Here is a 72,089-nt window from a genome sequence, read left to right as displayed (position 1 = left end):
AAGTCAACCAAAGTCAACATTTTGTTCTCATACATGGATCCCATCTCAGATTTCATGGCTTCAAGCCATTTTGCGGAATCTGGGCTCATCATCGCTTCCTCATAGTTCGTAGGTTCGCCATGGTCAAGTTACATGACCTCCAGAATAGGATTACCGTACCACTCTGGTGCGGATCTTACTCTGGTTGACCTACGAGGTTCTGTAGCAACTTGATCTGAAGTTTCATAATCAACATCATTAGCTTCCTCACTTATTGGTGTAGTCGTCACAGGAACCAGTTTCTATGATGAACTATTTTCCAATAAAGGAGCAGGTACAGTTACCTCATCAAGTTCTACTTTCCTCCCACTCACTTCTTTCGAGAGAAACTCCTTCTCTAGAAAGGATCCATTCTTGGCAACAAATATCTTGCCTTTGGATTTGTGGTAGAAGGTGTACCCAACAGTTTCCTTTGGGTATCCTATGAAGATACATTTCTCCGGTTTGGGTTCGAGCTTATCAGGTTGAAGCTTTTTCAAATAAGCATCACAGCCCCAAACTTTAAGAAATGACAACTTTGGTTTCTTGCCAAACCACGGTTCATAAGGCATCGTCTCAACGGATTTTGATGGTGCCCTATTTAAGGTGAATGCGGCCGTCTCTAAAGCATAACCCCAAAACGATAGCAGCATATCAGTAAGAGACATCATAGATCGCACCATATCTAGTAAAGTACGATTACAACGTTCGGACTCACCATTACGCTGTGGTGTTCCGGGTGGCGTGAGTTGTGAAACTATTCCGTATTGCTTCAAATGTAAACCAAACTTGTAACTCAAATATTCTCCTCCACGATCAGATCGTAGAAACTTTATTTTCTTGTTACGATGATTTTCAACTTCACTCTGAAATTCTTTGAACTTTTCGAATGTTTTAGACTTATGTTTCATCAAGTAGATATACCCATATCTTCTCAAATCATTTGTGAAGGTGAGAAAATAACAATATCCGCCATGAGCCTCAACATTCATTGGACCACATACATCAGTATTTATGATTTCCAACAAATCAGTTGCTCGCTCCATAGTTCCGGAGAACGGCGATTTAGTCATCTTGCCCATGAGGCATGGTTCGCAAGTATCAAGTGATTCATAATCAAGTGATTCCAAAAGTCCATCAGTATGGAGTTTATTCATGCGCTTTACACCAATATGACCTAAACGGCAGTGCCACAAATAATTTGCACTATCATTATCAACTCTGCATCTTTTGGCTTCAACATTATGAATATGTGTATCACTACTATCGAGATTCATAAAAAATAGACCACTCTTTAAGGGTGCATGACCATAAAAGATATTACTCATATAAATAGAACAACCATTATTCTTAGATTTAAATGAATAACCATCTCGCATCAAACAAGATCTAGATATAAGGTTCATGCTCAACGTTGGCATCAAATAACAATTATTTAGGTCTAAAACTAATCCCGAAGATAGATGTAGAGGTAGCGTGCTGACGGCGATCACATAGACTTTGGAACCATTTCCCACGCGCATCGTCACCTCGTCCTTAGCCAGTGTCCGCTTAATCCGTAGTACCTGTTTCGAGTTGCAAATATTAGCAACAGAACCAGTATAAAATAACCAGATGCTACTGCGAGCTCTGGTAAGGTACACATCAATAACATGTATATCACATATACCTTTGTTCACCTTGCCATCCTTCTTATCCGCCAAATACTTGGGGCAATTCCGCTTCCAGTGAGCAGTCTACTTGTAGTAGAAGCACTCAGTATCAGACTTTGGTCCAGACTTGGGTTTCTTCTCTTGAGCAGCAACTTGTTTGTTGTTCTTCTTGAAGTTCCCCTTCTTTTTCCCTTTGCCCTTCTTCTTGAAACTGGTGGTCTTATTGACCATCAACACTTGATGCTCCTTCTTGATTTCTACCTCCGCAGCCTTTAGCATTGCGAAGAGCTCGGGAATTGTCTTATCCATCCCTTGCATATTATAGTTCATCACGAAGCTCTTGTAGCTTGGTGGCAGTGATTGAAGAATTCTGTCAATGACGCTATCATCCGGAAGATTAACTCCCAGTTGAGTCAAGTGATTATTATACCCAGACATTCTGAGTATATGCTCACTGACAGAACTTCTCTTCCATCTTGCAGCTGTAGAACTTATTGGAGACTTCATATCTCTCAATCCAGGCATTTGCTTGAAATATTAACTTCAACTCCTGGAACATCTCATATGCTCCATGACATTCAAAACGTCGGTGAAGTCCCGGTTCTAAGACGTAAAGCATGGCACACTGAACTATCGAGTAGTCATCATCTTTGCTCTGCCAGACGTTCACAACATCTGGTGTTGCTCCTGCAGTAGGTTTGGCACCTAGCGGTGCTTCCAGGACGTAATTCTTCTGTGCAGCAATGAGGATAATCCTCAAGTTACGGACCCAGTCCGTGTAATTTCTACCATCATCTTTCAACTTTGCTTTCTCAAGGAACGCATTAAAATTTAACGGAACAACAGCACGAGCCATCTATCTACAACAAACATAGACAAGCAAAATACTATCAGCTACTAAGTTCATGATAAATTTAAGTTCAGTTAATCATATTACTTAAGAACTCCCACTTAGATAGACATCCCTCTAATCATCTATGTGATCACGTGATCCAAATCAACTAAACCATAACCGATCATCACGTGAAATGGAGTAGTTTTCAATGGTGAACATCACTATGTTGATCATATCTACTATATGATTCATGCTCGACCTTTCGGTCTCAGTGTTCCGAGGCCATATCTGCATATGCTAGGCTCGTCAAGTTTAACCTGAGTATTCTGCGTGTGCAAAACTGGCTTGCACCCGTTGTAGATGGACGTAGAGCTTATCACACCCGATCATCATGTGGTGTCTGGGCACGACGAACTTTGGCAACGGTGCATACTCAGAAGAACACTTTTTATCTTGAAATTTAGTGAGAGATCATCTTATAATGCTACCGTCAATCAAAGCAAGATAAGATGCATAAAAGATAAACATCACATGCAATCAATATAAGTGATATGATATGGATATCATCATCTTGTGCTTGTGATCTCCATCTCCGAAGCACAGTCATGATCACCATCATCACCGGCGCGACACCTTGATCTCCATCGTAGCATTGTTGTCGTCTCGCCAACTATTGCTTCTACGACTATCGCTACCGCTTAGTGATAAAGTAAAGCAATTAACGGTCGATTGCATTGCATACAATAAAGCGACAACCATATGGCTCCTGCCAGTTGCCGATAACTCAATTACAAAACATGATCATCTCATAGAATAAAATATAGCATCACGTCTTGACCATATCACATCACAACATGCCCTGCTAAAACAAGTTAGATGTCCTCTACTTTGTTGTTGCAAGTTTTTTCGTGGCTGCTATGGGCTGAGAAAGAACCGTTCTTACCTACGCATCAAAACCACAACGATAGTTCGTCAAGTTAGTGTAGTTTTAACCTTCTCAAGGACCGGGCGTAGCCACACTCGGTTCAACTAAAGTTGGAGAAACTGACACCCGCCAGCCACCTGTGTGCAAAGCACGTCGGTAGAACTAGTCTCGTGTAAGCATACGCGTAATGTCGGTCCAGGCCGCTTCATCCAACAATACCGCCGAACCAAAGTATGACATGCTGGAAAGCAGTATGACTTGTATCGCCCACAACTCACTTGTGTTCTACTCATGCATATAACATCAACGCATAAAACCTAGGCTCTGATGCCACTGTTGGGGAACGTAGTAATTTCAAAATTTTCCTACGCACACTCAAGATCATGGTGATGCATAGCAACGAGAGGGGTGAGTGTGTCCATGTGCCCTTGTAGACCAAAAGCGGTAGCGTTAGCACAATGCGGTTGATGTAGTCGTACATCTTCACGGCCCGACAGATCAAGCACCGAAAACTACGGCACCTCCGAGTTCTTGCACACGTTCAGCGTGATGACGTCCCTCGTACTCCGATCCAGCCGAGTGTCGAGGGAGAGTTCTGTCAGCACGACGGCGTGGTGACGATGATGATGTTCTACCGTCGCAGGGCTTTGCCTAAGCACCGCTACAATATTATCGAGGAGGACTATGGTGGAGGGGGGCACCTCACACGGCTAAGGGATCAATGATCAATTGTTGTCTCTATGGGGTGCCCCCCCTCCCCCGTATATAAAGAAGCGGAGGAGGGGGCCGGCCAAGGGAGGTGGCGCGCCCTAGGGGGGAGTCCAACTCCCACCGGGAGTAGGATTCCCCCCTTTCCTATTTGGAGAGGGAGAGGGAAGGAAGAGGAAGGAGGGAGGAAGGAAAGGGGGGCCGGCCCCCTCCCATTTCGGATTGGGCTTGGGGTGGCACCCCCTCCCTTGCTCCTTTCCCCTCCTTTCAACTAAGGCCCATTAAGGCCCATATACCTCCCGGGGGGTTTCCGATAACCATCCGGAGCTCCGGTATTGTCCCAATCTCACCCGGAACCTTTCCGGTGTACAAATATAGTCGACCAATATATTGATCTTCATGTCTTGACCATTTTGAGACTCCTCGTCATGTCTGTGATCACATTCGGGACTCCAAACAACCTTCGGTACATCAAAACACATAAACTTCATAATATAATTGTCATCTTACTTTAAGCGTGCGGACCCTACGGGTTCGAGAACTATGTAGACATGACCGAGACACGTCTCCGGTCAATAACCAATAGCGGAACCTGGATGCTCATATTGGCTCCTACATATTCTACGAAGATCTTTATCGGTCGAACCGCATAACAACATACGTTGTTCCCTTTGTCATCGGTATGTTACTTGCCCGAGATTCGATCGTCGGTATCTCAATACCTAGTTCAATCTCATTACCGGCAAGTCTCTTTACTCGTTACATAATGCATTATCTTGTAACTAACTCATTAGCTACATTACTTGCAAGGACCCTACGGGTTCGAGAACTATGTAGACATGACCGAGACTCGTCTCGGATCAATAACCAATAGCGGAACCTGGATGCTCATATTGGCTCCTACATATTCTACGAAGATCTTTATCGGTCAAACCGCATAACAACATACATTGTTCCCTTTGTCATCGGTATGTTACTTGCCCGAGATTCGATCGTCGGTATCTCAATACCTAGTTCAATCTCATTACCGGAAAGTCTCTTTACTCGTTACATAATGCATTATCTTGTAACTAACTCATTAGCTACATTGCTTGCAAGGCTAACAGTGATGTGCATTACCGAGAGGGCCCAGAGATACCTCTCCGACAATCGGAGGGACAAATCCTAATCTCGAAATACATCAACTCAACAAGTACCTTCGGAGACACCTGTAGAGCACCTTTATAATCACCCAGTTACGTTGTGACGTTTGGTAGCACACAAAGTGTTCCTCCGGTAAGCAGGAGTTACATAATCTCATAGTTAGAGGAACATGTATAAGTCATGAAGAAAGCAATAGCAACATACTAAACGATAAAGCGCTAAGCTAACGGAATGGGTCAAGTCAATCACATCATTCTCCTAATGATGTGATCCTGTTAATCAAATGACAACTCATGTCTATGGTCAGGACATTTAACCGTCTTTGATTTACGAGCTAGTCAAGTAGAGGCATACTAGTGACACTATGTTTGTCTATGTATTCCCACATGTATTATGTTTCCAGGTAATACAATTCTAGCATGAATAATAAACGTTTATCATGATATGAGGAAATAAATAATAACTTTATTATTGCCTCTAGGGCATATTTCCTTCAATTCGGACTTCGGAAAGGTTCCGAGTGATTCGGGTATTTTTCAGAGTACCGGAGAGTCACGGGAATTCGCTGGGGAGTATACGGGCCTTATTGGGCCATATGGGAATAGAGGAGAGAGGCCAAAAGGAAGGAGGCGCCCCCCTCTTGTCCGAATTGGACAAGGGGTGCAGCCCCGTTTTCCTTCTCCCTCTCCCCCTCTTTCCTTCTCTCCTACTCCGGAAAGGAAAGGGGAATCATACTAGGACTTGGGAGTCCTAGTAGGACTCCCCACACCTGGCGCGCCCCCTCTAGGGCCGGCCTATCCCTCCCTCCTTTATATACGAGGGCATGGGGGCACCTCTAGACACAAAAATCAATCTCTTGATCTCTTAGCCATGTGCGGTGCCCCCCTCCACCATATTCCACCTCGGTAATATCGTAGTCGTGCTTAGGCGAAGGCCTGCGTCGGTAGCATCATCGACACCATCATCACACTGTCGTGCTGACGGAACTCTCCCGCAAAGCTCTGCTGGATCGGAGTTCGTGGGACGTCATCGAGCTGAACGTGTGCTGAACTCGGAGGTGCCGTGCGTTCGGTACTTGATCGGTCAGATCGTGAAGACGTACGACTACATCACCCGCGTTGTGCTAATGCTTCCGCTTTCAGTCTACGTGGGTACGTGGACACACTCTCCCCTCTCGTTGCTATGCATCACCATGATCTTGCGTGTGCGTAGGAATTTTTTTGAAATTACTACGTTCCCCAACCCTACCTCCATGAGAAGATACCACAGGTAGGCTCTGGCGTACTGCTCCACCACCTGGGGTTCAGCACCTTCCGAGCACTTGCTCCGGTACTTCAGGAGCCAGGGCAGCGGTACGCCGGAAGTCCGGTTATTCTTAGCGGGGGGCGGGGGGGAGGGGGGCAGTTGCCGATGAGGGCGATAACCCTATCGTGCTAGTTCTTCCTCTCCACTCGTCCTATGAGAGCACGGCCCTCAAGCGGTAGGGTCGTAATCATCCCCCAATCTTGGAGGGTCACCGTCATCTCCCCACATGGAATATGGAAGTTGTGCGTCTTTGGCCGCCACCAGTCGATCAAAGCCGTGAGAGCTGAGTGGACGAGCGTCGGCGGCTTACGCTTGAACTGCAGGACAAAACCCAATAGTCGGGCTCTCCTGTAGAATGGTGCATACCACTCATCGTAATCCATCTTAACGGTTGTCTTGTGACCCCTCATCCGCAGTGGCAGGAGCATCTGTGAAAATGAAGAACCAAATAATTAGCAACTTGTTCTCATCAATTCGAAAGATTTGGTTTAAGGATGGTAATTACCACTTCACTCCCAATGAAACGGGCACGGTGACCCTTGTCGAACTTAGTGTCAAGCTTGGTATACTTAGTGCCGATGTCGCCCGCAAGAGGTGGCCTCCTAAAAAATTGCATAAACATAAGCAGATGCATCACAAAGGTTCGTCACTTCCAAATAAAATATTGGGGAACGTAGCAGAAATTCAAAAAAATTCCTACGAGTCACCAAGATCTATCTATGGAGAAACTAGCAACGAGGGGAAGGAGAGTGCATCTACATACCCTTGTAGATCCCTAAGCGGAAGCGTTCAAGAGAACGGGGTTGAAGGAGTCGTACTCATCGTGATCCAAATCACCGGAGATCCTAGTGCCGAACGGACGGCACCTCCGCATTCAACACATATGCAGCGCGGTGACGTCTCCCATGCCTTGATCCAGCAAAGAGAGAGGGAGAGGTTGGGGAAGACTCCGTCCAGTAGCAGCACGACGGCATGGTGGTGGTGGAGGAGCGTGGCAATCCTGCAGGGCTTCGCCAAGCACCGCGGGAGAGGATGAGTACTTGGGAGAGGGGGAGGGCTGCGCCAGAACTTGGGGTGCGGCTGCCCTCCCACCCCTCCACTATTTATAGGTGGGGAGAGAGGGGGCCGCTCCCCCTAGATCTCATCTAGGGTTGGGGGCGGCGGCCAAGGGGGGAGGAGTGCCTCCCAAGTCAAGTGGAGGCCCTCCCCCTTAGGGTTTCCCCTCTTCCCATGCGCATGGGCCTTGGGGGGGGGGGCTGGTTCCCTTGGCCCATTAAGGCTAGGGTGCCCCCTTACAGCCCATACTGCTGTATTGGACGTGGTGGAACATTTTCCGGACCTCCGAACCCCTCCAGAATCGTCCGGAACCTTCTGGAAGCTTCCTGGTACAATACCGAAAAAACCGAACTTTTCCCGGAACCCGAACAACAACTTTCCATATATAAATCTTTACCTCCGGACCATTCCGGAACTCGTCGTGACGTCTGGGATCTCATCTGAGACTCCGAACAACATTTGGTAACCACGTATATCTATTCCCTATAACGCTAGCGTCATCGAACCTTAAGTGTGTAGACCCTACGGGTTCAGGAGACACGTAGACATGACCGAGACTACTCTCCGGCCAATAACCAACAGCGGGATCTGGATACCCATGTTGGCTCCCACATGTTCCACGATGATCTCATCGGATGAACCATGATGTCGAGGATTCAATCAATCCCGTTGTCAGTGTCAAAACCGGCGGATCTCGGGTAGGGGGCCCGAACTGTGTGTCTAGGCGGATGGTAACAGGAGACAAGGGACACGATGTTTTTACCCAGGTTCAGGCCCTCTCGATGGAGGTAAAACTCTACTCCTGCTTGATTGATATTGATGATATGGGTAGTACAAGAGTGGATCTACCACGAGATCAAGGAGGCTAAACCCTAGAAGCTAGCCTATGGTATGATTGTTGTAATGGTTGTTCGTCCTACGGACTAAAGCCCTCCGGTTTATATAGACACCGGAGAGGGCTAGGGTTACACAGAGTCGGTTACAATGGTAGGAGATCTACATATCCGTATTGCCAAGCTTGCCTTCCACGCCAAGGAAAGTCCCATCCGGACACGAGACAAAGTCTTCAATCTTGTATCTTCACGGTCTTAGAGTCCGGCCGATGATGATAGTCCGGCCATCCGGACACCCCCTAGTCCAGGACTCCCTCAGTAGCCCCCGAACCAGGCTTCAATGACGACGAGTCCGGCGCGTATATCGTCTTCGACGTTGCAAGGCGGGTTCTCCTCCAAATTCCATGTGTTTGCCGAATAGTGTCCGGCTTCCTTACAAATGTTGCGCTCCTTGGCTCCCACGCCCAATAATGGCCCTCTTCCACGTGTCGCACGAATGCGAAAGGCCAGGGTATTTTTATATTTTACCCCCTAGCTGCGCCAATAATCTGCCTATAAGAGAGGCAAGAATCCAGATCCAAATCACACCATCTTCCTTCCGCGAGTACTCATCGGAGCGCTTCTGACCAAAAATCCATTCCGTCATGGACCGTCGATGCGGCTCCTCCTCTCGCGCTCCCAGCCCTCAGCCAGGAGATTGGAGGAGATGTTCAATTTCGCACAACGAGCTGGTGACGCTCCAAGTGGAGGGATACCTTCCTCCGGCCTTTATGGTCCCGGTTCGAGCCGGGCTGGCCACCTACAAAGGTGGAAAGCAAGCAGAGGCCACCCCTAGTCCCTCCAAAGGAGAGCGGGTGTGCTTCATCCCTTATCTCATAAGGGGGCTCGGATTTCCCATTCATCCGTTCCTCCGGGGGCTTCTGGAGTTCTACGGACTCCGGCTTCATCACCTCACGCCCGCCTCTATTCTACACATCGCGGGTTTCGTAGCCCTTTGCGAGCTGTTCCTGGGCATCGAGCCCCATTTTGCGCTGTGGAAGAGACTATTTTGCCTCGTACCCCGTTCTCGCAAGGGGTCAATATATCAAGTGGGTGGAGCCGAAATATGGCGCATCGCCGGGACCGGATATCTATCCGGAACCCCAAAGAAGGCATCCGAAGACTGGCCTTCGGAATGGTTTTATGTAGAAGATGCTCCACTGCCGGACCCAGTTCGGATCGGCCTCCTAGAGTTCAGCAAGGCTCGTCTGAAGAAACGCCTAAGTTGGCGCCCGCGGAGCCCTCAACAGGAGGAAGACAGGAGCGTCCATTATTTGATGGGCCGCATAAGGTTGCTGGCCCATTTCGGATTGACCATGATTGGAGTCATGGCCACGTGCATTATGCGAGGGGTGCAGCCGCTCCAATATAGGGGCCACCCCATGTGGGATTTCAACGGGGAGAATGATGCCACCCGTCATGGCCGCAAGGGGCCGGGATCGGCCGCAGATTTGGCGAAGATTCTGTTCGGCCTGTACAAGGGGGAGAAGGAGGACTTTCTCCAGACAAGCCCATTGAATGGGTTCTCCATGAATAACCCTCAGAGCTGGGTAAGCAGACGTTTATTTATCCGACCCGTGCTTTCAAAGTTAAGTACCTTACTTCATGGTTTTGACGCAGGAACCGCGCCGGGATGTGGAGAGCATACATAGTCCGGCCCCATAACCCGAGGATCCGGGAAGATCCCTTGATCCGGCCTCCGAAGAGGATCCAGACATAAAGGTGGAGCTAATCGACGGGGTGTTCCACCAACTCAGCGTGGACAATGCTCTAGTCGCCATTACGGCTGACTACCCCGGCTTATCCCCGGCTTCCCAGGTAATTATGACCGGAGTCCTGACACCATTACTTCGTCCTTGCGTATTTCTAACCACCGTATACAACGGTGTCTCGCAGGAGGTGCCTTCAAGGCGGGAAGCCGAACCCGCGGGGGCTAACCAACAAGGGTCAGCCCGGCCCAGCAGGCGGAAGAGGGGTGCGGTGCAAATCGAAACGTCACCGCAATGGTATAGCTCGCGACCGTTATTTAGGGAAAAGATTCCTAGGAGGTGTATTAATGCTCATGACTTTTCCAGGAGAAAGAGCGCTCGCCGGACTATGCCCGGAGAGGTTGCCAACCGAGCCTCCGCCAACCAGGCTCCAACACCTGGTCCGGAGGGGGAGGCGAGCGCAAGGCGCGAGCCGGGTACTCCTCCAATGGAGGATTCTAACAGGCTGTCCGCCACCAGGTTTGAGGTGGAGAGCACCATGAATCATAGGCGTCGCCGGACAGTTCTTCGTGACGCGTGTTTCTCCCTAGAGGCGTTGAATGCCTTTAACGTGGGAGACGCACACCTCCGTGCCGCTCAAGATGGTTTAACCAGAGCCACAGAGCAGTATGTAAAAGACATACGGGTAAGGGATTATAATAGTTGTATATGCCAGTAGCCCCCGAGACTTAAAGTAGTTAAAATAACTGATTTAAGGATCACTTAATGTGCAGGGTCTTACGGAGAAGAATACCCAATTGTCCCAGGAGCTACAAGAGTGCAAGGCCCAACTTGAGGCCGCACTAGCTGCCGCAGGAGGAGACACGGAGACCCCCTCCGGTAACACATTATTTTTTTAAAGGATAAGCGGTGTGTGGCGTGCGTATAAGTCTGACAATGATATTGCAGATGTTGCCGAACTGGATCCGGACAAGAAACAGCTACTGCGCCAGCTGAAGGCCGGCGAGAGGGTGCTTATAAAGGTGCAGCAGGAGAGGAACAAGCTCCAAGACGCCCACACCCAGCTTGGAGAAGAGCTAAAAGGTGTTCGGGCCGAGCTGTCTGGCTCCGTGAAGGAGAATCAGCGGCTTCGTCGCGGCATCTATAGTAAGTGCTTGAGCAAACTCTTTTGAAAAGAAGAGTTCGGCGAGGAAGTCGATTGACAGAAATATGTCTGTAGGTGTGCTCACAGGTCGCCCTGCGGAGGAAATGCCCGGTTCAACGGGTGACCAACTTCCCGAGCTGGTGCAACTGCTCAAACGTGTTCGGCAGACGATGAGTGGCGTCGTCCAGGCCTTATGGCCGTCCGTCTCCCTACCCAAGGGCCTAGGAGAGCTTGCGGAGAAGCTTCAGGGAGCACGGCAGCGCTTCCGTTTATGGAAGATATCGGCCTGCCATCAAGGTGCCAGGGAGGCCTGGGCCATGGTGAAGACGCGGTACAAGAAGGCGGATCCAAACCACATGGCCGAGGTCGGACCTGTGGGGCCCGATGGGAAGGAGATCCCTGTGAGCTTAGTGTACGGCCAATAGAGTTGGCCGCTAAGTATTCCCAACGGGACTGTAAATTAGACATCCTGTTAGACGGGATTGAGGAGGAGTACAGTCGGTCAATTTGACGATGTATTTAAAATGACATGTAAAATGCCTTCTAGCCGGATTGTAGATCGTTTGTCTTTGCCGACCTTTTCGCTTCGACCTCGGGACCCTAGAGTCCGGAATGTGTCCAAATACCTTCTCGGTTATGAAAAAACCGGGGCATGCATGGAGACCATGCGTAGGGGTCATTAGTGCTTTATCAAACAAGTGCCCAACTAGTTATGTTATATTACATGGTTAGTAAGAAACATCTTCCAGGGAGAATAGTTCCGTTAAGGGTTCCTTTTCCTGGGAAGCATGCCCTAAAGTGCATGTCCGAACTGCAAAAAGAGCAAGAAAACATCTGGGGGCAGATAAATAAATAGGTAAAAAATCATCGTTTAAGTCACCGACCGAATATTCCCTTAAGAACGCTAGCTTTCGGCTTCACCCAGTCTGAGGTACACATACGGCTGACCCGGCAGTAACAATCGTAGAGGTGCTCCCTTTACCTCCTAGCCGAACAACCGGGAACGTAGGGGTAACCACAGGAGCCAGGCAACCCAGCTTGGCCAAAACTTAAGTCATATCGATGCATATAATGGTGAATAAAAGGTACATGCGGAAGTTTGACACATGTGTTGGGCATGAAGCCCGTATAAGTAAGCTTCTGTTAAAGAAGCCCCCAGGTATAATGAGTGCGGGTAGCACGTCAACTGTGTGCGAACAATGCGCAAATCGGCCCTCCAGGGCTTTATGAAAAAAGTGGGATAAAAGAGAGACAAAAGGCAACTGAAGTATAAAATGTGGACGGGGGAAGGAGACGAACTCTGAGTCCGGCGCTAGGCGTAGAATCTTCGTAGGCGGGCTTCGTTCCATGGGTTCGGCTCGAGTCGGTTGTACGATGCGTTTTGCAGACGGTATGCTCCGCCAGTCAGGACTTGGTCGATGATGAAGGGACCTTCCCATTTGGGCTTGAGTTTGTCCTTTTTCTTGTCCGGCAGGCGTAGAACTAGTTCGCCAACATTATAAGTTTTAGCCCGTACTTCTCTGCTTTGATATCTTCGAGCCTGCTGCTGATAGAATGCGGAACGAGCCTTTGCCATGTCGCACTCCTCCTCTAATGCGTCCAAGCTGTCCTGCCGATCCAACTCGGCTTCTCTTTCTTCGTACATGCGCACTCGAGGTGAGTCATGAATTATGTCGCAGGGCAAAACTGCCTCTGCCGTATACCATAAAGAATGGTGTGAATCCGGTAGTACGGTTTGGCGTGGTCCGCAGCCCCCAGAGTACGGAGTTGAGCTCCTCTACCCAGTGCGTGTTAGATTCCGTAAGGGACCGCACTAGTCTAGGCTTGATGCCGCTCATTATTAGACCATTTGCTCGCTCAACTTGACCGTTGGTTTGAGGATGATAGACTGAAGCGTAGTCGAGCTTAATGCCCATATTTTTGCACCAGAGTTTAACCTTGTCGGCCATGAAGTTTGTGCCGTTATCGGTGATGATGCTGTGGGGGACGCCATAACGGTGTACTACCCTGGATATGAAGTCTATCACTGGTCCGGATTCGGCCGTTTTAACTAGCTTGGCCTCTATCCATTTGGTGAATTTGTCCACCATGACCAATAGGTACTTTTGCTTGTGGGTTCCCCCTTTAAGGGGTCCAACCATGTCAAGCCCCCAGACCACGAACGGCCAGGTGATGGGTATAGTTTTGAGGGCGGTGGGTGGCATGTGGCTCTGATTAGCAAAGAGCTGACAACCGACGCATCGTTGGACTAAGTCCTGAGCATCTGCCCGGGCCGTCGGCCAATAAAATCCTGTACGGAAGGCCTTGCCTACGAGGGCCCGGGCTGCAGCATGGTGTCCGCCTAGTCCGGTGTGAATTTCAGCCAGAAGGTTTCGCCCTTCCTCTTCGGAGATGCACCTTTGAAGGACTCCGGTTGTGCTTTTCTTATAAAGTTCTCCCTCGTGGACCTTGTAGGCTTTAGATCGCCGAACTATGCAGCGGGCCTCATTTTGGTCTTCGGGAAGTTCCTGCCTAATTAAGTAGGCTAGGAATGGTTCTGTCCACAGGGCAATTACCACCATTATTTCATGGGCTGAAGGTGTTATTTCATTGGCTGAACCGCCGATTATGTCAGATTGTTCTGTGTTGGGTGGTGCGGTTGCTTCCGGGTTGTTATTTCTGGACTCCTCTTCCCATAGAACGGATGGCTTAAAGAGCCGTTCCAGGAAGATGTTTGGAGGGACAGTGTCGTGTTTCGCGCCGATGCGTGCCAACACGTCGGCTGCTTGGTTATTATCCCGGGCTACGTGGTGGAATTCGAGTCCTTCGAATCGAGCTGACATTTTTAGGACAGCGTTACGATAGGCTGCCATTTTCGGATCCTTGGCGTCAAAAGTCTCCATTTACTTGGGATATTGCAAGGTTTGAATCCCCGCACACCTCTAGGCGTTGAATACCCATGGAGATTGCCATCCGGAGACCATGTAGGAGGGCCTCATATTCGGCTGCATTGTTGGAGTCCGTGTAGATTATCTGAAGTACGTATTGGACTGTGTCTCCGGTTGGGGACGTCAATACGACGCCAGCCCCCAAGCCGGCCAACATTTTGGAGCCGTCGAAATGCATAATCCAATTGGAGTATGCGCCATACTCTTTAGGGAGTTCGGCTTCAGTCCATTCAGCGACGAAGTCAGCCAAGACTTGCGACTTTATAGCTCGCCGAGGTTTCGACGTGTTTGGTTTTGACGACCACGTCGTCTACGTATGCCTCTACTGTTTTGCCGATCTGGGTAGCTAGACATGTCTGAATCATGCGCTGATATGTTGCGCCGGCGTTTTTGAGTCCGAAGGGCATAGTGTTGAAGCAGAATGGTCCGTATGGAGTAATGAATGCCGTTGCGGCTTGGTCCGCCTCCGCCATCTTGATTTGATGGTAGCCGGAGTATGCGTCGAGGAAGCACAATGAATCGTGCCCTGCAGTAGCATCGATTATCTGATCGATGCGGGGAAGGGGGAAAGGATCCTTGGGGCAAGCCTTGTTTAGGTCTTTAAAATCGACACATAGGGGCCAGGATTTGTCCTTCTTTGGTACCATCACTAGGTTTGCTAGCCAGTCCGGATGTTTGATGTCTCTGATGAATCCGGCTTCCAATAATTTGGCTAGCGCCTCTCCCATTGCCTGTCTTTTGGGTTCGGAAAATCGCCGAAGAGCCTGTTTGACTGCCTTGAATCCTTTTAGGATGTTTAGGCTGTGTTCTGCCAATCTGCTAGGGATTCCTGGCATATCTGAAGGGTGCCAGGCGAAGATGTCCCAATTCTCCCGAAGGAATTCTCGCAGTGCGGCGTCTACATCAGGGTTTAACTGTGCCCCAATGGAGGCCGTCTTTGTTGGGTCCATTGGATGGACTTGGAATTTGACTATTTCGTCTGCTGGTTTAAAAGAGGTGGACTTGGATCTCTTATCGAGTATCACATCATCCCTGTTCACCGTGGAGCGCAGCGCCGTGAGCTCCTCTGCCGCTAAGGCTTCGGATAGTGCCTCTAGGGCTAGTGCGGCTGTCTTGTTTTCAGCGCGGAGTGCTGTGTCCGGGTCACTGACAAGAGTGATTATTCCACTGGGCCTGGGCATCTTAAGCTTCATGTATCCGTAATGGGGTATGGCTTGAAAATTTGTGAATGCCTCTCGTCCTAATATAGCGTGATATCCGCTGCTGAACGGGGCCACTTGGAACATGACCTCCTCGGACCTGTAATTGTCCGGCGAGCCGAACACAACATCAAGTGTGATTTTTCCTATGCAGCGTGCTTCCCGGCTAGGGATTATTCCTCTAAAGGTTGTGCTGCTTCGCTCAATGCGGCTCCAGTCTATTTCCATTTTTTGAAGGGTTTCCTCGTAGAAGAGGTTTAATCTGCTGCCGCCATCCATGAGTACCTTGGTAAGACGAAAGCCGTCCACTATTGGACTGAGGACCAATGCGGCTGGTGCTCGGGCTGTTCGGAATTTAGGTTCGTCGCTGGTGTTGAAGGTGATGGCCGTGTCGCTCCATGGATTTGTTGTTGCTACTTGGTAGACTTCGGCGAGGCTGCGGATTGTTTGTTTCCGCATATTATTTGATGCGAAAGTCTCGAAGACTATTGACACCGTACTGGCACTGTTAGAGTGGTTCTCCGGGGCTAGAAGATCTTCGCCACTTTTGGCCACCTGTCGCGGTATCCAACATGCTCGAAGGCTATGTGTGGGAGTGGCGCCCTCTGTACTGTGAATTTTACAGGGTCCGCTGAGCCATCCCTCCAGTACGGTTTCGTGCCCTTTATGGGGTTTTTGCTTTTTGGTTTTTGTACCTGATGCCTGAGCATGATGCACCCTTTTGTTTCGGACTAGGGTTGTATTCGGAGCCGGATTGTCCCAAAACTTAGTTTCGGTTTTCCGAAAACTCTCCATCGCACAGTACTTTCGCACTACGGACGCCAGGTCGGCGAAGCGTGTAATTTCACGACGACTTACGGCGTTCAAGATTCCCTTGTCCGTGCAATTATTGCAGAAAATTGAAATTGTGTTTTCCTCACGGCAGTCTTTTATCCTGTCCATAACCAGGAGGAATCTGGCCCAGTAATGATGTATTGTTTCAGCGGGCTCTTGCCAGATTTGAGATAGATCGCATATGTTTGGGTGGGTGGGTGGAATTGAGTCAGGAACCCTACCCATCTTGAGGCTCAAAGGCCAAAAATTTTCCGAATTTGGAAGCTTGGATTGCTGGACGTTGTCCAACGAGTCTGGTCCGATGCCTGACTTTAGGTTCAGTGCTTGATCGACGTCCATCCCACCGCGGAAATCCGGCATGGAGGGTTTGGGAGTCCGGACATAACTGGTTTTTAATACAGGAGAAGAGCCGCCGCTTTGTTCCTCTACCACCGCAACATGGTGGGTAACCTGGGGAGAGTTAATCTCTCTCAGATCGGTTTTAAGCCCAATCTGATTGTAGTCTGTGGCGACTCCTAGGGCGGCGATGCGATCCAAGAGCTCGTTTACGGACGAGAGCTCTATTGGATCCAGCTGCTCGGCGAATTCCGAGTTGACGTGAAGATTGCTTTTGATGACCCGAGAGGTCATCGTCGAAGCGGTGGTCGAACAGGCGGTCATGAGAAAACCACCTAGCCGGATAGTTTGGCCGGCGGCCAAGGCTCCTTTGGCGATGATACCGTCTCTAAAGACGGGAAGAGGCATCCTTCCTGATCGTGACGGCATAGAGGAACTCTCAATGAAAGCACCAATGTCGGTGTCAAAACCGGCGGATCTCGGGTAGGGGGTCCCGAACTATGCATCTAGGCGGATGGTAACAGGAGACAAGGGACACGATGTTTTTACCCAGGTTCGGGCCCTATCGATGGAGGTAAAACCCTACTCCTGCTTGATTGATATTGATGATATGGGTAGTGCAAGAGTGGATCTACCACGAGATCAAGGAGTCTAAACCCTAGAAGCTAGCCTATGGTATGATTGTTCTAATGGTTGTTCGTCCTACGGACTAAAACCCTCCGATTTATATATACACCGGAGAGGGCTAGGGTTACACGGAGTCGGTTACAATGGTAGGAGATCTACATATCCGTATTGCCAAGCTTGCCTTCCACGCCAAGGAAAGTCCCATCCGGACACGGGACGAAGTCTTCAATCTTGTATCTTCACGGTCTTAGAGTCCGGCCGATGATGATAGTCCGGCCATCCGGACACCCCCTAGTCCAGGACTCCCTCACCCGTATTCAATTCCCTTTGTCTAGCGGTATAGTACTTGCCCGAGATTCGATCGTCGGTATCCCGATACCCTGTTCAATCTCGTTACCGACAAGTCTCTTTACTCGTTCCGTAACACATCATGCCGTGATCAACCCCTTGGTCACATTGTGCACATTATGATGATGTCCTACCGAGTGGGCCCAGAGATACCTCTCTGTCACACGGAGTGACAAATCCCAGTCTCGATTCGTGCCAACCCAACAGACACTTTCGGAGATACCTGTAGCGCACCTTTATAGCCACCCAGTTACGTTGTGACGTTTGGTACACCCAAAGTATTCCTAAGGTATCCGGGAGTTGCACAATCTCATGGTCTAAGGAAATGATACTTGACGTTACAAAAGCTTTAGCATACGAACTACGCGATCTTTGTGCTAGGCTTAGGATTGGGTCTTGTCCATCACATCATTCTCCTAATGATGTGATCCCGTTATCAACGACATCCAATGTCCATGGTTAGGAAACCGTAACCATCTATTTATCAACGAGCTAGTCTACTAGAGGCTTACTAGGGACATGGTGTTGTCTATGTATCCACACATGTATCTGAGTTTCCTATCAATACAATTATAGCATGGATAATAAACGATTATCATGAACAAGGAAATATAATAATAATAACTAATTTATTATTGCCTCTAGGGCATATTTCCAATAGTCTCCCACTTGCACTAGAGTCAATAATCTAGTTCACATCGCCATGTGATTAACACTCACAGGTCACATCGCCATGTGACCAACATCCAAAGAGTTTACTACTGTCACCAAACTAGTTCACATCATCATGTGATTAAGACTCAATGAGTTCTGGGGTTTGATCATGTTTTGCTTGTGAGAGAGGTTTTAGTCAACGGGTCTGCAACATTCAGATCCGTATGTACTTTGCAAATCTCTAGGTCATATTGTAAATGCTGCTTCCACGCTCCACTTGGAGCTATTCCAAATGGTTTCCCCACTATCGTATCCGTTTTGCTACTCAGAGTCATTCGGATAGGTGTTAAAGCTTGCATCGACATAACCCTTTACGCCGAACTCTTTATCACCTCCATAATCGAGAAACATGTCCCTATTACTCCAAGGACAATTTTAACCGTTGTCCGGTGATCCACTCCTTGATCACCTTTGTACCCTCTTGCCAGACATGTGGCAAGGCACACATCAGGTGCGGTACATAGCATAGCATACTATGGAGCCTACGTCTAAGCATAGTGGACGACCTTCGTCCTTTCTCTCTATTCTGCCGTGGTCGAGCTTTAAGTCTTAACTTCATACCTTACAACTCAGGCAAGAACTCCTTCTTTGACTGATCCATCTTGAACACCTTTAAGATCATATCAAGGTATGTGCTCATTTGAAAGTACCATTAAGCGTTTTTGATCTATCCTCATAGATCATGATGTTCAATGTTCAAGCAGCTTAATCCAGGTTTTTCTATTGAAAAACACTTTTCAAATAACCTATATGCTTTCCATAAATTCTACATCATTTCTGATCCACAATATGTCAACAACATATACTCATCAGAAATTCTATAGTGCTCCCACTCACTTCTTTGGAGATACAAGTTTGTCATAAACTTTGTATAAACCCAAAATCTTTGATCATCTCATCAAAGCGCATATTCTGACTCCGAGATGCTTGCTCTAGTCCATGGAAGGACCACTGGAGCTAGCATACCTTTTAGCATCCTTAGGATCGACAAAACCTTTCTGATGGTATCACATACAACCTTTCCTTACTATAACTGGTAAGGAAACTTGTTTTGACATCCATCTGCCAGATTTCATAAATGCAGCTAATGCTAACATGATTCCAACGGAGTTAAACATCGCTACGGATGAGAAAATCTCATCGTAGTCAACTCCTTGAACTTGTGAAAAACTCTTCGCCACAAGTCGAGCTTCATAGACGGTGACATTACCGTCCACATCCGTCTTCTTCTTTAAAGATCCATTTATCTCAATGGCTTGCCGATCATCGGGCAAGTTCACCAAAGTCTATGCTTTGTTCTGATACATGGATCCTATCTCAGATTTCATGGCTTCTAACCATTTGTCGGAATATGGGCCCACCATCGCTTCTCCATAGCTCGCAGGTTCATTGTTGTCTAGCAACATGACCTTGAAGACAGGATTACTACTCTGAAGTAGTACGCATCCTTGTCACCCTACGAGGTACGGTAGTGACTTGATCCGGAACTTCATGATCACTATCATAAGTTTCTACTTCAATTGGTGTGGGCGCCACAGGAACAACTTCCTGTGCCCTGCTACACACTAGTTGAAGTGACGGTTCAATAACCTCATCAAGTCTCCACCATGCTCCCACTCAACTTTCCGAGACAAACTTTTCCTCGAGAAAGGACCTGATTCAAGAAACAATCCCTATTGCTTTCGGATCTGAATTAGGAGGTATACCCAACTGTTTTGGGTGTCTTATGAAGATGCATTTTATCCGCTTTGGGTTCGAGCTTATCAACCTGAAACTTTTTCACATAAGTGTCGCTTCCCCAAACTTTTAAGGAACGATAGCTTAGGTTTCTCCAAACCATAGTTCATACGGTGTCATCTCAACGGAGTTACGTGGTGCCCTATTTAAAGTGAGTGCAGTTGTCTCTAATGCCTAGCCCATGAACGATAGTGGTAATTCAATAAGAGACATCATGGTACGCACCATATCCAATAGGGTGCAACTATGATGTTCGGACACACCATCATACTATGGTGTTCCAGGCGGTATTAATTGTGAAACAATTTCCACAATGTCTTAATTGTGTGCCAAAGCTCGTAACTCAGATACTCATCTCTATGATCATATCATAGACATTTTATCCTCTTGTCACGATGATCTTTAACTTCACTTTGAAATTACTTGAACCATTCAATAATTCAGACTTGTGTTTCATCAAGTAAATATACTCAGTATCTACTCAAATCATCCATGAAGTAAGAACATAATGATATCCACTGCGTGCCTCAGCACTCATTGGACTGCATACATCAAAATGTATTACTTCCAACAAGTTGCTTTCTTGTTCCATTTTACTGAAAACGAGGCTTTCAGTCATCTTGCCCATGTGGTATGATTTGCATGTCTCAAGTGATTCAAAATCAAGTGAGTCCAAACGGTCCATTTGCATGGAGTTTCTTCATGCATATACACCAATAGACATGGTTCGGATATCTCAAACTTTTCAAAAACGAGTGAGTCCAAAGATCCATCAACATGGAGCTTCTTCATGCGTTTTATACTAATATGACTTACACGGCAGTGCCACAAGTAGGTGGTACTATCATTACTATCTTATATCTTTTGACATGAACATGTGTATCACTACGATCGAGATTCAATAAACCATTCATTTTAGGTGCAAGACCATTGAAGGTATTATTCAAATAAACAGAGTAACCATTATTCTCCTTAGATGAATAACCGTATTGCGATAGACATAATCCAATCATGTCTATGCTCAACGCAAACACCAAATAACAATTATTTAGGTTTAACACCAATCTCGATGGTAGAGGGAGCGTGCGATGCTTGATCACATCAACCTTGGAAACACTTCCAACACATATCGTTAGCTCACCTTTAGCTGGTCTCCGTTTATTCTGTAGCTTTTATTTCGAGTTACTAACACTTAGCAACCGAACCGGTATCTAATACCCTGGTGCTACTAGGAGTACTAGTAAAGTACACATTAATATAATGTATATCCAATATACTTCTATCGACCTTGCAAGCCTTCTCATCTACCAAGTATCTAGGGTAATTCTGCTCCAGTGGTTGTTCCCCTTATTATAGAAGCACTTAGTCTCGGGTTTTGGGTTCAACTTTGGGTTTCTTCACTAGAGCAGCAGCTGATTTGCCGTTTCATGAAGTATCCCTTCTTGCCCTTGCCCTTCTTGAAACTAGTGGTTTCACTAACCAGCAACAATTGATGCTCCTTCTTGATTTCTACTTTCACGGTGTTAAACATCGCGAATGTTTCAAGGATCATCATATCCATCCCTGATATGTTATAGTTCATCACGAAGCTCTAGCAGCTTGGTGGTAATGACTTTGGAGAAACATCACTATCTCATCTGGAAGATCAACTCCCACTCGATTCAAGTGATTGTTGTACTCAGACAATCTGAGCACAAGCTCAACGATTGAGCTTTTCTCCCTTAGTTTGCAGGCTAAGAAACTTGTCGGGGGTCCTTTACCTCTTGACGTGGGCACGAGCTTGAAATCCCAATTTCAGCCCTCGAAACATCTCATATGTTTCGCGACGTTTCGAAATCGTCTTCGGTGCCTCAACTCTAAACCGTTTAACATTACTGAACTATCACGTAGTTATCAAAACGTGCTTGTCAGATGTTCGCAACATCCACAGACGACGTTCGAGGTTCAGCACACCGAGCGGTGCATTAAGGACATAAGCCTTCTACGAAGCAATGAGGACAATCCTCAATTTACGGACCTAGTCCGCATAATTGCTACTATCAACTTTCAACTAATTTTTCTCTAGGAACATATCTAAACTGTAGAACTAAAGCGCGAGCTTACGACATATTTGTAAAGATCTTTTGACTATGTTCAGGATAATTGAGTTCATCTTATGAACTCCCACTCAGATAGACATCCCTCTAGTCATCTAAGCGATTACATGATCCGAGTCAACTAGGCCGTGTCCGATCATCATGTGAGACAGACTAGTCATCATCGGTGAACATCTTCATGTTGATCGTATCTACCATACGACTCATGCTCGACCTTTTGGTCTCTTGTGTTCCGATGCTATGTGTACATGCTAGGCTCGTCAAGTTAACCTAAGTGTTTCGCGTGTGTAAATCTGGCTTACACCCATTGTATGTGAACGTTAGAATCTATCACACCCGATCATCACGTGGTGCTTCGAAACAACGACCTTTCGCAACGGTGCACAGTTAGGGGGAACACTTTCTTGAAATTTTAGTGAGGGATCATCTTATTTACTACCGTCATTCTAAGCAAATAAGATGCATAAACATGATAAACATCACATGCAATCAAATAGTGACATGATATGGCCAATATCATTTTGCTCCTTTTGATCTCCATCTTCGGGGCTCCATGATCATCATCGTCACCGGCATGACACCATGATCTCCATCATCATGATCTCCATCATCTTGTCTCCATGAAGTTGTCTCGCCAACTATTACTTCTACTACTATGGCCAACGGTTTAGCAATAAAGTAAAGTAATTACATGGCGTTGTTCAATGACACACATGTCATACAATAAATTAAGACAACTCCTATGGCTCCTGTCAGTTGTCATACTCATCGACATGCAAGTCGTGATTCCTATTACAAGAACATGCTCAATCTCATACATCACATATCATTCATCACATTCTTTTTGGCCATATCACATCACATAGCATACCCTGCAAAAACAAGTTAGACGTCCTCTAATTGTTGTTGCAAGTTTTTACATGGCTTCTATAGGTGTTCTAGCAAGAACGTTTTTACCTACGTAAAACCACAACATGATATGCCAATTTCTATTTACCCTTCATAAGGACCATTTTCATCGAATCCGCTCCAACTAAAGTGGGAAAGACAAACACCCGCTAGCCACCTTATGCAACTCGTGCATGTCAGTCGGTGGAACCTGTCTCACGTAAGCGTACGTGTAAGGTCGGTCCGGGCCGCTTCATCCCACGATGCCGCTGAAGCAAGATAAGACTAGTAGTGGCAAGAAAATTAACAACATCTACGTCCACAACTGCTTTGTGTTCTACTCGTGCATAGTAACTACGCATAGACCTAGCTCTGAGACCACTGTTGGGGAACGTAGCAGAAATTGAAAAAAATTCCTACGAGTCACCAAGATCTATCTATGGAGAAACTAGCAACGAGGGGAAGGAGAGTGCATCTACATACCCTTGTAGATCGCTAAGCGGAAGCGTTCAAGAGAACGGAGTTGAAGGAGTCGTACTCATCGTGATCCAAATCACCGGAGATCCTAGTGCCGAACGGACGGCACCTCCGCGTTCAACACACATGCAGCCCGGTGACGTCTCCCATGCCTTGATCCAGCAAGGAGAGAGGGAGAGGTTGGGGAAGACTCCGTCCAGCAGCAGCACGACGGCGTGGTGGTGGTGGAGGAGCGTGGCAATCCTGCAGGGCTTCGCCAAGCACCGCGGGAGAGGATGAGTACTTGGGAGAGGGGGAGGGCTGCGCCAGAACTTGGGGTGCGGCTGCCCTCCCACCCCTCCACTATTTATAGGTGGGGAGAGAGGGGCCGCCCCCCTAGATCTCATCTAGGGTTGGGGGCGGCGGCCAAGGGGGGAGGAGTGCCTCCCAAGTCAAGTGGAGGCCCTTCCCCTTAGGATTTCCCCTCTTCCCATGCGCATGGGCCTTGGGGGGGCTGGTTCCCTTGGCCCGTTAAGGCTAGGGTGCCCCCTTACAGCCCATGATGCTATATTGGACGTGGTGGAACATTTTCCGGACCTCCGGACCCTTCCGGAATCCTGCGGAACCTTCTGGAAGCTTCCTGGTACAATACCGAAAAAACCGAACTTTTTCCGGAACCCAAACAACAACTTTCCATATATAAATCTTTACCTCCGAACCATTCTGGAACTCCTCGTGACGTCTGGGATCTCATCCGGGACTCCGAACAACATTTGGCAACCACGTATATCTATTCCCTATAACCCTAGCGTCACCGAACGTTAAGTGTGTAGACCCTACGGGTTCGGGAGACACGTAGACATGACCGAGACTACTCTCCGGCCAATAACTAACAGCGGGATCTGGATACCCATGTTGGCTCCCACATGTTCCACGATGATCTCATCGGATGAACCACGATGTCGAGAATTCAATCAATCCCGTATTCAATTCCCTTTGTCTAGCGGTATAGTACTTGCCCGAGATTCGATCGTCGGTATCTCGATACATTGTTCAATCTCGTTACCGGCAAGTCTCTTTACTCGTTCCGTAACACATCATCCCGTGATCAACCCCTTGGTCACATTGTGCACATTATGATGATGTCCTACCGAGTGGGCCCAGAGATACCTCTCCGTCACACGGAGTGACAAATCCCAGTCTCGATTCGTGCCAACCCAACAGACACTTTCGGAGATACCCGTAGTGCACCTTTATAGCCACCCAGTTACGTTGTGACGTTTGGTACACCCAAAGTATTCCTAAGGTATCCGGGAGTTGCACAATCTCATGGTCTAAGGAAATGATACTTGACATTAGAAAAGCTTTAGCATACGAACTACACGATCTTTGTGCTAGGCTTAGGATTGGGTCTTGTCCATCACATCATTCTCCTAATGATGTGATCCCGTTATCAACGACATCCAATGTCCATGGTCAGGAAACCGTAACCATCTATTGATCAACGAGCTAGTCTACTAGAGGCTTACTAGGGACATGGTGTTGTCTATATATCCACACATGTATCTGAGTTTCCTATCAATACAATTATAGCATGGATAATAAACGATTATCATGAACAAGGAAATATAATAATAATAACTAATTTATTATTGCCTCTAGGGCATATTTCCAACAAAAAAATCTATGAGTTCAATCTTTCAATAAGCATATGAAGATTTTTTTTAAAACATGAACATGAACTAGGGTTCATCATGTGGTTAAAAAATAAATAAATACATATATCAAGATGCAATCACCAAGGTTCAAATGCATCATATCATATCATATTTCTCCAACAACATCCAACATGCATCATATCATATTTTTTCAAAAACAAAAACCATGAACTAGGGTTCATCTTAAGCATATTTCCTCAAACACCATCCACTATACATCATGCATCATAGCATATCAACATGTATCATCATATCAAAACAAATTCCTCCAACATGCATTATATAAAAAAATTCCTTCAAAAAAATATGAACTAGGGTTATTCTTCACACTACCATTCCAACTAGATTAGAGTTCATATCCAACACAATAGAACATCTAGAATCAACCAAAAAAATCTAGGGTACAAAAGATTTAAGTCTAGTTTAAAAATATGTGTGATTTGAATCAAATAATGCGACAAAAGTTATTTGACTAAAACTAACTGGAGGGATCGGAGGAGATTACTTTTCTCGCTTAGGGGCCATCTCGATCCGCAAAAATGGTGAAGATGCTGGACATGAGAGAGGGGGCGAGAGGAGGAACTCCTCTGTTCTTGGGGGTGGCTGGGTGTGGGGGGAGAAGGGGCTGGAGCGGGCAGCCAGCGGCTTATAACTGTCCACACCCTACCGCCGCTGGTTCTGGCGGCGCTACCGCTAGGACCAGCGGCGGTAGGGTGGGACAGAGGGGGGCGTCGGCCGTTTACGCTGCTGACAAGGATTAGTTTCCTACCGTCGAAGATCATGGCGGTAGGCTATGTAATCCTACCGCCGAGCCCCATGGCGGTAAGAAAAATGGTCAGATTTAGAAAAAACTAACGGGGTCAGATCTGGATAAACTTCAACGAAAGGGTCAAAACACGAAAATTTGCCACGACAAGGCGGAGTGCGGCGCACCGATGGTCTAGGAGAGGAGGGGGCACCGATGGTCCTATGAGCTGGGCGCAACTTCCGTTCATGTGGGGAAGGGGCGATGGAATCGACAAATCAGACGGTCACATGGCGCACCCCATCGATCGACCGATGCTCAGTATTGCTCTTTTCTTTTAGATATGCTGTTTTTTTTTCTTCTTATGATGCCACTCAGTATACTCGCCGATGTATCCCAGTTCAGGCATTTCTAACATATCCCCTATAGCCGTTTAGAGGAGTACAAATTCGTTTTTACTCCTCTAACCGGCACCTAGTAGATCCCCAATCGGCGGCAGTGGAGGATAAATTATCCTTAGCCGCGCCTTGCATCTTTCTATTTACTCCACCCCTCGGCGACTGAGTAAAAGTCCGCTCTCCTCCATTGCCTCCTTCGCTCCATTCCCGCACAGCATCTTCGCCGACGCCGCCCCTCCCACCCTTCGCCGGGCACCACCCTCAGCCGCGGACACTTCGTAGGCTCCGCCGTGGTCCTTGACCATCCGGAATTGTGCCCCTCTCGCCCCGTCGCCGGCGCACAACCGGTATATCTGCGGCTTCCGCGTCTGCCGCCGAATTTGGCGCATCCAGCCGCCGGCAACTGTGCCTTGCCATGGATTGGCCGGGTACCGGGCCGCACAACCCCGGCAACGCCTCCACGCCGCATGCAGGTATTGATTCCACCTCTAGCCGTTTGGATCTCTCCCGTCGGCGTTTCGCCGGCAAAGACACGCCCAGCCGTCGCCGGGGCTCGGTGCCGGCCCAACGGCTCGTTGGCTCACCGTTGCAGGTGGTGCGCCGTTGATTTTTTTGGAGACTCCGCTATTTATTGGAGATTGGCTAGAAATGCCCTTAAAGATGAACACGGTAAATTGCAGAACGGAGATGAAACTGAGAACAACTTTTTTTTAGCGGTAAAACTGAAAACAGCTAGATGTTCAAATCTGACCGGGTTTAAATCCGACAGGTATCTGAAAATAGGAGAAGGTAGAACAAAGGCGGACAGTTGTGTCCGAATCGGAAACAGCCACGCGTAATAATAAGTACGTACAAGAGGCCTCCAAGTACTCCGTTGAAGCCCCACACGAATCGTCAAATCCTTAACTCAAAAGAAAAGAAAAGAACTCACGAATCGCCTCGCCGCGCCGCCGTTCCCCATCCCCCAAATCGCCGGACCGCCGCCCGCCGTTACCCTCCTCCTGAACCGCCTCGTCCCCGTTCTCCTTCCCCGCTGCGCCAGTACAACAATGTCCGCATCTCAGATCCCACCACGGACGATGTCGGCCTCGGCCTGCGCCCCGGAGACCACGGAGGGCACGCACCTGTTCAAGATCGACGGCTACAGCCTGTGCAGGGGCCTCGGCGTCGGCAAGTCCATCCAGTCCACCGTCTTCCGCGTCGGCGGCCATGACTGGTGCGTCTACTTCTACCCCGACGGCGTCAGGGAGGACAGCAAGGACTACGTCTCAGTCTTCCTCGAGCTCAAGACCCCGGACGCAGAGGCGAGGGCGCTCTACCATGTGAGGGTGGTCGACCAGGCCTGGCCGCCGCCACCTTTCACGTGGCCGGTCCCCAGCCAGTACGAGCCGCTGGTGTTCAACTCCGCTGATGACTATAACTGCTGCTCGGGCTACACCCATTTCATGAGGAGGACGGAGCTGCGGCCGTACGTTCTGGATGACACCCTTATCCTCGAGTGCAATATTGCCATCATCGAGTTGAAGGACGCACAAGAGACTGATGTCAAGATTAACTTTGAGGCCCAGGCGCCGCCGTCCGAATTGGTTCATAACCTTAGCAGCTTGCTGGAGGCTACGGAGGGATCCGATGTGTCTTTCAAGGTCAAGGAGGAGATTTTCCCAGCTCATAAGATCATCCTCGCAATGCGGTCGCCGGTCTTCAGGGTAAAGTTCTACGGCCCGATGAGGGACGAGAGTAGCCGCAGCATAACCGTCGAAGACATGCAGCCCGCTGTTTTCAGAGGACTGCTTCACTTCATCTACACTGATTCGTTGCCTCCATTGGATTACCTAGATGATGATGAGTATGAAGAAATGGTCAGGCATTTGCTGATGGCCGCAGATAGGTACGCCATGGAAAGGATGAAGTACATGTGCGAGATCAAACTTTGTGGGGTTCTTCATACCGGGACTGTTGCGACCACCTTAGCTTTAGCCGATCAGCATCATTGCAGCAAGCTCAAAGATGCCTGCATTGGATTTATCAACTCTTCAAATAGAATGGTTGGTGTGATGGCAAGTAAAGGGTATGAGTCCCTGAAAAGGACATGTCCTTCTGTCATTGCTGATATATTGGAGAAAGCAGCTAAGACTCGCAGAATTTAGTATGCTGACCATAGGAGAGTGTAGTTAGTTCAGTTGAGACCGTAGCAATCTGGGATTAGTCTGCCTATTTCTTATGTTCTCAGAGATCTTTTGTAAAAGGGTAAGTTTCTCAAAGTGTATGTCTTCGATGTCATATAATGGGCCACCCTGTATATTAACCTATGCTATATAAGTTGCATTGTTCTGCTCTGTTGACTAGCAACACATTTACTGTTTTTCGAATTTTCCCTTCATGTGGTCATTCCATTTCTCAAAGTAGTGAGTAACTAGCTACCATGACCACATCTACTGTGAAATGTGATGAAACGTTAGAAATAGAAATAACTAGTTATTTGGCAAAATAACTGATCAGTTCTGAATTTTTATATTGCGGAACTGCTAATTAATACACCATGTTCCTCGTGTGTGTCTAACAATACCAACATCTTTGAATTTCTCATCATTGCCCCAACAGAGGCATTGCCTACATGCACTGTACCTGTCATCACCTTTTTTGTAACATACTACTTCAATTGTACAACCTCCGTCCCAAATTACTTGTCTAGATACACAAGTAATTTAGGACGGAGGGAGTATTTAAAGAAGCATAGGTCTTTTAGTAGAGTTTAAATCATTTTTTCCCGTTGTATCATTCGTTTCATCATTTTGCCCCAGATTACGTTGATTTTGTTGTTCAATGTTGAAAGGTATAGTGGAAACAGTGCCCTAGGCCTTCAAAATCCATTTGGTGCATTATGATGTTTCTCTTCAAACCAATGTTCATGAGTTGAAATGGAATCGTTGCATTATTTACTCGACAGGTTCAGCAATAATCAATTCCATACTTTGAAGGTTTCGCAATTTATGCTTTATAATAATTCCAAGCTTCCAATGCATCACACGTATATATATGTACGGTTCACAGTTTGGCATCTTCTTCAATAACAAGTCAAGGTCCAACACATAGCGTGCTATTTAAAATAGCGTGGCCCTTCTCCAAATGCTATACAAGTTATAGCATGCTATAGCGTGCTATATTCAAAATAGCATTTTTTTTAAAAGCCAAATATATCCCAAAAAATAAGGATTTCAACATCTAATATTTTTTTTCAGGAGCCATACATGCATAACTAATTAAGATGAACAACAATAACAATACAACATAGTAGTTTTATGATGAACTAGATGGAGAACATAACAATACAGCAGTCCATAGCGACACATGCGAAATTACTTGTCCAAAAAACTAGAAGGGCAACAACAACTGCCATAGGACGACAATAGTACAACATATCAGTTTAAAGATGAACTAGCCAACAAGGCAACAAGCCAACAAGTAAACATTACAATACAGCGACAACTTGGAAATTATTCAGAATCACTCTCATTTGATGAACCAGATGGTGAATGCATGGCATCATCTTCCGATTCAGAAGAAGAACTAGCTGACTCCAACTCATCTTCACGAAAAACAGGGAGCAGTTTTTTCTTCTTCCGAGGGCGAGATTGGGACGCTCTCTTTCTTTTTGATGCACCAACTGCCCCTTGTGATGTTGATGCTGCAACTTCTACAACTTCATCAGGTTCATGAGGCACAATACCTGTGATCCACTCATTATCTTCATCTTCTACAACATCTATAAATGTGTGGTCCACAATCGGGTCCCTGTTTTTCATCTTTCTCTTTTGTTTGAGTTTGGAGTTGAACTTGATAAAAACAAGGTCTCTCATTTTATTATGAAGCAGCCTGTTGCGTTTCTTTGTGTGAATCTATAGGTAACAGCAACCAAGTAAGCAACATGGCAAGTTTGCAAGGAAACAAATATGTTATCACAGTAAGGAAGCAAGGAAATATATTCTACATCAAGGAAAGTTATACACTGTACAGCACAAACCAGCCATCAATTCATATCAAGCAACACGAACACCAGGATTGCGTACATTTACAACACGGACAACAGGACACTTCTATGAAGTTGAGAACAAATCAAGTTTGCTAGCATAACATAGGCAAATATTTTTCAAGGGCACTAATATGAGTCATCTGAGTCACTAGCACCTTCCCCCTCTGAGTGGCTCAAGTCCACTTCACATCTCCTTCTCTTCTGCTCTGTAACCTTCATTGCGTTTTTCTCACCCTTCCTTGTCAAATACTCAACAATTTCATCCCTTACATCAGCAGGCACTTTTGTGCAAGGTAGAACATTGGAATTCGGAATGTTTCCAAGGTGGAACTTGATCCGAGTAATACCATTGGTGTACAGATTATTACAATAGATGCACCTAAGTGAATTCTTCTTGTTTTCATCCGGGCAAATGCAATATTTCCATCCTGGGTCTTTTGATTTCGCATTCGCAATGGCAGCTTGTCCATGGGCTGTTGATGCTGTGCTTGACACGCCGAGGCCTACAATCAGACAATGAACACAACAAGAAACATAAGTAATTCAGCACTCAGTCAGTAAGAAACAGTATGAAGTACAAAACTCTTCTACACTAACAGCAAGAACAAAACTGCAGTATAGTGTTCATAATCCCATCTGTAGTATAGTGTGAGTCAAGGAGTAGTAACTAAAATCAGCATGAACAAAACTGCACATGACTACAGAAGTACAGAACTACACATTCAGACTACACTACAGAGAAGAGAGATCTGTCCATCTAGGCATCTACACATCGGCCGCCGCCTAGCAGAACGGCCTACACCCGAGGCCTAGTCCCACAACGAGAGAACCCATCTCCAGATCCAGCCCCGTCACGACGCCGGCGGACTCTAGCCCTACCGCTGCCCGAGGAGACCCTGTGCACGCAAGGCCGCGGCGGCGGCGGCGGCGACACCCGTGCGCGCGCAATGGGTGTGCGGACGGTGGTGCTCTTCTCACATCCCGGCGAGTTGGTTCTACGGAAGAGAGAGAGAGAGAGAGAGAGAGAGAGAGAGAGAGAGAGAGAGAGAGAGAGCTCACCTGGCTGAGTCGCCGGCGCCGACGGTGTGGCTGACATGGACGCGGCAGCTTCGAGTTGGGGTCACCGCAGCAGCCGCCGCCGCTACAAGCTATCGATGTGAAACTTGGGAGGGGATTGCCAGTGCGTGGTGTTGTGGTCTGATGCCCGATGGCTAGGTTAGGTCAAGAGAAAGTTTTGGGCCGTTTCCCCAATGGGCTGTTGAGCCTGCTGTCTGTCCAACAGCCTAGATGACCCTGTTTTGGTCCATTCCACGCTAAAACGTATAACGTTTTTTCGCTAAAACGCCAAAATAGCACGCTATAGCGTGTTTAGCGTCGTAGCGAGCAAATCTATATCTATACCTACTATTAAAGGGAATAGGTATTCTTGGTTTGGTTTCGTCCCGCTTAGATTATTTTTAGTTTTTTTCGTCTTGCTTAGGTGATTTAAGATATATACACACGAGGTGGTACTAATTCTGGGACATGTTTGCACTGCTTCGGCTGAAAGAAGCCCCGCGCCGGCCGGCCATCGGAGCAGCGCCGCCGTACCAACGCGCCGCCTTGCCCTCCTCTTCTTGTTCCCTCCCCTCACTCCGGTTCTTTCTGTCACCTCCCTCTCTCTCCTTCGCAGGAAGCCATGGCCGTCGGACCTCCATGCCTCCGCGAGCTCGCTGCCGGATTGTGACCTGTCCGCCGCCAAGCAATGGAGTGCCCGACATGGATTTGAGTTGTCTACAGCATGGAGGATGAGAGAGTTGATAGAAAGAGAGCGAGGTTGTTTGAAGACCTGCGGCAGGGGTGGAGCAAGCTGCGTGGCCCATGTCCCGGACGAACGGGCGCTCCTCTCGAGCGTCCTCCTCCCGGCGGCAGGACATGCACGGGACGGCAGATCCGGCTGCTCCGGCGTGGATCCGGCGACGGGGCGGACAGATCGAGGCGGAGGAGCACGAGGCCGACGGAGAGGTGGCCAGCCGGAGGCGGTTAGAGCTCCAAGGCAGCGGGGGTGCTGCCTGGTTGTTCGGATCGACGCGGAGGAGCACGAGGCCGACGAAGAGGTGGTCGGCCCGGCGGCGGGGCGAGCTCCAAGGTAGCCGGACTGCTGCGGGTTGTTCTTTGGCGACTCCCTTCCCTCGAGAGGATAAGGAAAAAGCTGAGAGAGAGGAGGAGAGGGGCGGCGGCAGCTGGGGTGGCTCGTGGCAGAGAGGAGCTCCACTCTAGGTGCGGGTGGAGGAGACAGGGAGGCAGCACGAAGAGGTGAGCAACGCTTGGGTGGTGAGATGGATGGAGAAGAGGAGGATGAGCAGCGTTGGATGGGTGAGGTAGGACGAGGAGGAAGATGGAGGCGGAGTGTCTGTGATGGGGAATGGCGATGTGTTGTTGTGGATAAGGGATACGCAGTGGGCGGTGCATGTTGCTTTTTTTAATCAACTGTACCGACTGAAAGCTGCTGGATTCAGACATGCCGGGTGACTCGAAAGGGACCGGTGCAGATGCGTGTGCTTGACAGCATGATTGATGCAGTACTAATCATACAAAGATGAGTACTAAGTACTATGGTAATCTTGCTGATTGAATTATGGGATTTATGGTAGTCCGCTAAATCGAATTGTTCTTGGCTATTCATGGGTGTATATCAATCAAGGGATCGGTGTTGTTCAGTTTGACTCTGCTTTATTCCATTGCTGGAGGATTCAAAAAAATTGTGCAATTTCAGTCATTTTTTGTTCATGTTTCGTCCAAATAAATTAAATTTTGGATTGTCCTTTTTGTCCGAGATTTCTAAAAAAACCAAAATTTCAAAGTTCACCCATTTCATTCAAGGCAAATTTACAAACGAAACACAAAACCTTGGCTGGATGCTATGTGTCCTAGCACCGACTACATTCAGGCTCGATCTAAGGCAGCGCGTGTGCTCGGCAGCATGTGTGGTTGCATCGCGATGACTGGCGCCAACAACGTGCTTGGTAGCGGCTGTGCGTGGTGTGATAGACACAACAACGCAACTCAGCATAGACAACACCTATCATTCACTGACTGCTGCCGATGCAAGCAAATAGGAAATTCTGACGAGGGATGGATGTAGGAGTGTAGGAAACTCTTATGCTCTTTTATACGTTTTTGAGGGGGTTGTACCCTTTCCTCTCTTTCTCGGTCTCTTTCTTTGGAACGACGCGCATAAGAGTGACAATGTACGGTTGCGGATGACATTGATTTACATTGGATCTGCACATGTGTAGTAGGACGGCGGCTCGTGTTGAGCAGGTCGGCGACATCTTGTCCCCCTCTATTTTTCTCGTCGGCTCCCTGTACGGCTTTATCAACGAGCCGACGTGGATTTATTGTTTTTGTATGAGGAAATGTGGTTGCCCTTCGTATGATACATCTTCACATGGCACATGGTCCATTGATTACATGTTTCGCAGCCTTAGGTTAATCATATACGTCTTGCGCTTCCCTCCCTAAAAATCCTACTTTGCTCGACCCGGTAGCTTCTAACATGATGAATGACATGTTAAGTTCTTTCTCCCGGTGCAACGCACGGGTATATTTACTAGTGTGCTCAAACGTAACGTGAGCCTCCCAAATATGCTATAGCGACGCTAAAACGCTGAAATAGCGCGCTATTCATTTCATTGCATATATATCGTCCTCTGAAACAGCAGGTATTCTCGCATTATCAACTATACAAACTTGTGCTGCGTAGATGGTCCTACTCCTACCTAGGCTGGAGATCGGAGATGGTCACTTCATTATCTGAACCGGGCGTTGGCAGGTGGCCGGTGGCCATAGCATTAGCATCCCGGGTGCCATGGTAACCGAGCGCCGGGTTGACGACGCCAGGCTCTGTGAAGCAGAAGGCCGGCCTGGAGGGAGTCCGCATGGTGATGGACGTGGAGTGGCTGTCGAGCATGAGGACCACCTCCGCCGCGTCCGGCCTGGCACTCGGGTCCTCCTGGACGCACAACAGCCCGATCCGCACGCAGCTGACCACCTCACCCTCGAGGTAACGTCCGCGCAGGGAAGGATCCACCACCTCGTGCGTCGTCCCTGCGCTCCACTTATCCCATACCTGCAAGAAGATATATTATTGCAGCTGGCTGAGCAGTTGTCCCAACATATACGAGGGAGGCAACGTACACTAGACATATTAACATATGTCTACGGATCTTACGTACGTAGCTGAGCAGAGATCTGGCGGCCGTGTTATTATCCTCGAGTGACCTATTGTTCCTCCGGCCAGTCACAATCTCTAGAACGATGACACCGAAGCTGTACATGTCTGACTTGGTAGAGACTTGGCCGCAGTAGGCATACTCCGGAGACATGTATCCACTGCATGCATGAATTAGTTCCGAAACAAATACTACAGTCAGTGGTCAATTAGTGCCAACAAGATGGTCTATGGTGATACTTACTGCAATAATGATGTGCATGCCATTTTTATCAAATGTACTTCTGCAGACAAAGTAGATAAGGACAGACTTACAGCGTGCCGACAGGCCGTTTTGTTATGTCGATCGACTGATCTCCACCAAAAGCCCTAGACAGACCAAAGTCGGAGATCTTGGGATTCATATCCACATCATCCAGCAAGACATTGCTTGGCTTCAGGTCACGGTGTATGACTTTAAGACGAGAGTCCTCGTGGAGATACAGTAGACCTCGAGCAATCCCGGAGATGATACCTTTTCTTTTGGTCCAGTCCAGTTGGTTTGCCTTCTCAGGATCTGCTACACACATGCACCACTGGAACTAAAAACAACAGAAGAATATACCCAGAGTAGTGTGCCAAAGTTTTAATAAGAGTTGGGAGAATTACCGAAAAGGATCGTGTCTAGGCTTCCATTAGGCATATATGTTGGAATTTGTTAGTGCGCTTTTGGCCCAAAGCCCAACTAAAATTCTAAAATTCTCTTGGCCCATTCATGCACACATGTGAGTGGAGTGAGTGAGGCTAAAGTTTAGTCCCACCTCATAAGTTGAGAGAGAGTTGCACCTCTTTATAAGGTGAGCTCTCCTACCACTTGTATGAGCATGAGAAGAGGAGACCTACACGCGCGCTCCTCCTCCTCGCTCGCCCCGCCGCGCCGCGCCGCGATTGAGCCGAGCCGAGGACAGAGCTATGCATGTTGTCTATATTTTTGCTGCTCGGGTAAAATTAATTCTTTTGGATCGTGACGACTCGGACGTGGGGTGGGGTTTACTCCCACGACCTACCCGGCTCCAGATCATTGCGCCGCCAAGCAAGTCTTCTCCATCCCTCCTTTCGGCGTGCACTGGGAGAAGGGACAGCAGACCTCCGGAACCCCGCCTCTCGTGATCCTGTACGGGAGAGGGGCGATCAGGTTTTTGGGGAGCGCACTCGCGCGACTGCTGGCAGCGACGACTTCGCGAACGACGACTTCTTCCCCGACCTCGGCAACCTCATCCTCGACGACATGGGCGACAACGTCAACGCCGGCGGTGCTGCTCCCGCTGCACCGTACGTGATTCTATCTTTCCTGTTCGAGATCGTGATAGAATTCATGTTTCTAGTATGTGCCCTAGATGTGATCTGTTCATCTGCTATGCTAGTTCGCATGCTTAGTTCAATCTCTGCTACTGTAGTCATGATTTATCTTCTATTTATTCGGATTAAATCTCGTAGTAATTTGCTCATATTTCCAACAATCCAAAAAACTGATTATAGGCAATTTACTCCGAATGGTTTTGCTGCGCATCTGAAGCCGCCTGCCTTTAAGGGGGCGCAATATAAGAGGTGGCGCATGAGAGGAGTCTACTGGTTTCAGACCATGGGCTGCTATGACGCCACTAATTAAGGGCAAGCCTGAGGGCGATCTTAATCCAGCACAGCTGGAAGCTTTTGAGAAGATCGATACTCTCTTTAAAGGCGCTCTTCTGGGTGTTCTTGATGATTCCATTGTGGATTCGTATATGTCGTTTGACAACAGCAAGGACATGTGGGCTGCGCAAGAGGCCAAGTTTGGTGCCTCGGACGCCGGTAGCGAGTTGTACGTCATGGAGCAATTCTATGACTACAAGATGACTGATGAGCGCTCTGTTGTATAGCAGGCTCATGAGATACAGTCGCTCGCAAAAGAACTTGAGCACTTCAAGTGTGTGTTGTCGGAGGCATTATTGTCAAGCTTCCACCTTCGTGGAACAATTTTGCTACTTCCCTGAAACACAAGAGACAGGAGTTTTCCGTTGTGAATCTCAATGGTACTCTTGATGTTGAAGAGAAGGCGAGAGCAAAGGACACACGTGCTCGAGTTGCCGAGGGAGCTTCTAGTGCCCACATGGTACAGAAGAAGAACTTCCAGCCCAATAAGTTCAAAAACAACAAGAACAAAACTCAGGGGAAAGGCAAGTTTGATACAAAGAACAAGCCATCACACTCTACCAACTTCAAGAAGAATTCTCATAAGAAGGGGAAGGGACTCTGCCATGTCTGCGGTGATCCTAATCACTGGGCTCCGAAGTGTCCTAACCGCTTTGAGGAGCGCGAACATGAGAAGGGCGGAAAGTCCGCTAATGTTGTCATCGGTGATACTGATATGAAGGAATCAGGGTATGGTATTTTTCCTACCATCCTTTCAGTATTTCAATCCCCTGATTGGTTAATTGACACCGGTGCCAATGTACATGTTTGTGCTGACGCCTCCATGTTTTCTTCTTACCAGGCCACAGGGACTTCTCCCGTGCTGATGGGGAACGGGTCACATGCCATCGTTCGAGGTGTTGGTACGGTCGATCTGAAGTTTACTTTGGGGAAGACCGTGCGTCTGAAGAACGTTCATCATGTGCCGTCCATCAACAAAAATCTCGTTAGCCATTCCCGTTTATGTCGAGATGGTTTTAAGTTGGTTTTTGAGTCCAATAAAGTTGTAATTTCCAAGTGTGGACAATTTATTGGAAAAGGCTATGAGTGCGGAGGCTTGTTCCGCCTATCTTTGTCAGATATTTGCACTAAAGTTATTAATAATGTTTGCCACAATAATGAGTTGGATATTTGGCATTCACGACTTTGTCATATTGACTTTGGTTGCATGACGCGGCTAGCCAATATGAAGTTAATTCCGAAAATCTCTACTGTCAAAGGCTCTAAGTGCCAAGTATGTGTGCAAGCTAAACAACCTCGCAAGTCCCATAAGACTGCAGAGGCAAGAGACTTGGCGCCACTAGAACTTATACATTCTGATCTTTGTGAGATGAATGGCGTGTTGACAAAAGGTGGAAAGAGATATTTCATGACGTTGATTGATGACTCCACTAGATATTGTTATGTGTATCTTCTGAAATCAAAAGATGAGGCTTTAACTTTCTTCAAAAACTATAAAGCTGAGGCAGAGAACCAACTTGATGGAAAAAATAAACGGCTTAGGTCCGATCATGATGAAGAGTATTTTTCCAATGAATTTGATCTGTTTTGTGTGGAACATGGTATAATCCATGAGAGGACGCCTCCCTACTCACCTCAGTCGAATGGGGTGGCCGAAATAAAGAACCGAACTCTAACTGATTTGGTTAACGCCATGTTAGACACATCGGGTCTTTCCAAGGAATGGTGGGGGGAGGCGCTAATGACCGCGTGTCATGTCCTAAAACGAGTTCCCACAAAGCATAAGACCATGACTCCATTTGAGGAATGGGAAAGGAAAAGGTTGAAAATCTCTTACCTACGTTCTTGGGGTTGTTTGGCGAAAGTCAATATACCAATTCCCAAGAAGCGCAAGCTTGGACCAAAAACTGTGGATTGTGTTCTTCTGGGCTATGCTTTTCATAGCATTGGCTATAGATTTTTGATAATAAAATCTGAGGTATCCGACATGCATGTTGGTACGATTATGGAGTCTAATGATGCAACTTTCTTTGAGGACATATTTCCTATGAAGGATATGTCAAGTTCATCAAATCAGGAGATACCTATTCCATCTAGTGAGGAACTCACTGTAATTCCTGAACCCACCATTGCGATGGAACACGTTGAGAATCCTGTTGAGGGTGACAATAAAACTCCTATAAGGAGTAAGAGACAGAGGACTGCAAAGTCCTTTGGTGATGATTTCATTGTGTACCTTGTGGATGACACACCCAGGACTATTTCAGAAGCCTATGCATCTCGTGATGCTGACTACTGGAAGGAAGCTGTTTGTAGCGAGATGGATTCCATCTTAGCTAACGGAACCTGGGAGATCACTGGCCGTCCTTATGGGTGCAAACCTGTAGGATGTAAGTGGGTGTTCAAGAAGAAGCTTAGACCTGATGGTACGATTGAAAAGTACAAGGCATGGCTTGTGGCTAAGGGTTATACCCAGAAAGAAGGTGAAGACTTCTTTGATACTTACTCACCCGTGGCTAGACTGACCACAATTTGGGTGCTACTATCAATGGCTGCCTCACATGGTCTTCTCGTTCATCAAATGGACGTTAAGACGGCTTTCCTCAATGGAGAGTTGAAGGAGGAAATTTACATGGATCAGCCAGATGGTTTTGTAGTACCTGGTCAAGAAGGAAAGGTGTGCAAGTTATTAAAGTCTTTATATGGCCTTAAACAAGCTCCTAAGGAGTGGCATGAGAAGTTCGAAAGAACATTAACTGCTGCCGACTTTGTAGTAAATGATGGTGACAAGTGTGTGTACTATCGCCATGGTGGGGGCGAAGGAGTTATTCTTTGTCTGTATGTCGACGACATATTGATCTTTGGAACCAAACTTGATTTAATCAAGGAGGTTAAGGATTTCTTATCTCGCTGTTTTGAGATGAAGGATCTAGGAGTAGCTGATGTTATCTTAAACATCAAGCTGTTGAGAGATGAGAATGGTGGGATCACACTGCTTCAGTCTCACTATGTGGAAAAGGTCTTGAGTCGTTTTGGGTATAGCGACTGCACGCCTTCTCCAACTCCATATGATGCTAGTGTGTTGCTTCGAAAGAATCGACGGATTGCTAGAGATCAACTGAGGTATTCTCAGATTATTGGCTCGCTTATGTATTTGGCGAGTGCCACGAGGCCTGACATCTCTTTTGTTGTGAGCAAGCTGAGTCGGTTTGTGTCAAAACCGGGAGATGGTCATTAGCGTGCGCTTGAGAGAGTTATGCGCTACTTGAAGGGCACTGCGAGCTATGGGATTCACTACACCGGGTATCCAAGGGTACTGGAGGGTTATAGTGACTCGAACTGGATATCTGATGCTGATGAGATTAAGGCCACAAGTGGTTATGTTTTTACACTTGGTGGTGGCGCTATTTCCTGGAAGTCTTGCAAGCAGACCATCTTAACGAGGTCAACTATGGAAGCAGAACTCACAGCATTAGACACTGCCACTGTTGAAGCAGAGTGGCTTCGTGAGCTATTGATGAACTTACCTATGGTTGAAAAACCTATACCCCCTATCCTCATGAACTGTGATAATCAAATGTGATCGTCAAGATAAACAGTTCTAAGGACAATATGAAGTCCTCAAGGCATGTGAAGAGGAGATTAAAATCTGTCAGGAAACTGAGAAACTGCGGAGTTATTATGTTGGATTATATCCAAATGTCGAAAAACTTGGCAGATCCCTTCACAAAGGGTCTATCACATAATGTGATAGATAATGCATCAATGGAGATGGCTTTGAGACTCACCCCATGAGTTGTCCATAGTGGTAACCCACTCTATGTGATCGGAGATCCCGTGAAGTAGAAGTGGGAGACAAGTTGTTGGTCAGCTGAGAGGAGAGTATCCTTATTTTAATTATCCCACTCCGTGAAGATGCAATACTATCCTGATCTGCATGGCAGGTTGATATCTATCTTAATGTGTTCCAAGTGGCTTATTTGAGTAAGCAGAGATGTTGTCCTGCAGAGCATCTCCTGAGGAACACACCTATATGAATTTGACTGTTAACGTCGCAGTCTATGAGAAGTGGGTGCTCTCTAATAAATTCATGAAAGGCCCTAGAGTACGACGTATACGCTCCACCCGCGGGGAAGCCTTGCGGCAGCCAAGTATCGGTCAAGAATTTGTGTGAAACTAGACTTGCAGAAAACTTGTAGTTCAAGGCATAGTCCACTATTCAAGTTGTGATCTAGTGTAGCATAAATCTCTAAGTGGAAGTTCAACTTCACAGTCTCCACTAAGCACCGGTATATAAACAATATTTTGGAAACAAATGGTGAAATGTGCCAATGAGACTTTGTGGGGGATTGTTGGAATTTGCTAGTGGGCTTTTGGCCCAAAGCCCAACTAAAATTCTGAAATTCTCTTGGCCCATTCATGCACACATGTGAGTGGAGTGAGTGAGGCTAAAGTTTAGTCCCACCTCATAAGTTGAAAGAGAGTTGCACCTCTTTATAAGGTGAGCTCTCCTACCACTTGTATTAGCATGAAAAGAGGAGACCTACACGCGCGCTCCTCCTCCTCGCTCGCCTCGCCACGCCACGCCACGCCTCGTCACGACGCGCCGCGGGTTGCGGGATTGAGCCGAGCCGAGGACAGAGCTATGCACGTTGTCTATATTTTTGCTGCTCGGGAAAAATTAATGAGTCATTAATTAATAATTAATGGACGCGTTAATTACTGAGCTGTTTCTGATTCTTTTGGATCGTGATGACTCGGACGTGGGGTTTACTCCCACGACCTACCCGGCCCACACTTTATAGTCAGGCAGACGTCTATCCTAGCCGCCGCCGCTTCGTATGGTTTCTCACCACCGCTCCAGATCATTGCGCCGCCAAGCAAGTCTTCTCCATCCCTCCTTTCGGCGTGCACTGGGAGAAGGGACAGCAGGCCTCCGGAACCCCGCCTCTCGTGATCCTGTATGGGAGAGGGGCGATCAGGTTTTTGGGGAGCGCACTCGCATGACTGCTGGCAGCGACGACTTCGCGAACGACGACTTCTTCCCCGACCTCGGCAACCTCATCCTCGACGACATGGGCGACAACGTCAACGCCGGCGGTGCTGCTCCCGCTGCACCGTACGTGACTCTATCTTTCCTGTTCGAGATCGTGATAGAATTCATGTTTCTAGTATGTGCCCTAGATGTGATCTGTTCATCTGCTATGCTAGTTCGCATGATTAGTTCAATCTCTGCTACTGTAGTCATGATTTATCTTCTATTTATTCGGATTAAATCTCGTAGTAATTTTCTCATATTTCCAACAACCCAAAAAACTGATTATAGGCAATTTACTCCGAGTGGTTTTGCTGCGCATCTGAAGCTGCCTGCCTTTAAGGGGGCGCAATATAAGAGGTGGCGCACGAGAGGAGTCTACTGGTTTCAGACCATGGGCTGCTATGACGCCACTAATTAAGGGCAAGCCTGAGGGCGATCTTAATCCAGCACAGCTGGAAGCTTTTGAGAAGATCGATACTCTCTTTAAAGCCGCTCTTCTGGGTGTTCTTGATGATTCCATTGTGGATTCGTATATGTCGTTTGACAACGGCAAGGAAATGTGGGCTGCGCTCGAGGCCAAGTTTGGTGCCTCGGACGCCGGTAGCGAGTTGTACGCCATGGAGCAATTCTATGACTACAAGATGACTGATGAGCGCTCTGTTGTACAGCAGGCTCATGACATAAAGTCGCTCGCAAAAGAACTTGAGCACTTCAAGTGTGTGTTGCGGGACAAATTTGTTGTCGGAGGCATTATTGCCAAGCTTCCACCTTCGTGGAACAATTTTGCTACTTCCCTGAAACACAAGAGACAGGAGTTTTCCGTTGCGGATCTCATTGGTACTCTTGATGTTGAAGAGAAGGCGAGAGCAAAGGACACACGTGCTTGAGTTGCCGAGGGAGCTTCTAGTGCCCACATGGTACAGAAGAAGAACTTCCAGCCCAATAAGTTCAAAAACAACAAGAACAAAACTCAAGGGAAAGGCAAGTTTGATACAAAGAACAAGCCATCACACTCTACCAACTTCAAGAAGAATTCTCATAAGAAGGGGAAGGGACTCTGCCATGTCTGCGGTGATCCTAATCACTGGGCTCCGAAGTGTCCTAACCGCTTTGAGGAGCGCGAACATGAGAAGGGCGGCAAGTCCGCTAATGTTGTCATCGGTGATACTGATATGAAGGAATCAGGGTATGGTATTTTTCCTACCATCCTTTCAGTATTTCAATCCCCTGATTGGTTAATTAACACCGGTGCCAATGTACATGTTTGTGCTGACGCCTCCATGTTTTCTTCTTACCAGGCCACAGGGACTTCTCCCGTGCTGATGGGGAACGGGTCACATGCCATCGTTCGAGGTGTTGGTACGGTCGATCTGAAGTTTACTTCGGGGAAGACCGTGCGTCTGAAGAACGTTCATCATGTGCCTTTCGTCAATAAAAATCTCGTTAGCGGTTCCCGTTTATGTCATGATGGCTTTAAGTTGGTTTTTGAGTCCAATAAAGTTGTAATTTCCAAGTGTGGACAATTTGTTGGAAAAGGCTATGAGTGCGGAGGCTTGTTCCGCCTATCTTTGTAAGATATTTGCACTAAAGTTATTAATAATATTTGCCACAATAATGAGTCGGATATTTGGCATTCACGACTTTGTCATATTAACTTTGGTTGCATGACGCGTCTAGCCAATATGTATTTAATTCCGAAAATCTCTACTGTCAAAGGCTCTAAGTGCCAAGTATGTGTGCAAGCTAAACAACCTCGCAAGTCCCATAAGACTGCAGAGGCAAGAGACTTGGCGCCACTAGAACTTATACATTCTCATCTTTGTGAGATGAATGGCGTGTTGACAAAAGGTGGAAAGAAATATTTCATGATGTTGATTGATGACTCCACTAGATATTGTTATGTGTATCTTCTGAAATCAAAATATGAGGCTTTAACTTTCTTCAGAAACTATAAAGCTGAGGCAGAGAACCAACTTGATTGAAAAATTAAACGGCTTAGGTCCGATCGTGATGGACAGTATTTTTCCAATGAATTTGATCTGTTTTGTGTGGAACATGGTATAATCCATGAGAGGACGCCTCCCTACTCACCTTAGTCGAATGGGGTGGCCGAAAGAAAGAACTGAACTCTAACTGATTTGGTTAACGCCATGTTAGACACATCGGGTCTTTCCAAGGAATGGTGGGGGGAGGCGCTAATGACCGTGTGTCATGTCCTAAACCGAGTTCCCACAAAGCATAATACCATGACTCCATTTGAGGAATGGGAAAGGAAAAGGTTGAAACTCTCTTACCTACGTTCTTGGGGTTGTTTGGCGAAAGTCAATATACCAATTCCCAAGAAGAGCAAGCTTGGAACAAAAACCGTGGATTGTGTTCTTCTGGGCTATGCTTTTCATAGCATTGGCTATAGATTTTTGATAATAAAATCTGAGGTATCCGACATGCATGTTGGTACAATTATGGAGTCTAATGATGCAACTTTCTTTGAGGACATATTTCCTATGAAGGATATGTCAAGTTCATCAAATCTGGAGATACCTATTCCATCTAGTGAGGAACTCACTGTAATTCCTGAACCCTCCATTGCGATGGAACACGTTGAGAATCCTGTTGAGGGTGACAATGAAACTCCTATAAGGAGTAAGAGACAGAGGACTTCAAAGTCCTTTGGTGATGATTTCATTGTGTACCTTGTGGATGACACACCCAGGACTATTTCAGAAGCCTATGCATCTCCTGATGCTGACTACTGGAAGGAAGGTGTTCGTAGCGAGATGGATTCCATCTTAGCTAACGGAACCTGGGAGATCACTGGCCGTCCTTATGGGTGCAAACCTGTAGGATGTAAGTGGGTGTTCAAGAAGAAGCTTAGACCTGATGGTACGATTGAAAAGTACAAGGCACGGCTTCTGGCTAAGGGTTATACCCAGAAAGAAGGTGAAGACTTCCTTGATACTTACTCACCCGTGGCTAGACTGACCACAAGTCGGGTGCTACTATCACTGGCTGCCTCACATGGTCTTCTCGTTCATCAAATGGACGTTAAGACGGCTTTCCTCAATGGAGAGTTGAAGGAGGAAATTTACATGGATCAGCCAGATGGTTTTGTAGTACCTGGTCAAGAAGGAAAGGTGTGCAAGTTATTAAAGTCTTTATATGGCCTTAAACAAGCTCCTAAGGAGTGGCATGAGAAGTTCGAAAGAACATTAACTGCTGCTGGCTTTGTAGTAAATGATGGTGACAAGTGTGTGTACTATCGCCATGGTGGGGGCGAAGGAGTTATTCTTTGTCTGTATGTCGACGACATATTGATCTTTGGAACCAAACTTGATTTAATCAAGGAGGTTAAGGATTTCTTATCTCGCTGTTTTGAGATGAAGGATCTAGGAGTAGCTGATGTTATCTTAAACATCAAGCTGTTGAGAGATGAGAATGGTGGGATCACACTGCTTCAGTCTCACTATGTGGAAAAGGCCTTGAGTCGTTTTGGGTATAGCGACTGCACGCCTTCTCCAACTCCATATGATGCTAGTGTGTTGCTTCGAAAGAATCGACGGATTGCTAGAGATCAACTGAGGTATTCTCAGATTATTGGCTCGCTTATGTCTTTGGCGAGTGCCACGAGGCCTGACATCTCTTTTGCTGTGAGCAAGCTGAGTCGGTTTGTGTCAAAACCGGGAGATGATCATTAGCGTGCGCTTGAGAGAGTTATGCGCTACTTGAAGGGCACTGTGAGCTATGGGATTCACTACACCGGGTATCCAAGGGTACTGGAGGGTTATAGTGACTCGAACTGGATATCTGATGCTGATGAGTTTAAGGCCACAAGTGGTTATGTTTTTACACTTGGTGGTGGCGCTGTTTCCTGGAAGTCTTGCAAGCAGACCATCTTAACGAGGTCAACTATGGAAGCAGAACTCACAGCATTAGACACTGCCACTGTTGAAGCAGAGTGGCTTCGTGAGCTATTGATGGACTTACCTATGGTTGAAAAACCTATACCCCCTATCCTCATGAACTGTGATAATCAAACTGTGATCGTCAAGATAAACAGTTCTAAGGACAATATGAAGTCCTCAAGGCATGTGAAGAGGAGATTAAAATCTGTCAGGAAACTGAGAAACTCTGGAGTTATTACGTTGGATTATATCCAAATGTCGAAAAGCTTGGTAGATCCCTTCACAAAGGGTCTATCATGTAATGTGATAGATAATGCATAAATGGAGATGGGTTTGAGACCCACCGCATGAGTTGTCCATAGTGGTAACCCACTCTATGTGATCGGAGATCCCGTGAAGTAGAAGTGGGAGACAAGCTGTTGGTCAGCTGAGAGGAGAGTATCCTTATTTTAATTATCCCACTCCGTGAAGATGCAATACTCTCCTGATCTGCATAGCAGGTTGATATCTATCTTAATGTGTTCCAAGTGGCTTATTTGAGTAAGCAGAGATGTTGTCCTGCAGAGCATCTCCCGAGGAACACACCTATATGAATTTGACTGTTAACGTCGCAGTCTATGAGAAGTGGGCGCTCTCTAATAAATTCATGAAAGGCCCTGGAGTACGACGTATACGCTCCACCCACGGGGAAGCCTTGCGGAAGCCAAGTATCGGTCAAGAATTTGTGTGAAACTAGTCTCGCAGAAAACTTGTAGTTCAAGGCATAGTCCACTATTCAAGTTGTGATCTAGTGTAGCATAAATCTCTAAGTGGAAGTTCAACTTCACAGTCTCCACTAAGCACCGGTATATAAACAATATTTTGGAAACAAATGGTGAAATGTGCCAATGAGACTTTGTGGGGGATTGTTGGAATTTGCTAGTGGGCTTTTGGCCCAAAGCCCAACTAAAATTCTGAAATTCTCTTGGCCCATTCATGCACACATGTGAGTGGAGTGAGTGAGGCTAAAGTTTAGTCCCACCTCATAAGTTGAGAGAGAGTTGCACCTCTTTATAAGGTGAGCTCTCCTACCACTTGTATGAGCATGAGAAGAGGAGACCTACACGCGCGCTCCTCCTCCTCGCTCGCCTCGCCACGCCACGCCTCGTCACGACGCGCCGCAGGTTGCGGGATTGAGCCGAGCCGAGGACAGAGCTATGCACGTTGTCTATATTTTTGCTGCTCAGGAAAAATTAATGAGTCACTAATTAATAATTAACGGACGCGTTAATTACTGAACCGTTTCCGATTCTTTTGGATCGTGACGACTCGGACGTGGGGTTTACTCCCACGACCTACCCGGCCCGCACTATATAGTCAGGCAGACGTCTATCCTAGCCGCCGCCGCTTCGTATGGTTTCTCACCACCGCTCCTGATCATTGCGCCGCCAAGCAAGTCTTCTCCATCCCTCCTTTCGGCGTGCACTGGGAGAAGGGACAGCAGGCCTCCGGAACCCCGCCTCTCGGGATCCTGTACGGGAGAGGGGCGATCAGGTTTTTGGGGAGCGCACTCGCGCGACTGCTGGCAGCGACGACTTCGCGAACGACGACTTCTTCCCCGACCTCGGCAACCTCATCCTCGACGACATGGGCGACAACGTCAACGCCGGCGGTGCTGCTCCCGCTGCACCGTACGTGGTTCTATCTTTCCTGTTCGAGATCGTGATAGAATTTATGTTTCTAGTATGTGCCCTAGATGTGATCTGTTCATCTGCTATGCTAGTTCGCATGATTAGTTCAATCTCTGCTACTGTAGTCATGATTTATCTTCTATTTTTTCAGATTAAATCTCGTAGTAATTTACTCATATTTCAAACAATCCAAAAACCTGATTATAGGCAATTTACTCCGAGTGGTTTTGCTGCGCATCTGAAGCCGCCTGCCTTTAAGGGGGCGCAATATAAGAGGTGGCGCACGAGAGCAGTCTACTGGTTTCAGACCATGGGCTGCTATGACGCCACTAAGGGCAAGCCTGAGGGCGATCTTAATCCAGCACAGCTGGAAGCTTTTGAGAAGATCGATACTCTCTTTAAAGCCGCTCTTCTGGGTGTTCTTGATGATTCCATTGTGGATTTGTATATGTCGTTTGACAACGGCAAGGACATGTGGGCTGCGCTCGAGGCCAAGTTTGGTGCCTCGGACGCCGGTAGCGAGTTGTACGTCATGGAGCAATTCTATGACTACAAGATGACTGATGAGCGCTCTGTTGTACAGCAGGTTCATCAGATATAGTCGCTCGCAAAAGAACTTAAGCACTTCAAGTGTGTGTTGTCGGAGGCATTATTGCCAAGCTTCCACCTTTATGGAACAATTTTGCTACTTCCTTGAAACACAAGAGACAGGAGTTTTCCGTTGCGGATCTCATTGGTACTCTTGATGTTGAAGAGAAGGCGAGAGCAAAGGACACATGTGCTTGAGTTGCCGAGGGAGCTTCTAGTGCCCACATGGTACAGAAGAAGAACTTCCAGCCCAATAAGTTCAAAAACAACAAGAACAAAACTCAGGGGAAAGGCAAGTTTGATACAAAGAACAAGCCATCACACTCTACCAACTTCAAGAAGAATTCTCATAAGAAGAGGAAGGGACTCTGCCATGTCTGCGGTGATCCTAATCACTAGGCTCCGAAGTGTCCTAACCGCTTTGAGGAGCACGAACATGAGAAGGGCGGCAAGTCCGCTAATGTTGTCATTAGTGATACTGATATGAAGGAATCAGGGTACGGTATTTTTCCTACCATCCTTTCAGTATTTCAATCCCCTGATTGGTTAATTGACACCGGTGCCAATGTACATGTTTGTGCTGACGCCTCCATGTTTTCTTCTTACCAGGCCACAGGGACTTCTCCCGTGCTGATGGGGAACGGGTCACATGCCATCGTTCGAGGTGTTGGTACGGTTGATCTGAAGTTTACTTCGGGGAAGACCGTGCGTCTGAAGAACGTTCATCATGTGCCGTCCATCAATAAAAATCTTGTTAGCGGTTCCTGTTTATGTCGAGATGGTTTTAAGTTGGTTTTTGAGTCCAATAAAGTTGTAATTTCCAAGTGTGGACAATTTGTTGGAAAAGGCTATGAGTGCGGAGGCTTGTTCCGCCTATCTTTGTCAGATATTTGCACTAAAGTTATTAATAATGTTTGCCACAATAATGAGTCGGATATTTGGCATTCACGACTTTGTCATATTAAGTTTGGTTGCATGACGCGGCTAGCCAATATGAATTTAATTCCTAAAATCTCTACTGTCAAAGGCTCTAAGTGCCAAGTATGTGTGCAAGCTAAACAACCTCGCAAGTCCCATAAGACTGCAGAGGCAAGAGACTTGGCGCCACTAGAACTTATACATTCTGATCTTTGTGAGATGAATGGCGTGTTGACAAAAGGTGGAAAGAGATATTTCATGACGTTGATTGATGACTCCACTAGATATTGTTATGTGTATCTTCTGAAATCAAAAGATGAGGCTTCAACTTTCTTCAAAAACTATAAAGCTGAGGCAGAGAACCAACTTGATCGAAAAATTAAACGGCTTAGGTCCGATCGTGATGGAGAGTATTTTTCCAATGAATTTGATCCGTTTTGTGTGGAACATGGTATAATCCATGAGAGGACGCCTCCCTACTCACCTCAGTCGAATGGGGTGGCCGAAAGAAAGAACCGAACTCTAACTGATTTGGTTAACGCCATGTTAGACACATCGGGTCTTTCCAAGGAATGGTGGGGGGAGGCGCTAATGACCGCGTGTCATGTCCTAAACCGAGTTCCCACAAAGCATAAGACCATGACTCCATTTGAGGAATGGGAAAGGAAAAGGTTGAAACTCTCTTACCTACGTTCTTGGGGTTGTTTGGCGAAAGTCAATATACCAATTCCCAAGAAGCGCAAGCTTGGACCAAAAACCGTGGATTGTGTTCTTCTGGGCTATGCTTTTCATAGCATTGGCTATAGATTTTTGATAATAAAATCTGAGGTATCCGACATGCTAAATGGTACGATTATGGAGTCTAATGATGCAACTTTCTTTGAGGACATATTTCCTATGAAGGATATGTCAAGTTCATCAAATCAGGAGATACCTATTCCATCTAGTGAGGAACTCACTATAATTCCTGAACCCACCATTGCGATGGAACACGTTGAGAATCCTGTTGAGGGTGACAATGAAACTCCTATAAGGAGTAAGAGACAGAGGACTGCAAAGTCCTTTGGTGATGATTTCATTGTGTACCTTGTGGATGACACACCCAGGACTATTTCAGAAGCCTATGCATCTCCTGATGCTGACTACTGGAAGGAAGCTGTTTGTAGCGAGATGGATTCCATCTTAGCTAACGGAACCTGGGAGATCACTGGCCGTCCTTATGGGTGCAAACCTGTAGGATGTAAGTGGGTGTTCAAGAAGAAGCTTAGACCTGATGGTACGATTGAAAAGTACAAGGCATGGCTTGTGGCTAAGGGTTATACCCAGAAAGAAGGTGAAGACTTCTTTGATACTTACTCACCCGTGGCTAGACTGACCACAATTTGGGTGCTACTATCAATGGCTGCCTCACATGGTCTTCTCGTTCATCAAATGGACGTTAAGACGGCTTTCCTCAATGGAGAGTTGAAGGAGGAAATTTACATGGATCAGCCAGATGGTTTTGTAGTACCTGGTCAAGAAGGAAAGGTGTGCAAGTTATTAAAGTCTTTATATGGCCTTAAACAAGCTCCTAAGGAGTGGCATGAGAAGTTCGAAAGAACATTAACTGCTGCCGACTTTGTAGTAAATGATGGTGACAAGTGTGTGTACTATCGCCATGGTGGGGGCGAAGGAGTTATTCTTTGTCTGTATGTCGACGACATATTGATCTTTGGAACCAAACTTGATTTAATCAAGGAGGTTAAGGATTTCTTATCTCGCTGTTTTGAGATGAAGGATCTAGGAGTAGCTGATGTTATCTTAAACATCAAGCTGTTGAGAGATGAGAATGGTGGGATCACACTGCTTCAGTCTCACTATGTGGAAAAGGTCTTGAGTCGTTTTGGGTATAGCGACTGCACGCCTTCTCCAACTCCATATGATGCTAGTGTGTTGCTTCGAAAGAATCGACGAATTGCTAGAGATCAACTGAGGTATTCTCATATTATTGGCTCGCTTATGTATTTGGCGAGTGCCACGAGGCCTGACATCTCTTTTGCTGTGAGCAAGCTGAGTCGGTTCGTGTCAAAACCGGGAGATGATCATTGGCGTGCGCTTGAGAGAGTTATGCGCTACTTGAAGGGCACTGCGAGCTATGGGATTCACTACACCGGGTATCCAAGGGTACTGGAGGGTTATAGTGACTCTAACTGGATATCTGATGCTGATGAGATTAAGGCCACAAGTGGTTATGTTTTTACACTTGGTGGTGGCGCTGTTTCCTGGAAGTCTTGCAAGAAGACCATCTTAACGAGGTCAACTATGGAAGCAGAACTCACAGCATTAGACACTGCCGCTGTTGAAGCAGAGTGGCTTCGTGAGCTATTGATGGACTTACCTATGGTTGAAAAACCTATACCCCCTATCCTCATGAACTGTGATAATCAAACTGTGATCGTCAAGATAAACAGTTCTAAGGACAATATGAAGTCCTCAAGGCATGTGAAGAGGAGATTAAAATCTGTCAGGAAACTGAGAAACTCCGGAGTTATTACGTTGGATTATATCCAAATGTCGAAAAGCTTGGTAGATCCCTTCACAAAGGGTCTATCATGTAATGTGATAGATAATGCATAAATGGAGATGGGTTTGAGACCCACCGCATGACTTGGCCATAGTGGTAACCCAGTCTATGTGATCGGAGATCCCGTGAAGTAGAAGTGGGAGACAAGCTGTTGGTCAGCTGAGAGGAGAGTATCCTTATTTTAATTATCCCACTCCGTGAAGATGCAATACTCTCCTGATCTGCATAGCAGGTTGATATCTATCTTAATGTGTTCCAAGTGGCTTATTTGAGTAAGCAGAGATGTTGTCCTGCAGAGCATCTCTCGAGGAACACACCTATATGAATTTGACTGTTAACGTCGCAGTCTATGAGAAGTGGGTGCTCTCTAATAAATTCATGAAAGGCCCTGGAGTACGACGTATACGCTCCACCCACGGGGAAGCCTTGCGGCAGCCAAGTATCGGTCAAGAATTTGTGTGAAACTAGTCTCGCAGAAAACTTGTAGTTCAAGGCATAGTCCACTATTCAAGTTGTGATCTAGTGTAGCATAAATCTCTAAGTGGAAGTTCAACTTCACAGTCTCCACTAAGCACCGGTATATAAACAATATTTTGGAAACAAATGGTGAAATGTGCCAATGAGACTTTGTGGGGGATTGTTGGAATTTGCTAGTGGGCTTTTGGCCCAAAGCCCAACTAAAATTCTGAAATTCTCTTGGCCCATTCATGCACACATGTGAGTGGAGTGAGTGAGGCTAAAGTTTAGTCCCACCTCATAAGTTGAGAGAGAGTTGCACCTCTTTATAAGTTGAGCTCTCCTACCACTTGTATGAGCATGAGAAGAGGAGACCTACACGCGCGCTCCTCCTCCTCGCTCGCCTCGCCACGCCACGCCTCGTCACGACGCGCCGCGGGTTGCGGGATTGAGCCGAGCTGAGGACAGAGCTATGCACGTTGTCTATATTTTTGCTGCTCAGGAAAAATTAATGAGTCATTAATTAATAATTAACGGATGCGTTAATTACTGAACCGTTTCCGACTCTTTTGGATCGTGACGACTCGGACGTGGGGTTTACTCCCATGACCTACCCGGCCCGCACTATATAGTCAGGCAGACGTCTACCCTAGCCGCCGCCGCTTCGTATGGTTTCTCACCACCGCTCCTGATCATTGCGCCGCCAAGCAAGTCTTCTCCATCCCTCCTTTCGGCGTGCACTGGGAGAAGGGACAGCAGGCCTCCGGAACCCCGCCTCTCGTGATCCTGTACGGGAGAGGGGCGATCAGGTTTTTGGGGAGCGCACTCGCGCGACTGCTGGCAGCGACGACTTCGCGAACGACGACTTCTTCCCCGACCTCGGCAACCTCATCCTCGACGACATGGGCGACAACATCAACTCCGGCGGTGCTGCTCCCGCTGCACCGTACGTGATTCTATCTTTCCTGTTCGAGATCGTGATAGAATTCATGTTTCTAGTATGTGCCCTAGATGTGATCTGTTCATCTGCTATGCTAGTTCGCATGATTAGTTCAATCTCTGCTACTGTAGTCATGATTTATCTTCTATTTTTTCGGATTAAATCTCGTAGTAATTTACTCATATTTCAAACAATCCAAAAACCTGATTATAGGCAATTTACTCCGAGTGGTTTTGCTGCGCATCTGAAGCCGCCTGCCTTTAAGGGGGCGCAATATAAGAGGTGGCGCACGAGAGCAGTCTACTGGTTTCAGACCATGGGCTGCTATGACGCCACTAAGGGCAAGCCTGAGGGCGATCTTAATCCAGCACAGCTGGAAGCTTTTGAGAAGATCGATACTCTCTTTAAAGGCGCTCTTCTGGGTGTTCTTGATGATTCCATTGTGGATTCGTATATGTCGTTTGACAACGGCAAGGACATGTGGGCTGCGCTCGAGGCCAAGTTTGGTGCCTCGGACACCGGTAGCGAGTTGTACGTCATGGAGCAATTCTATGACTACAAGATGACTGATGAGCGCTCTGTTGTATAGCAGGCTCATGAGATACAGTCGCTCGCAAAAGAACTTAAGCACTTCAAGTGTGTGTTGTCGGAGGCATTATTGCCAAGCTTCCACCTTCGTAGAACAATTTTGCTACTTCCCTGAAACACAAGAGACAGGAGTTTTCCGTTGCGGATCTCATTGGTACTCTTGATGTTGAAGAGAAGGCGAGAGCAAAGGACACACGTGCTCGAGTTGCCGAGGGAGCTTCTAGTGCCCACATGGTACAGAAGAAGATCTTCCAGCCCAATAAGTTCAAAAACAACAAGAACAAAACTCAGGGGAAAGGCAAGTTTGATACAAAGAACAAGCCATCACACTCTACCAACTTCAAGAAGAATTCTCATAAGAAGGGGAAGGGACTCTGCCATGTCTGCGGTGATCCTAATTTACTAGGCTCCGAAGTGTCCTAACCGCTTTGAGGAGCACGAACATGAGGAGGGCGGCAAGTCCGCTAATGTTGTCATCAGTGATACTGATATGAAGGAATCAGGGTATGGTATTTTTCCTACCATCCTTTCAGTATTTCAATCCCCTGATTGGTTAATTGACACCGGTGCCAATGTACATGTTTGTGCTGACGCCTCCATGTTTTCTTCTTACCAGGCCACAGGGACTTCTCCCGTGCTGATGGGGAACGGGTCACATGCCATCGTTCGAGGTGTTGGTACGGTTGATCTGAAGTTTACTTCGGGGAAGACCGTGCGTCTGAAGAACGTTCATCATGTGTCGTCCATCAATAAAAATCTTGTTAGCGGTTCCTGTTTATGTCGAGATGGTTTTAAGTTGGTTTTTGAGTTCAATAAAGTTGTAATTACCAAGTGTGGACACTTTGTTGGAAAAGGCTATGAGTGCGGAGGCTTGTTCCGCCTATCTTTGTCAGATATTTGCATTAAGTTATTAATAATGTTTGCCACAATAATGAGCCGGATATTTGGCATTCACGACTTTGTCATATTAAGTTTGGTTGCATGATGCGGCTAGCCAATATGAATTTAATTCCTAAAATCTCTACTGTCAAAGGCTCTAAGTGCCAAGTATGTGTGCAAGATAAACAACCTCGCAAGTCCCATAAGACTGCAGAGGCAAGAGACTTGGCGCCACTAGAACTTATACATTCTGATCTTTGTGAGATGAATGGCGTGTTGACAAAAGGTGGAAAGAGATATTTCATGACGTTGATTGATGACTCCACTAGATATTGTTATGTGTATCTTCTGAAATCAAAAGATGAGGCTTTAACTTTCTTCAAAAACTATAAAGCTGAGGCAGAGAACCAACTTGATCGAAAAATTAAACGGCTTAGGTCCGATCGTGATGGAGAGTATTTTTCCAATGAATTTGATCTGTTTTGTGCGGAACATGGTATAATCCATGAGAGGACGCCTCCCTACTCACCTCAGTCGAATGGGGTGGCCGAAAGAAAGAACCGAACTCTAACTGATTTGGTTAACGCCATGTTAGACACATCGGGTCTTTCCAAGGAATGGTGGGGGGAGGCGCTAATGACCGCGTGTCATGTCCGAAACCGAGTTCCCACAAAGCATAAGACCATGACTCCATTTGAGGAATGGGAAAGGAAAAGGTTGAAACTCTCTTACCTACGTTCTTGGGGTTGTTTGGCGAAAGTCAATATACCAATTCCCAAGAAGCGCAAGCTTGGACCAAAAACCGTGGATTGTGTTCTTCTGGGCTATGCTTTTCATAGCATTGGCTATAGATTTTTGATAAAAAAATATGAGGTATCCGACATGCATGCTGGTACGATTATGGAGTCTAATGATGCAACTTTCTTTGAGGACATATTTCCTATGAAGGATATGTCAAGTTCATCAAATCAGGAGATACCTATTCCATCTAGTGAGGAACTCACTGTAATTCCTGAACCCACCATTGCGATGGAACACGTTGAGAATCCTGTTGAGGGTGACAATAAAACTCCTATAAGGAGTAAGAGACAGAGGACTGCAAAGTCCTTTGGTGATGATTTCATTGTGTACCTTGTGGATGACACACCCAGGACTATTTCAGAAGCCTATGCATCTCCTGATGCTGACTACTGGAAGGAAGGTGTTCGTTGCGAGATGGATTCCATCTTAGCTAACGGAACCTGGGAGATCACTGGCCGTCCTTATGGGTGCAAACCTATAGGATGTAAGTGGGTGTTCAAGAAGAAGCTTAGACCTGATGGTACGATTGAAAAGTACAAGGCACGGCTTGTGGCTAAGGGTTATACCCATAAAGAAGGTGAAGACTTCTTTGATACTTACTCACCCGTGGCTAGACTGACCACAATTCGGGTGCTACTATCACTGGCTGCCTCACATGGTATTCTCGTTCATCAAATGGACGGTAAGACGGCTTTCCTCAATGGAGAGTTGAAGGAGGAAATTTACATGGATCAGCCAGATGGTTTTGTAGTACCTGGTCAAGAAGGAAAGGTGTGCAAGTTATTAAAGTCTTTATATGGCCTTAAACAAGCTCCTAAGGAGTGGCATGAGAAGTTCGAAAGAACATTAACTGCTGCCGGCTTTGTAGTAAATGATGGTGACAAGTGTGTGTACTATCGCCATGGTGGGGGTGAAGGAGTTATTCTTTGTCTGTATGTCAACGACATATTGATCTTTGGAACCAAACTTGATTTAATCAAGGAGGTTAAGGATTTCTTATCTCGCTGTTTTGAGATGAAGGATCTAGGAGTAGCTGATGTTATCTTAAACATCAAGCTGTTGAGAGATGAGAATGGTGGGATCACACTGCTTCAGTCTCACTATGTGGAAAAGGTCTTGAGTCGTTTTGGGTATAGCGACTGCACGCCTTCTCCAACTCCATATGATGCTAGTGTGTTGCTTCGAAAGAATCGACGGATTGCTAGAGATCAACTGAGGTATTCTCAGATTATTGGCTCACTTATGTATTTGGCGAGTGCCAGGAGGCCTGACATCTCTTTTGCTGTGAGAAAGCTGAGTCGGTTTGTGTCAAAACCAGGAGATGATCATTGGCGTGCGCTTGAGAGAGTTATGCGCTACTTGAAGGGCACTGCGAGCTATGGGATTCACTACACCGGGTATCCAAGGGTACTGGAGGGTTATAGTGACTCGAACTGGATATCTGATGCTGATGAGATTAAGGCCACAAGTGGTTATGTTTTTACACTTGGTGGTGGCACTGTTTCCTGGAAGTCTTGCAAGCAGACCATCTTAACGAGGTCAACTATGGAAGCAGAACTCACAGCATTAGACACTGCCGCTGTTGAAGCAGAGTGGCTTCGTGAGCTATTGATGGACTTACCTATGGTTGAAAAACCTATACCCCCTATCCTCATGAACTGTGATAATCAAACTGTGATCGTCAAGATAAACTGTTCTAAGGACAATATGAAGTCCTCAAGGCATGTGAAGAGGAGATTAAAATCTGTCAGGAAACTGAGAGACTCCGGAGTTATTACGTTGGATTATATCAAAATGTCGAAAAACTTGGCAGATCCCTTCACAAAGGGTCTATCACGTAATGTGATAGATAATGCATCAATGGAGATGGGTTTGAGACCCACCGCATGAGTTGTCCATAGTGGTAACCCACTCTATGTGATCGGAGATCCCGTGAACTAGAAGTGGGAGACAAGCTGTTGGTCAGCTGAGAGGAGAGTATCCTTATTTTAATTATCCCACTCCGTGAAGATGCAATACTCTCTTGATCTGCATGGCAGGTTGATATCTATCTTAATGTGTTCCAAGTGGCTTATTTGAGTAAGCAGAGATGTTGTCCTGCAGAGCATCTCCTGAGGAACACACCTATATGAATTTGACTGTTAACGTCGCAGTCTATGAGAAGTGGGTGCTCTCTAATAAATTCATGAAAGGCCCTGGATTACGACGTATATGCTCCACCCGCGGGGAAGCCTTGCGGCAGCCAAGTATCGGTCAAGAATTTGTGTGAAACTAGACTTGCAGAAAACTTGTAGTTCAAGGCATAGTCCACTATTCAAGTTGTGATCTAGTGTAGCATAAATCTCTAAGTGGAAGTTCAACTTCACAGTCTCCACTAAGCACCGGTATATAAACAATGTTTTGGAAACAAATGGTGAAATGTGCCAATGAGACTTTGTGGGGGGTTGTTGGAATTTGCTAGTGGGCTTTTGGCCCAAAGCCCAACTAAAATTCTGAAATTCTCTTGGCCCATTCATGCACACATGTGAGTGGAGTGAGTGAGGCTAAAGTTTAGTCCCACCTCATAAGTTGAAAGAGAGTTGCACCTTTTTATAAGGTGAGCTCTCCTACCACTTGTATGAGCATGAGAAGAGGAGACCTACACGCACGCTCCTCCTCCTCGCTCGCCTCGCCACGCCTCGTCACGACGTGCCGCGCTGCGGGTTGCGGGATTGAGCTGAGCCGAGGACAGAGCTATGCACGTTGTCTATATTTTTGCTGCTCGGGAAAAATTAATGAGTCATTAATTAATAATTAACGGACGCGTTATTTACTGAACCGTTTCCGATTCTTTTGGATAGTGACGACTCAGACGTGGGGTTTACTCCCACGACCTACCCGGCCCGCACTATATAGTCAGGCAGACGTCTACCCTAGCCGCTGCCGCTTCGTATGGTTTCTCACCACCGCTCTAGATCATTGCGCCGCCAAGCAAGTCTTCTACATCCCTCCTTTCGGCGTGCACTGGGAGAAGGGACAGCAGGCCTCCGGAACCCCGCCTCTCGTGATCCTGTACGGGAGAGGGGCGATCAGGTTTTTGGGGAGCGCACTCGCGCGACTGCTGGCAGGGACGACTTCGCGAATGACGACTTCTTCCCCGACCTCGGCAACCTCATCCTCGACGACATGGGTGACAATGTCAATGCCGGCGGTGCTGCTCCCGCTGAACCGTACGTGATTCTATCTTTCCTGTTCGAGATCGTGATAGAATTCATGTTTCTAGTATGTGCCCTAGATGTGATTTGTTCATCTGCTATGCTAGTTCGCATGATTAGTTCAATCTCTGCTACTGTAGTCATGATTTATCTTCTATTTATTCGGATTAAATCTCGTAGTAATTTGCTCATATTTCCAACAATATATTTGTACACCAGCAGTTTCTCTTGCAAGCAAACACCGAGAAGCTGCACCAAATTCTTGTGCTTCAGTTTGTTAGCTAACACTATCTCATTTTTCAGCTCATTGAACCCTTGAGTAGAGTTTGCTGACAGCCTTTTGACAGCTATTTCATTTCCGTCCTGCAATTCGCCCTGTGTAGAAGCAAGTTTGATCTTGGATGAAATTACATAATTCACCAAATTATTACTACTGACTATGTTTCTAAATGTAAGACGTTTAGGAACTGCCAAAACATCTTATGTTTAGCTGCTTAGGAACAGAGGGTGTAGTGTGGATTTGAATTCTCATGTAATATTCATAACAACATAGAATAGATACCTTAAAAACCTCTCCGTATCCTCCCTCCCCCAATTTATTGTTTACAGAAAAATTGGATGTTGCAGCTCCCAACACTTGCAAACTAATATAGTTCATGCCCTCCCCTGCATTGTCTGCAATAAGAAACTCGTGATTCGAGTAAGCATCGCCTCCTCTTGTTCCCCTGGATCCCTGTGCTCTATTGGAAATGTAATATACCTTGTTCTTCCTTGTTCACCTGCTTGATCCCTCTCTTCTGTCGGTGAACACAAGCAAGCACGACGACTAGCACAAATAGTGCTCCAAGAGAAATGGCAACAGCAAGGATGACATGTTGTAATCTCCTCCTCCTTCCTGCATGTTTTGAAATGATTTATCACCATCAGTATCGGCTATCACACAAGCCAATTAATCAATCAATAACATATCAAAACTATGATGCACCAGGTGCGGTCATGACCACAAGAAATGGCAGCATGGGCATCTGCGCAAGGTTGCTGTTAGATAATAACGAGAAATAAATGAGACAAAGAGACACGGATTTTTACGTGGAAACCCTTGCGGGAGAAAACCACAGACGCACGAAGGTATAATCACTATGACGGAGGAGTATTACAAGCACGAGACGACAGACCGTATGAGGTGCGACTACATGGGTATATAAGAGGGCAATACATGAGAGTCATTGGAGGACAAGTAATGAGTTGTACTCGTACGCTCGACGTCAACGCAAAGGCCCACAATGGTTGTACTACGTCTAGTCCAACATGGTATAATTTGGATCACAATTTAACAATCTCCACCTTGATCCAAATTCCCTCAAGTAGTCGAAGAAAGTAGATAACTCCATCCAAATCAGCATAAACACCTTGTGCGTCAAAGTCCATAGGACTAGTGAGAGATACCAACTAAGCCTGAGCAAAGCTCAAACTTATTGGTAGGAACTGGCTTTGTCATCATATCAGCAGGATTATCATGAGTACTTATCTTGCATACCTTCAAATTGCCTTCAGCAACAACATCTCGAATATAATGAAATCTAACATCAATGTGCTTTGTCCTCTCATGATACATTGGATTCTTTGTAAGATATATGGCACTTTGACTGTCAGAAAATATGGTAGGACAAGATGAATCTCCACAAAGCTCAGTGTACAAACCTCTCAACCAGATAGCTTCTTTACATGCCTCAGAAATAGCCATATACTCGGCATCAGTAGTGGAACAAGCCACAATAGACTGCAAAGTTGCTCTCCAACTCACAGCACAACCATCAATGGTGAAAACATAACCTGTGAGTGATCTTCTCTTATCCAAATCACCGGCAAAATCAGAATCAACAAAACCAACAAGTCCATCTCTAGTTTTCCCAAACTGTAAATAAGCATTAGAAGTACCACGCAGGTATCTGAGAATCCACTGAACTGCTCTCCAATGCTCTTTTCCAGGATTAGCCATGTATCTACTGACAACACTCAATGCATATGATAAGTCAGGACGAGAACAAACCATGGTATACATAAGTGAACCAACTACACTTGAATAGGGAACTCTAGACATGTACTCAATATCTGCATCTGACTTAGGACATAAAGCTGATAACAATTTAAAGTGTGCAGCTAACGGTCTACTCACCGGCTTGGCATTATGCATATTAAAACGACGAAGAACTTTATCAATATATCCCTTCTGACTTAGATATACTTTTCCAGACGGTCTATCTCTAGATATTTCCATGCCAAGTATTTTCTTTGCTGCACCCAAATCCTTCATCTCAAATTCATTACTCAATTGCTTCTTTAGTTCATCAATATCTGACATACTCTTTGCAGCAATAAGCATATCATCAACATAAAGGAGCAAATAAATAGTTGAGTCGTTGACAGTTTTCAAATAAACACAACTATCATAATTAGACCTTTTGAAACCTTGAGAGAGCATAAAGGTGTCAAATATCTTGTACCACTATCTAGGGGATTGCTTCAATCCATAAAGAGATTTCTTTAACTTATAGACAAGCTTTTCTTTTCCAGGAATAACAAAACCTTCAGGTTGTTCCATATAAATATCCTCTTCTAATTCTCCATGTAAGAATGCAGTTTTAACATCCAATTGTTCAAGCTCAAGATTATGCATGGTAACAATACTGAGTAAAGTGCGAATAGAGCTATGCTTCACAACAGGAGAAAAGACTTCGTTATAGTCAATACCTGGAATCTGGCTATAACCTTTAGCAACTAACCTTGCTTTATATCTTGTCTCATCATTAGGAGAAACACCTTCTTTCCTCTTGAAAACCCACTTGCAACGAATAGGTTTCTTCTCTCTAGGCAACTTTACTAAATCCCAAGTGCCATTCTTTTCAAGTGATTCCATATCATCATGCATAGCGGTCATCCACTTATTATTATCACCAGAAATAATAGCCTCGGAATATGAAGAAGGCTCAGCATTACCTTCAATTTCTTCTGCAACAGATAAAGCAAAAGAAACAATATTGCACTCTTCAATTAACCTGTCAGGTTTATTAGTACCCCGCCTAACTCTGTCACGTGCAAGATTCCAACTAGGTGGAACAATAGGCTGATTTGGAGTGGGAGAGACATGTTCATCATCAACGACGGGTTCATCATGTGCATCAACATTTTCATTACCAGATGTATCACCTGAATCAATAACATGCTCCACCTGAACAGTAGGCTGCTGAATAGTAGGTTGCTGTTCACTCTCAACAGGAACATTAGTAGATGAAACATCATGTAACATAGCAGATTCATTAAAGATAACATTTCTGCTAATAACAACCTTCTGGGTTTCAGGATTCCATAATTTAAAACCTTTAACACCAGACTTATAACAAAGAAAGATGCACTTAACAGCCCTAGGCTCCAACTTTCCATTATCAACATGAGCATAAGCAGTGCAACCAAAAACTCTCAACTGTAAATAATCAGCAGGTGAACCAGACCATACCTCAATTGGAGTTTTCTTATTAAGAGCAATAGATGGTGAACAATTAATGAGATAACAAGCAGTGGAACCGGCCTCAGCCCAAAAACGCCTATGCAAACCTGCATTGGACAACATGCAACGGGCTCTGCAAATAATGGTCCTGTTCATACGCTCGGCAACACCGTTTTGTTGAGGAGTATAAGGAACGGTGTAATGTCTGACAATGCCTTCAGACTTGCAATAATTCTTAAATTGCTTAGAACAGAATTCCATACCATTATCAGTGCGAAGTATTTTTACCTTCCTTTCAGTTTGTCTTTCAACCATAATCTTCCACTCCTTAAAAGCTGAGAATGCTTCATATTTATGCTTTAAGAAATAAGGCCAAACTTTTCTCGAATAATCATCGATAATAGTCAGCATGTAACTAGCACCACCTAGTGACTTCTTGCGAGATGGTCCCCATAAATCAGAATGCACATAATCAAGAATAAGTATTGAACTTCACCCTCTTGTGCTTGAGATACAATGCTCACAAAATTTCAATTTACCAGGTTCATATCCATCAAGAAGACCTCTCTTATTTAACTCTGCTAAACCAAGTTCACTCATATGTCCAAGACGCATATGCCAAAGGTTAGCAACATCACAATCAGAATTCTTTGAAACAACTGGAGTAGCGTTACCTGAAACAGTAGAACCTCGAAGGTAATAAAGACCATTGGTCGAACTTAAGTCACCTTTCATCACAACAAGGGAGCCTTTGGTGACCTTCAAAACACTGTCTCCACCTGAATACTTGTATCCCTTTGCATCAAGGGCACTCATAGAAATAAGATTTCCCTTCATCTTCGGAATATACCGAACATCTGTCAAAGTTCTGATTATGCCATCAAACATCTTGATTCGAATAGAACCTATGCCTTCAATCTTGCATGGTGAATTATCAAAACCCAAAACGGAACCAGCAGAAGTAGTGGAATCAAAAGTATTAAACCAATCTCTATGCGGGCACATATGGAAAGTACATGCAGTGTCAAGTACCCACTCATCATTGGTCTCAGCACATCCAACAATAACGACAAGAGCATCATCGGAACTATCATCACGAGCAACGTTAGCAGAATTTTCACCTTGTTTGTTACCTTTCCTCTTTTCTTTATTCTGCAACTTGAAACACTCTGAGATGTCATGCCCGTCTCTCCTGCAATATCTGCAATACTTCTTGTCTCTGGATTGCGACCGGCCCCTGTGGCCGTTCTTACTTTTGCCTCTGTTTCCATTATTGGAGTTCTTCTCCTTTGTCCTGCCACGAACAGATAATCCCTTGGCTTGGGATGAACTCGAACCATCATGAGGCACCATTAATTTTATCTTCTCCTTGGAGTTCAAAGCTTCATAAACTTCATTAAGCGTGAGAGTATCACGACTGTATAATATGGTGTCTCTAAAATTGGTATAAGAACTTGGCAGTGAACAAAGTAACATTAAAGCAGTATCTTCCTCTTCATACTTAACCTCCATTGCAGCTAGATCAGATATGATCTCTTTAAATTCTGAAATATGATTCAAAACATTACCTCCCTCGGGTAACCTGTGCAAGAATAATTTTTGCTTCACACCCTCTTGTGCTTGCCGAAGATACAATGCTCACAAAATTTCAATTTACCAGGTTCATATCCATCAAGGAGACCTCTTGTGCTTGCCGCATGAATCATTTGTGGCATAATTGGAAGATTGTTTGACGTTTAACCCGGCATGCTAGATATAAAGTTTTTGTTGGTTACGTGCCCGTGTGACCCCCTCAGATAGGTTCACACAGTACTTGGGGTTGGGGCATCCCTCAGCTAGGCCACAACCAAAAAACCCGAATCTCCTGTTTCTTAAGGCCAGGCCTGCTGGGTGCGTGGAAGGTGTGCGACAAGGTATGATGAAATGATGCAACTGTTTAATTGTTGTTGATTATTTCTTTCAATTATTAATGCGTTAGGAAAACATTGTCAAAAGTTTCTACAAATTCGGATAGATTGCAGCTCAGATTTTGATCAAAATTTCAAACCGAAAACCTGAAAACGTTGCACAAAACATGCATATCCATGTGAGTAAGCTTATTAAAGTTACAACCTATTCTAAGTTATGGTTCAAGGTCAACTAATATTTGCACATTCAAAATCTCAAATGTGTGAAAAAAATTCAAACTGTCCAAAAATATCTATAAAAGTTTCAACATCAAACATGTTCATGTTAATGTGTTGTTCAAGTTTGGGCCATGTCAGAGTTATGGTTAAAGAGAAAATAGCTCATCAATGAGAGTGAGTGGGACGGGAAAGAAAGGAGAGAGGACACGGACCTCCTTATCAGGGGCATACATAAGCACGTCAATTCTTATAACCCCTAATATGTTGTATTATAGTCTTGATTTTGTCTGACCTGAATCATGAATTTGTAGGATTAAATACACCACACACGTCTCCATCACCGCCATCATGTTCCCCCATCCATATGAGAGTAAACAAATCAAGGCACTTTGGTTGGATAGGAATGGTTCATGCTAATCATGTAATAGTTCTACCATTTTAGGGTTTTGATCCCTAGTTTGACTATTGTTCTTGAACTATTTTTGATACAACTATGATATGCTTAATTCCTATTACTAAGGCCCGCAATATATGTTTTCAGATCCAAACCGCTTATGTTGACATGGCGTTCATTTGCTTGGATCAGACCTGCTAATTGTTTCACCTATTACAGTTCAATCTCACGACCCCGTGAATGACAGAATGGGATATCAATAAGGAGGGCTGTAAATTTTATGATCACGTGTGTTCATAATGTGTTAATCTGTTGCTCACATGATCCCGTAAGAGAACATTTTAATTACCCTGAATTACTTGAGGTTCCTCGTGACCTGGAAGTGTAGGACAATATATGTTGGACAATTCCTTTGTCGATACATTCAACTACATACAGAACACATGCCCACAAAAGTGATAGCACACACAATTGTGGATTAATATTCATTCACATGCCTGCTATTTAATATTGTTAAGCTCTCCTTACTTCTTGTTACTTGTCAACTGGCAGGTAATTTCCGTTCTAATTTACTTTAATTGCCACTACTAAGAGGCCGGGGGTCCTCCTCCATTTCTAAAAAAAAATGCCACTACTACCAATAGATTCTACTTAGCAAGTATATTTTTTTACAGTGTGGTTGAGAGTGATGCTTTAGCTACTAAAGCCTGATCAATATTGTCCAGCTCCCATCGTGTCTAAGAAGAAATAAAGTGAAATATTGTCCACTGAAGACTGTTTCGATCTCATACACTTGAGGGTATGGGGACTATTTTTGGATGTCATTGCCGAGGAACATAACTCTATTGGTAAGTCCATTTATATTTTAGTGTGCTTACTAAATTTATTATCTTTGTCTCAAAAAAAAACTAAATTTATTATCCATACTAGGAAACGCTAAAGATGCAAAGGTTAAAATTGTATCATTCGCTACTAGAACCCGTGCTAATTTTTTCTAGTAAAAACGCATTTAGATTCTCCATTTGTTTTAGGTCGTTTGACTACTCCACTACCAGATCCATCAATGAACACATAACCTTCTACGATGTTATCAATTAATGATGACATGCCTATGTCTTCAGAAGGCCTTCTTTATCTGGAATTTTAGCTGAAAATTTGCTCAAGCACAAGAACATGGTTCTACTCCTAATGCATCACTTTCACATCCTGGTTCCTATCACACCTGTTACTTATAGTGTTGTGTTTCCAAAATCATTTATGGAATTTGATGTTGATAAAGACTCTGGTGGTATTGTTGAAATGTTCAGAAAGCAAGTTTGTCAAATGGCTTGAAGATAGTGAAGTATTTTTGTGCTTCACCTATTTATACTGAGATTATTTGGTAAATTAAATAGGTTCATGGTAGAGAGAATGAAAAATCTATTGGTCATTTGGGAATATATGAGCTAGATATGTTGGTCTAGTATTTATCACGACATATCATAGTCGTGTGTTTCTTTCTTTCTAATTAAAGTGACTGAATTTTTTTGTTATATTTTGGATAGTAGATGAAAATTGTGGAGCTGCCATTCTAATCTGGGATGCTTGATGGCACGGTTGTTGCATGCACCAAGCAATTCGTGTCTTTTTTGTTTTGTTAAATGATCTTTGTCCACTCTACAGGATTAGTTGCTGCATGCATTGGCTGAGCGGGAATTTTGGATTGATGTGACCAAGTGCATGGGAGTAGGAGATGATGTGTCTACATGCATATGAATTAGAGATCGTTTTGTTCTCTCGCTGTCTGGTCTGCCAACTCCTTCACCACTGTTGAGTATAAAGATTATTAGGAAGTATAGGATAGACTAGGATTTGTTCCTGTCTTGTCTTGTCTTGTACTTTAAGTTGGTCTTTGTACTCCTATATATATGCCCACGAGGCTCAAGCAATACAACGAACTATTCCACCAAATCCCTTTCTCCCTTCTAACATGGTATCTATCGCAAGTCGATCCTAAACCCTAGCCGCCGCCACTTCCGCACCCGCGTGCTGCCCCCGGGGCGGTCGGCCTCCATGACCGCCGCCGGGGGCCGCGCCGCCCGTACCTAGGGTTCGTCCGCCGGCCGCGTTGGCCGGCTGCCCTAGAGAGTCTTTTTTCCTAATCCTTTGATCCGGGTTTTCTCTCTCTCGCCGGTCGCCTTGATCGGCGTCTACTTTTTGGTTTTTCGGTCTATGTGATCCGGTTTGCGTCGCCCACCGCCGCCGTCGACCCCGTGCGCCTCTACTCCAACACCGGTGCGATTGGCCGGCTTCTTCACCGACCCGGCGGCCTCGCACGTCGTCCGCGCGTCTGCCTGTCGGTCGCCCCGACTAGGCGGCCTCGCGCGTCATCCGCCCGTCGGCCCACCGGTCGCCCCGACCCGGCGGCCTCACGTCATACGGCAGCCCTTCATTGCCGCCGTTCGCGCGACAGCCCGCCCGTCGATCTACGCCGGCCGTCACCGCCCTGCTCCAACCGAGACTCCTACATCACCCCGACCCGGCGGCCTCGCGCCATGCGGCGGCCAATCATAGCCGCCCCGCCGCCCGCCGCCGCCGGCTACATCTCGGACTCCGCCGCCACCACGCCTACACCGAGCGGCGTCCCCAACCTCGCGCCCGATCTGCTTGATCACCCGCTCGCCGCCTCGATCCGCCTCATCAACGCCACGCGACCGACCTGGCTCGTCGGTTACGCGGGCCTCCGCAGGTCCCGTGAAGATCGTCCCCGAGTTCAGCGCGCCTCTCCACCGATCGAGCATCGGGCTGCCGCTGCGTCGCCCCGTCGGGCCGCAGCGCCGCCGCCCCGTGGTTCTTCTCCCGGCTGCATCGACCCGCGTCACCGCTGCGTCGCCCCTTCGGGCCGTAGTGCCGCGGCCCGCGGTCCCTCGCCGCCCCGAGGGCGTCCGCTCTAGGCCGTCCCGTGGCTGCATCGACCCTCGCGCCGCCGCTGCGTTGCCCCGTCGGGCCGTAGCGAGCGTGGCACGCGGTCCACGCCGCCGTCTCGAGATCGTCCCTGCGGTTGCACCGACTCGCGAACCGCCGTTGCGTCGCCCCTTCGGGCCGCAGCCTCGCGGCCCGCAGTCCCCGCCGCCGCCCCGAGGTCTTCCCACCGTCGCCCCGACCCGACTGCCGCCGCTGCGTCTCCCCTTTGGGTCGTAGCGCCGCGGCTCGCGGTCCACTCTGCCGTCACCGCGCGTCGATCTCCCGTGGTATGCGTCGCGCCGTCTCTCTTGGCGCAGGAACACCACCGTCCGCGCTGGTCTTCGTCACGCTGTCAGGGTTCTTCGCCTACTTCGAGCACCGCCGCCGCACTACTAACCTAGCCGCCGCCGCCGCCTTCAGGCCGCCGCTGCCGCTCTTCTTTGGCCGCCGCCGCTACCTTCGTAGCCGCCGCCGCTGCCCGTCCACCCCCTTCATCTTCGTCCAGCACCAGCTCGTCGCCAGCGTCGCCGTCATCTACCCCGGCCGCTTCATCTACTCCGACAACCGCGGGCAACATTGGCCCCGCGCCGATTGGCGCCGCAACCGTCGTTAAGTTCTTCTCTGCTGGCCCCTCCGACTTCTCCGACATGGCGTACAGCTCGTGCAGGTCCCTCGCCTATGCATGCCCGGTGCTGGCAACACCGATGCGTGCCTTCATCCACGACGTGTCCCCGGGCCTGGCAAGCCTGGTCGGCGCTCCGTCAACTTCGTCTTCGTTCGTCTACGCATGCCCGCCCGGTGCTGGCAACACCGGTGCGTGCCTTCGTCCACGATGTGTTCCCGGGCTTGGTAAACCCGCCGCGACGCGTCGTCAACAACATCTTCTTCTCGGCGCACCACTACTTCGACATCACTGCGCCCATGCTAACTCGGCGCCCTCTTGCGCTCACGGCTCGACGGCGACTTCCTCGACACCGGCTACCCTGACTCGACATCGACCACGACATTCTTCGCACGGCTACCTCGACCACGGCTCGACCACCCACGCTCTCGGCTACCTCGACAAACGGCACAAAGGGCTACCGCCTTGCTTGAGCAACCTCGTCGGTTGCCACTCCAGCCACTACTCCGCGATGCGTCGACCGTTACGACTGTGGGGGGTGTCCGTCGGCTTGCCTTTGGATTCTTCTCCAGTCTCACCGTCTGCGTCGCTACCGTTGTGACTGCGGGGGATGTTGAGTATAAGGATTATTAGGAAGTATAGGATAGACTATGATTTGTTCCTGCCTTGTCTTGTACTTCAAGTTGGTCTTTGTACTCCTATATATATGCCCACGAGGCTCAAGCAATACAACAAACTATTCCACCAAATCCCTCTCTCCCTTCTAACAACCACCACAAAGCTTTCCTGCAGCCAGAGCCGATGCCTCAGTGTCGCCTCTGTAGCATGGTAGTCGCCGCCGGAGTCTGTGCTTAAGCTGCTGTCCTCCCCTTCAGCCTCCCGCTCAGCTTCATGTGTAGCCGCCGCCGCGACGACGTCAACGGTACGAACTATTAACAGGAAAATCTTCGTGCGATGAAGACGCAGCTCCTGCACAAAACAAGAAAACAAACACGCAACACTCAATAACCACGCAAGAAAAGAAAGAAGAAAAAATAACGCAGAAGCAAACAACTAGACTAAACTAACCACGATCTACATGGCGAGCAGAACGCCGACCGGCATGCCAAGCCCGACGCGATGAGTGAACACCGGACAGCTGATCATTGACGCACCCTCCCTCATTAACGCAGCAGAACGACAGCATCTCGAGCAGCAGGACACCTTCCGCCATTACGCACACGATTAATGACGGCCGCTTGAACCCCAGGAGGACAACGCAAATACGCCCCTGGCAGAAGCCAGACGAACCGGAAGCCACCAGGTCCACCATCACGCCGCCTCTGTTTGTCCCACCATCGCCCATGCCTCCACGGTAGCCTCCACCATCCTAGCAAAAGCGCCTCAAGACGCCGCCGCAGGCGGTGACCATGGCCTATGGGCGTGTATCGACAGGAGTTGGGGTTTGCGACGGTAGTGACGGGGATCTGTAGCGACCTGGCCGCGGCAGAAAGGCCCTTCATGGCATGGCCTCCTCTGGCAGCCTCGCCGGCCATCAACCTGGCCACACGGAGGGCATACAACGGCGGCGCTGGGAGGAGAGACGGAACCTGGCGGTTGAGGCTCCGGCGAGGAACAGGCCGGTGGCCAGGAAGGGGATGATGGTTGTTGCATCATGAGGATTTGCAAAACACGGGCGATGTTGTGGGATCCAGAGGAGAGGCAGAGAGGATTTTATAGCCGGACAAGATGGTGGAACGTTGTGGCACTGGATTCTGCCGGAGCCTTCAGGATGGGAAGCGCGGCAGGGCGACAAGGCGGTGGCCGCATGTAAAAAGAGAGGCAATGCATCGAGCGAGGGCGTCTCTGGAGGGCGCGACCAAGGCGGCACCGATGGAAGGATCGAGCGCGCAGATGTGGCACAAGAGGATGGACACACGCAAGCGAGCGATCACACGGCAGCAACAGCGCATGCATGCAGCCGAAGAAAACGACCAGACCAGAAGGAGTCTGAAGTATTTTTACCCGTGCGAAGACGCCACGTGCAGCCCGGATAAGAAAGGAAGAGACCGAAAGGCAAAGCAAGCCCGCAGAAGCACAGAGGAAATCTTGGGCTGCAAAGTCAACCAACCTAGATGGCCCACCTATAACATAAAACGCTAGCCGAACCAAAAGAACAGTTACACACGTTGAGAAAATTTCAAACAAAAATCTGAATCCACAACGTGTTTTTACACGGCCAGGTACCAAAAAAGTAGCACGTGCCACATCCACAATTCACCAGGGGTCATTTTCACGCAAGTGGGTGAATCTTGGGGCAAAAATCTTGCCTGAAATAGAGGCTTGGGTATAAAGGGCTGGTTTCGGCCATGTACGGGGACTATTTTCAAGAGTTTAGACAATCTATTGTATCGACTATGAAGCGGCCCTTTTTGGGTGACGTTGCTATTTATTTCACGTGATTTTACTGTTTGAAAGTTGCGCTTGGCTCGAGGTCCGTCGTCATCGACGGGTTGCGCGCTGGTTACGTCTACTACAGCGGGAGGTTCCTCATGTGTCGAGGGATTCTCTGTTGGTCGTCGTCACCCCTACTTCAGGTTACGCATACTGCTCGTGTAATTGGGAGTATTTTTTATCGGTGGATCTAGAAAGTTATTGCATCGTAAAAGATCGGGCCAAATCAGCGGCACGTACCGAACCGATCGTTGAGGACACCGAGGCCTCGGTTTTATTTATTGCTAGAGACCGATCGGTCCATGTTTTCTAGGAACCGAGAAAATTAAAACACCGAAGTACCGAACCGACGCCCACCCTATACCAATGCCATTAATTCATTCCTTCTTACAAAATTATTTTTTTGAAAATTTTACTATATGTTTATTTTTGCATATTATAAAAAGCAAATTTTTATGTACGTTGTGTGCAAATTTTGTCATTGTTTATTTTTTTTATTTTCTGTCTTTCTTCTTAAAGGGATTTGGGTAATAGAAGTGCCATTAATTTATTATCTCTTATAAATATTTATTATTTTTATTTTGTTTCAGTTTTTATTTTATTTCTTCTAAAGGTTAATACCAAATCTAGAAATTTACTCTTTCTTAGAAAAACTTAATTATTTTGATTTTGTTTTATTTTTTATTTTATTTTCTTTTTTAAGGGTAATATGAATGCCACTAATTCATTCATTCTTAGGAAACTAGTTTCTTGAGAAAAAAATTACTATCATAAGATTATTGTTGCATATTACAAAAAGGTGCAATTTTTTGTAAATTGTGTGCACATTCTTTCATTGTTTGTTTGTTTTTATTTTATTTTTCCATAACCAATGCCACTAATTAATTATTTATTGTAAATTTATTTTTATTTGTAGTGTTTATTCTATTTTATTTATTTTTAAGGGTAATAACGCCACTATTTCGTTCCTTCTTACGTTACTTGTTTCTTTACAAAAAATCCATTATTATATGCTTATATTTACATGTTAAAAAATGTGTAATTTCTGTGAGAATAATATTTTATTTTCTACTCCCTGCGTCCCATAATATAAGAACGTTTTTTACACTAGTGTAGTATCAAAAACATTCTTATATTACGGAACGGAGGGAGTAGTTTAGAAAAAACCATTGTTTTGATAATGTTTTACTTTTTATTTTATTTTCTTCTTTAAGAATAATATGAATGCCACTATTTCATTTTCATTATTTTCTAGATGTAGTACTCGATATTCCGGTCCCTGACGGACCGGCCAAGGCCACTAATTCCATTGATTCGTCACGCAACAAATCGACGATCGACTGCTTGCATCTTCATTTAACGCACGTACGGGCCCCAGCTAGCTTCCATAGTTGAACGCACCTGGATCGTTGAGCGATGCATGTGCACTGGTACCTTTTACTAATAGCGTAGTACGGTAGTATTGTTGCCAGCGTTGAAAAGAAATCGTGGAGGATAACCACATGCATGCATGACGCTCCTCAAACAAAAGGCACGAGCAATGCTAACTAGAGTAGCGTAGCTGTCAATGCCATGCGTCGCTAATGGGACGACGGCCAGAGATAAAAAAAAAAAGACGCAGTATAGCTCGGAACAGCGAACAAGTGTAGCAAGTGCACGAAGGAAAAAACATGACTGAGCCAAAATTTAAATTCAGTCACCTGACTCCTAGCCAGCCCCATACAAATCACGTTGATTGGGGTTTTTGTCAGGTTGACACGCACAGTAGAAACTCCCCGCAAAAAATAGCACCAACGGGAGGAACCAGGCTAGTGGAGGTACAAGTTAGGGGAAAATGGGCCAGGCCCATTGACCCCGCAGCCCGCTCAACTGGTGCCGGGCCATTGTCCCAATGTCTAAAAAATAAATTTCAAGTGTTTAAAATTTCTGAAAAATTGTGAATGTTCCCGAGACATGTGTCCATGAGAGCATCTACAGCCGCACCCCTTTAATTCGACCCCTCAAACGTCCGCGGGCACGCCCGGTCCGTTTTGAGCCCCTATTTATCCATGAGAGCATATACAACCACACTTCTCATTTTCTTCCTCGACATGATTGGTGAAGATGAAGAGAGAGAAGGAAATAACGAATAAAGAAAGAGGGAAAGGCGGACCGGGGTGGGACCGCGTCCTACGTGGCGGACTGACCGGGCGCGTCTGGACGCGTCCGCAAGCTCTCATATCCTC

General features: G+C 46.6%; 3 protein-coding genes across 5 annotated transcripts; 1 reads left to right on the top strand and 2 right to left on the bottom strand.

Moving 5' to 3' along the window:
* The first annotated feature begins 27,439 nt into the window (after nucleotides 1–27,439).
* On the top strand, nucleotides 27,440–28,537 carry LOC119281585 (BTB/POZ and MATH domain-containing protein 2-like). The gene has a single exon (XM_037562076.1). The coding sequence runs from the start codon at nucleotides 27,440–27,442 to the stop codon at nucleotides 28,535–28,537; it is 1,098 nt and encodes a 365-aa protein (XP_037417973.1).
* A 1,855-nt stretch (nucleotides 28,538–30,392) lies between these two features.
* Nucleotides 30,393–32,763, bottom strand: LOC119281583. Of its 3 annotated transcripts, XR_005138465.1 has the most exons (3): nucleotides 32,249–32,763; nucleotides 31,480–32,147; nucleotides 30,393–30,923 (listed from the first exon to the last, which is right to left on the bottom strand). XR_005138465.1 is itself a non-coding variant. In XM_037562074.1 (2 exons), exons 1-2 carry the CDS (start codon nucleotides 32,334–32,336, stop codon nucleotides 30,547–30,549), a joined length of 465 nt encoding a protein of 154 aa, XP_037417971.1. In that variant the 5' UTR covers nucleotides 32,337–32,763; the 3' UTR covers nucleotides 30,393–30,546. The 3 variants fall into 3 exon arrangements, 2 of the variants coding, with proteins under 2 accessions (XP_037417971.1, XP_037417972.1); XM_037562074.1 differs by lacking the exon at nucleotides 31,480–32,147; XM_037562075.1 differs by lacking the exon at nucleotides 32,249–32,763 and having other exon boundaries at nucleotides 31,480–32,220.
* A 1,414-nt stretch (nucleotides 32,764–34,177) lies between these two features.
* Nucleotides 34,178–58,866, bottom strand: LOC119279672 (cysteine-rich receptor-like protein kinase 10). The gene is made up of 5 exons (XM_037560839.1): nucleotides 58,827–58,866; nucleotides 58,602–58,736; nucleotides 34,949–35,192; nucleotides 34,638–34,794; nucleotides 34,178–34,531 (listed from the first exon to the last, which is right to left on the bottom strand). Exons 1-5 carry the CDS (start codon nucleotides 58,864–58,866, stop codon nucleotides 34,178–34,180), a joined length of 930 nt encoding a protein of 309 aa, XP_037416736.1.
* Nucleotides 58,867–72,089: the final 13,223 nt, after the last annotated feature.

The sequence above is a fragment of the Triticum dicoccoides genome, chromosome 3B, assembly GCF_002162155.2.
Source record: "Triticum dicoccoides isolate Atlit2015 ecotype Zavitan chromosome 3B, WEW_v2.0, whole genome shotgun sequence".
NCBI classification, from domain to species: Eukaryota; Viridiplantae; Streptophyta; class Magnoliopsida; order Poales; family Poaceae; genus Triticum; species Triticum dicoccoides.
The sequence above is the reverse complement of the archived record's forward strand: the minus strand, read 5'-3'. Positions and strand labels throughout refer to the sequence as shown.

What these genes read in the sequence shown, in the direction of transcription:
- LOC119281585 (XM_037562076.1), top strand. Translation starts at nt 27,440, where the DNA reads ATGTCCGCATCTCAGATCCCACCACGGACGATGTCGGCCTCGGCCTGC.
- LOC119279672 (XM_037560839.1), bottom strand. Translation starts at nt 58,866, where the DNA reads ATGCCCATGCTGCCATTTCTTGTGGTCATGACCGCACCTG. An exon ending in GGTGAACAAGGAAGAACAAG is followed by an intron (nt 35,193 to 58,601) that starts GTATATTACATT and finishes GCATGTGTGTAG; the next exon opens with CAGATCCTGAGAAGGCAAAC. An exon ending in CCAGATCTCTGCTCAGCTAC is followed by an intron (nt 34,532 to 34,637) that starts GTACGTAAGATC and finishes ATCTTCTTGCAG; the next exon opens with GTATGGGATAAGTGGAGCGC.
- LOC119281583 (XM_037562074.1), bottom strand. Translation starts at nt 32,336, where the DNA reads ATGTCCTGCCGCCGGGAGGAGGACGCTCGAGAGGAGCGCCCGTTCGTC. An exon ending in TTGCTCCACCCCTGCCGCAG is followed by an intron (nt 30,924 to 32,248) that starts GTCTTCAAACAA and finishes GTCTGATTGTAG; the next exon opens with GCCTCGGCGTGTCAAGCACA.